Below are 72,089 nucleotides of genomic sequence, written 5' to 3'. Positions count from 1 at the left end.
ATACAACATGGCTTGTTTTAAAATGAATTTTCATAATGTTCTATACTATATGCATCATGAGTGCATCATAGCTAAAACAAATTATTGTATGTAGAGGACAAAAGAACCCTACGTGTAATGGCTTTAAAAATTGATCTCTGATGTGTCTTAATAGCTATTATACTTCAGCTCCAGAAACATTAAATGTCCTTTGTTTTATACTATTTAGTCACTATTCTACTTCCTCTATTTTGACATTGTTATTAAAAATAATATTATTGCAACAAAGAGCATGAAAAAGGAATTACTCCAAAATGTGACATTATATTTGGATTCCTGCTGGAAAGCATGTTAGCCAAAAATTTATTCATTTTGACCAGATATTAATATCTGTCTAGTATTAATTCCTGATTTCTAATTACAGGAGCTATTAAAATATAGCAAAGACTGTGAAGGATCTGCTCAATTAAAGGAGGCACTTGATGCAATGCTGGACTTACTGAAGTCAGTTAATGATTCTATGCATCAGATTGCAATAAATGGCTATATTGTAAGCATATTTTAATAATTGTTGGAATTTTAGGGGGTCAGCATCTCGACATCCCTTTTCCCCTCCTAGGACCAATTGAGAAATAACATATAAGAAGCAGATAAATGGAGATCAAAGTGTTCATTACTACTGATAACACTAAGTAGAGAATTAGCTTCAGATCAGCAGCCAAATGGATTTATGAGATTCCCCTTGTCCCCAACTGCCTTCCCCCAGTCCCAGACCTGAGAGATCCTGCTTAAGGAATGTTTGAGTCAGCTAAGAAAATGTATTGTTCCATAATTGCTGCTTGCCCCTGTAGATAGCAATAGATAGATAGAAAAGAAAAGAATCAAATTTTTAGCACTTGTGTAGCCTTTTAACAGGTTAACTCCACCCAGTAGAAAAACTTGAACTGGTATATGTCATGCACCAAACAGGATTGAGGAAGACATACCGTAGCTGAAATACCTCCAGATGATATGAAGCCAGAGAAAAGGAAGTTTATTTTATCTTCCACTCCCACAGTAATTTTGTACTTATGTGGTGCATGCCATGTTTAAACATACAAAGTTAAGTTTGTAAAAAACATAAATTATGCTTCAGGATTTTAGTAGCTCAAGCTAAACACTAAAATGTTGATGTCAGAGAGCTGAATGTAGTTTTGCTTTCTACTGATGGTTTTTGATTTTCCATTCTAGGGAAACTTAAATGAACTCGGCAAGATGATAATGCAAGGTGGATTTAGTGTTTGGATAGGACACAAGAAAGGTGCTACGAAAATGAAGGATTTGGCTAGATTCAAACCAATGCAGCGACACCTTTTCTTGTATGAAAAAGCCATTGTGTTTTGTAAAAGGCGTGTTGAAAGTGGAGAAGGCTCTGATAGATACCCATCATACAGTTTTAAACACTGTTGGAAAGTAAGACGATTTGTATTGGGTAATGTAGTATTGTTTCCTCTCTCTCTCTGTGTGTGTGTGTGTGTGTGTATGTGTACCCCAGTTTGAATACTTTTCTATTTCAAATGAGTGGGTTTTATACTTTAGCTGCACATTTCTTTGTATTTTAAAAATTCTTAAGTCTTATGTAGAAGGCAGGTGAATCGTAACTTCTCTGCTTGAAGCGAAGGTGAAGGAATGCAGAGGTTTAATTCCTTTCTTCTCACTACAATCCTAGATACTCCTCAAGGGGGCTCCCTAGCATCCTGAATAGCACAGTTTGAAATTATAAGGAGCGTCCTAGCCTCCCCATCAGCACTCTCTTTCCGGTGACACTGGGCAGAATACTTGGTCGTCTTATAAAGGAGCCTTCTGCTACAGAAGAGATAGGGAAGAAAGTTTCCTCCTTTTCCTCAATGCAATTTAAAAATGGATAACATTTGTGCTTAGCATGTCCCCACCTTTCTTTCTTTGTTCCTCCTCCATTTCCTAGCTTCACCCTTCCTGGATGTTCAAAGCCACCTATAGCTGAATCCTTTCCAAATCTGTCCTGTTCAATCTTTCAAAATTACTTTATTCTCTCCTATAAACAAAACTGCCATTTTTTCCCTAATATTAGTTTATTAGTTTGTTATTAAAATGAGAACAATATTGTTTGGGCAAGTTATTAACAACCCAATGATACTTCCAGCTGGTTTCTCCATTAGAGAAGAGGAACTTCCAATTTACATGAGACCCATAATTGACAAATTTGATTATTTTTTACATTTAATGAATTTCATCTTTTGAATTTTAAATTCTAAAACCAATATAACATTTCTCATAGAAAATGTCAAAAATAGAGTTTTCTCTATTATTGTCCTTAAATCCCCAACCACTATCATGTTAGTCACTTTTCATGAGTGTGTTCTTTCATAGTTGTCATCACCAGTATATTTGATAACTGAAATTTTCAGCAGCAGTTATAAAGAAGACAGGCAATATGTTTTGAGACCCAAGTGAGGTGTTTGTATTAGGAGACTACCTATAAGTAGGCCCTGCTTTTGATTCTTCCCATAGGATCAGCAGCCCCTACCTGTTCCTAACAAGGTTCCTGCCCAGGGTCAGGTCAAAAATAAGTAGTTTTTCCTATAGTCTATTTTCCCTGCTTCACACTGAACACACCGCAGCTTCTTTAAAGCTCTGTTATTTTCATCAGAAAAGGCCAGTTGATCCTTTGATTTTAGCAGTCCACTTCTAAGCCCTCAAATCTCAAAGGGCCTTCTGAGTCATTAATAAACATTGACTGAGAACCATAAACTTGTAATCTATGACAGAGAGGGTTCAAATCTCTTGCTGTCTATATACTTATTCTTTTGGAAGGTACTTTACCTTCATAGGCATATTAGACCCAAATCCATTTTACTGTGAGGTGATCTAATTTCTACCTACTATAGTATTTCTAGTTCATATTAATTTTCTATTTACCCTTAATTTGTCACTATGATGGACATGCCAACAACATGTTTCTTGAATATATTAAAGTAAAGAAGGGATTAGGTGATTAAGTCATGAAAACTGAAACTACACCAAGTACCATGGAAACAGAGAAGGTGGGATAGATGCTAGAAACATTTCAATAGAAGGTAGACAGATGGGCTTGCTAACTTACTAGCTACAGAAAATAAATAATACCTGACATTGAAGGAAGAAAATCTTTCTGATTCTTCTTTGGTTCCCCAGCAATGCAGAGTATCCTTAATAAAAAAATTAGCCAGTGATGCCTGCAAGGCTTTAGACCAGGATTCCTGGGAAGATGGTGATACCACTGAAAATTAGGATGTTTCTTAGGGTTCACTATGCTCACTTCTGCTTGTCTGCTTATCATGAGATTCCAGCATTTAGCAATTGCTAGCATTATCAGTCAATGTGTTACTTAACTATTTATGCTATTGGTTTCAAAGTCTTATGCTTCGTAGAGAGAATCATTGCAGATACTCTATTGCTGAACCTTCTCTCTTACATTTTTTAACTTTTATTTTATATTCAAGGGGTACAGTACATGTGCAGGTTTGTTACCTGAGTGTATTGAATGATCTTGAGATTTGGGGTACAAATATCCCATCACCCAGGTACTGAGCATTGTACCCAAGAGTTAGTTTTCCAACACTTATCCCTCTCCCTCCACTCCTCCTCTAGTAGTCCCAAGTGTCTTTGTTGCCATCTTTATGTCTATGTCAATCTCACTTTAAATGAACTCTTGTTTTGACTGTACCATACAAAATTGGAATCCTATGGGCTGACCATGTAGTTTCTAATGATTTATATGTTATATTTTAAGTTGGCCACTTATATGCAAGGAAAGGCCCTATCTAAAATCACAAGTGACCAGATGAGGAGATTTGAGTCCTTCAGATTCCTTAGTTCATGTATTTATTATTATCAATTTTTAAAAATTTAACAGACATGCACATAGTCCTTACTATGTGCCACACATAATGGTTACATTTCCAGGGCAGCTCAGAAAAGTTCACTTAGTCAATAATGATGTACTATATGTTTACAATAAAAAATAACAAAATGATTACAATTTAAATAGGGGAAGATTAGAAAGCAAACTCATACTTTAAAAAGCTCATTATAGGATCTAAGCATTTACTCCAGGCTATTTAGTCCTTACATCAACCCTATGAAATAGGTGTTCTTTCCATTTTATAGTTGAGGAAACTGAAGTTTAGAAAAGTTAAGCAACTTGCACTAAGACACATAGCTAGTGAGTGGTAGAGATGTAGTCCAGCCCAGACCTCTCTGATGCCAAAGCCTGTGTGCCTTCCAGCTTATGTTAAGACAAAAGCATGTAATGAAACAGTTAATTTTAAAAAATATTGAATATGAGATTTCTATTAATCTTAAATTGTGATATTTGAGCAGAAGTAGGTTAGTTGGAATGGTGGAGTGAGAATATAAAGATAGTTTGCGACATTCTGAAAATATCTTCTGACTACATTCAGGGTGGATGTCAAAGGTTCTTTCATTAATATGTTACATTACATTTCTAAGCATAAGTGTTTTTCTTCCCCTTGTTATTGGTAATCTCACTAGCACTGCCTTATAATGCTTATCAGTTCTAATTAGGGCCATCTGGGGGGCTCATAACTGGAACAGAGAGTGAGATACCCCTTTAGATTATTAGGTAAGAATTGAAATAAAAGAGGAAAGGCAGAAGGGAACTAAAAGAATGTTTGTGCAAGGTACTGGGATTGCTCAAAGTGCAACTAGCCAACCTATTAGCAGAACACTATGAAAGAAAATGGAAGAGTTTATGATTTGCACAATCATGTTGAGAAGAAGAAAAAACTGTGGTAAGGAAGAGATATTGTGTACAAAAGTTTCACTGGGTACAAAAAAGACAACAATGTCCTGTGACATATTATTTGCTTTTTAGACAGGCCAAGGGATTGGTAGAAAATAGAGAGATCTTCGTGTACCTGACTGGTTCTCTCCCGTCCCATAAATTATATGATTATAACTTGTAGGGCTTCTATCAAAATAAATTTTAATTTGTAAGATTAAATGATTGTAAAATAATTAGTATAAATAACAATTTAAATTAATTTTCAGTGGCTTTTTTCTATTGATGTGTAATTACTTCTGTGTTTGACCAAATAATTTAATAGTGTACTATTAATTTATAACAGAATTAAATCTTAGATGGGCTACTTGGAATTTCAGATTTATAACATTTGTGTCAATCACTAACATGAAGCATGCAGTCTGAACTATAAAGTGCATAGTTCAATGAAAACATTGAAATACTCTTGTCTATGATTGTAATTATCATTTCATATTCATTTAATATAACATATATTTTTCTGCCCAAGACAAATTCTGTTTTATTTAGAACATGATAGGGTAATTTTAATGTAACTTCATATTTAAAATAAAATGCTCATGAAAATTTTGACTTATTTATTGTAGATGGATGAAGTTGGAATCACTGAATTTGTAAAAGGTGATAACCGCAAGTTTGAAATCTGGTATGGTGAAAAGGAAGAAGTTTATATTGTCCAGGTTGGTCACTTAAAAATTCTTCTAGAAGCCAAGACCTGCATTGAAATACAAAAGCCCAAATTTATAAACAAAAATAATTTTGGTCACATTTCAAAAGTTCCATTCCTTTCATGTAGGTCAGTTAAATATTATTTGAATATTCTTTGTGATGTATTTAACTTTTTTCTACTAGCTACATTGAGATATGCCTATGGTGTTCTCTAGGGCTTCAAGTTTTCACAATTACATAAGAGACTTATCAACTAGAACTGACAGCTTGGCAGGTACTTCTCTGTCCCCATCAAGTTTCCAAGTTACAGAATTATAATAGTTCTGAGTTCTTCTTGTGCTAAACATTCTAGAGGTACCTGATTAAAAGACACGAGGATGTGACAGTTCAGACTTGCTTTCTGCTTCTAAAGAGCATGGTTAAAGCCCTGGCCAGTTGTGCTATAGGGACCAAACTGTTTCAGGGAAGGGGAGATGAATCAGAACATTTCAAGAGGATGTTGTCATTTCAATAAATATTTGTTTCATGACTTGTCAATGTGCTGTTATCTGTTAATAATGCTCAGTGTTTTTTGTTTGTTGAAATTCTGTACTAGGTGACTACAATTTATAAAAATATGTTTTCTTGGTTTGCTTAAGATATAATATTTGGTATCATTTAACAAACATCTTATAAATAATGGGAGGATATTTAAGAAGGCTTTCATGTTACCATCAGTCACCAACGTTATTCTGCAATAGATGGCCTTTTCAGAAATAGTAGAGCTTGTTTTATTTTACTAAAATTAAACATCAAAATATTTATATTTTAAAATGAATTCTCCTGTAAAGACAAAAGAAGTGAAATTATATTTCACATTTGCATCCAAGCATTCTTATACCATTATTTAAGGACAATTTCAAAATAAATATATTTTTTGAGACAGGGTCTCGCTTTGTTGTGCAGGCTGGAGTGCAGTGGTGTGATCTTGGCTCACTTCAACCTCTGCCTCCCAGGCTCAAGAGATCCTCCCACCTCAGCCTCCCAAGTAGTTGGGACTATAGGCACATGCCACCACACCTGGATAATTTTGGTATATTTTTTTGTAGAAACGGGATTTCTCTATGTTGCCCAGGCTGGTCTCAAACTCCTGGGCTCAAGAGATCTGCCCATCTTGGCCTCCCAAAGTCCTGGGATTACAGCAAAAGTGGTTTTGACTGAATTATTTCATTTAATCTGATAGCAACTTATTTGCTTTATAAAAATTTTAAGAATCAAATTGTTAAGATTTGATTTTGGTGTTATAGGAAATAGTATTTTATATACATAATTACATTTGTTTTATTATAGAACATCCTTTGTAAAAGGAAACTTGTACCACCTCCTTTTTTTTTTTTTTTTGTAAATCTTTAGGCTCCTAATGTAGATGTGAAGATGACATGGTTAAAAGAAATAAGAAATATTTTGTTGAAGCAGCAGGAACTTTCGACAGGTAAATTCAAGCATGCATTCTTCAGAACAAAAAATATAGTAATAGCTTATTGACTCAGATTTTGTAATTATTTTTGCAGGGAATGGGGCTGATATTTACACTATTACAATGAAAAGATTTGTTAAATTAATTAGTAGGAGATCAAGATTCAGAGGGTTGTTTAAACTATTTCGAAGAATGAACTTTACACTAGATAATCAACCCTTTTGCTTAAAAAGTAGTTGAGAAGCAACACAGTGAACTGATTGTGGTAATTCCCAGTCCTTTCCATGAGGTGACTGCTTAGTATCTCGAGTAATCATTGCTCAATAATGTTGGAATGGGAGCCAGTTCTACTTCTAAAGTTGGGCTTCTTGAATAAAATATTACATGGTTCAGACCTTTACAAATTCAAACTTGAGAGTGTCTTCCCTCTGATTATTTCAAGTCTGAGAAGGTTAAGTCTGATGGCAAGGGTGTGTGTGTGTGTGTGTGTGTGTGTGAGAGAGAGAGAGAGAGTGAGAGAGAGAGAGAGAGAGAGAGACAGAAAGTCATTGGCCTTTAAGGAAGTAAGAAGTGTGACTTCTGAATGAGAATAATACACTTTGTTTTATTTCTCAGTTAAAAAAAGAAAGCAACAGGATCAATTAGCAGAACAGGATAAGATTCAGATTTCTCTTCAGCAGAATGATGAGTAAGTGATTATTCTTTAAGAAATATCACTCCCACAATCTTTTGTTTTCTGTATGTAACATGAAACAATGTAATTACAGTATCTCAGACAAAAGCCAACCACCAATTTAGCAGTAACTCATCAAATTCCATAAACACATTATTTTCTCAGGTCCAGCCTTATATTGGAGGCTGGTAGTTCTTAACAGTTATCCCTTGGATTGATTTTTAAATGTGATGACAAATGTTTTATTTTTAATATATCATTGGAAGAATTACACATAGGCTGACAGGAAAGAAGGCTGTGTTCGTAAGCTTTTTTTTTTCCAAAGTATTTTTGGTCACCTTTGATCTGATTGGAAATAGAGGGTTATAAGAATATGGGAACAGAGCAAATGAAGGACTGGCTCACAGTTTTATAGTCCCTTGATGGAGACTTCTTGCTGGTGATTTGGCCTCTGTCTACATAGAGAGAAGGTATGGATTCTGGGAGGGAACGGAGCCTGAACACAACCAGAGTCATTAAAGAAGCTGGCTGTCCTATATGCCCCCACATTGGTATGGGTTTAGAGATGTAGTCTTTGTGTTCTGCCTCCAGAAATTCCAGAAAGTGGAGTTTTCACTGAACATTTGAATATATGCTGAAATAATTCTCTTATTGATTCTGAAGGTCAGGTACAGAGATTCACCATGCATCATCTGCATGCTGTGGGAATCATTGAATGACTTATTAGAAATACTGTTTTCTCCTTTGCTGCATGTCATCTTTCTGAGGTAGCTAAAATCAGATGAAATGTGATGGTGGTTCACATAGATTTAGTAGAACCATTTAAAAGTCACAGAGAAAGTCTTTATTTTTCAGAGTTCAAAAAACTCAGTCTTTTTTTTTTTTTTTTTTTTGAGTTAGAGTCTTGCTCTGTCACCAGGCTGGAGTGCAGTGGCACGATCTCAGCTCACTGCAACCTCCGCCTCCCGGGTTCAAGCAATTCTCTGCCTCAGCCTCCCGAGAAGCTGGGATTACAGGCACCTGTCACTACACCTGGCTAATTTTTTGGGTGTTTTTAGTAGAGACAGGGTTTCACGATCTTGGCCAGGCTGGTCTTGAACTCCTGACCTCATGATCCACTCATCTCAGCCTCCCAAAGTGCTGGGATTACAGGTATCAGCCACCGCACCCAGCCAAAAAACTCAATCTTTTATTGTACATTATAAAAGTAAAATCTTTAGGTTTTATGTAGTAGTTAACTTAATAGTAGCTGGTACATAAGAATATGAATCAGTTGAAAGTTTCATCTTCATTTATATACAACTTACCTAATTCATTAATGTTACAAGTCCACAGAGCAACCATATTGTATACAATACACCTACCTTAGGTCTAGAAGGGAATAGTTTTTCTCCTTACATAATAGAGAACCTGCTGTCTTGGATCTGAGATTTAAGCATTTGTATATTATAACCTATTGTCACACAGATTTAAATAGGGAGTGTTGGCTGTTGGGATGGATTCTCAGCATGTTCTTAACACTGGAGGTCAATGGAAGAAGTACCACTTTAAATTTCTTTTTACTTTTAGACTGTACAAAAGCTCACTTAGTTTTATACATCACTATTTCAGAAAGCAACAGGGAGCTTTAATAAATATTGAGAAAACTGAATTGGAACACCCCAACACTGTGGTGGAGGTCTGTGAGGCAATTGTGTCAGTTCAGGCAGAAGCAAATACAGGTATGTGTCATGGTCATCGTAAGACAAGATTTGTGGCTATGTAAATTTTTACCTTCCACTGTTAATTTGGAAATCTATCCATCTGGTATTTTTGTATAAACAAAATACAGTTAACCAGATTTTATAAGGCTCTCATGTATTGCATATGCAAGACACTCCGATGGGCACTGGAGAGTATTGGTTGTCAAAGCGTGGTCCCTGGATCGGTAGCATCTGCATCACCTGGAAACTTTTACAGAAGATAAATACTCTTGCTCCACCCAGACCTTGTGGATCAGAAACTCTAGGAGCAAGGCCCAGCCACTTGAGTTTTAACAGGCACTCTCTGTGATTCTGATGCGTGTTCAAGTTTGGGAACCCCTGCTATAAAGGCTATAGTGATGAATAAAACATATATACTGGCTTCAAGGAATACGTATTTCACTTACCCTTGGTTTAATGAATAGAGAAGAGTCATTAACAGCTGGAATATTTATTCTTCCTCTGTGAATGGTTTTATTTGAAGTGATTTCAAATACTTTATTTAATTCAACAAATATTGACGTAGCATGATCTTCATTCCAGGAGTTTGAAAAGTGCTAGGCATGTAGTCTAATTAGGACACACTCAGCTGCCATCCTCATGAAGCTAGGAGAATAGAAAGGTAGTTAAACAGCAATTAAAAGTAAATTTGGTGAGTGTTACAGCAGGGAAGTACAAAGTGCTATAGAAGCACTCATGAGGATCACCTAAACAACTCTAGATTCAACAGCATAGACTTCCTTGGAGAAATGCCTAACAGAGTGCCTGATACTCAATACTTTACTATGATGATCCTTAATATGGAAGAGTTCTCTACTGGTTGAGGAGGAAAAGGTAATGATAGCCTTGCTGAGTTTCCAGTTATCCATTTAAATGTCACTACCTTCAGGCCATCTATGCTATGGCCCCCAAAGAAGTAAGGAGAGAGCTTAGTACTAATGCCTTCCTTTGACAGGTGAGGAAACCAAGTTAGAAAAAGTTGACAATAACTTTTCCAAGGTTGCACGAATGCTTTAATGTGGCCAGGATGAGATTCTGTTAATTTGCTGCTTCATTAGAGTGGTTAATCCAATTTTTAAAAAATTCAGCTTTTTAAAGCATTACAACTAGTTTTACTTCTCACCTTGTGGTTAATTAGCACCATCAAGTAACTGGCACATTCCACACTTTTCTTATAGTTTGGACTGAGGTGTCACAGTCTGCAGAAATCTCTGAAGAGCCTGAGGAATGGTCAAGCAACTATTTCCACTCTACTTATGGTGAAAATGAAGAAGAAGATAGGCCCCTCATGGTTAGTAATGATATATTAAATTAAAATTCTTGAGGCAGTTTTACTGACAAAATCTAGGTGAAGCACATAGGGACAACCTTTTGTCAGCATCCTTGAGGCCATTAGGAGTATGCCATGGCCAAAATAGTTGAAATAACTCTTATTATGAACACCAGGAAGCACTTTTCTCTTTAAGTAGAACCCATTTGACCTATACATAGAGCTTCTACTGAAGTTGCTGAAATAAATAGTCAATCTTTCAAAATCTCTATAAATTGACCTATTTTATCTTTAGTAGAGCTCCACCACTGTGTTTTCTATCCAGGCATGTAAAATAAAATCAGAGAACAAAAGGAGCTTAAAATATACTTAAAAACCAGTTTGGATTCCAGATTAAAAAATATAGGGTATAAGCATTACACATTAAAAACTATTTAACAACATCTGGGGGATATATTTTAGTGTATTCTCAAAAATGCATTACTGATAGAAAATCTCAGGGTATTAGAGCAAGGGAGCACCCTGTAAAATTAAAGGAGGTTGCTGTGGGGTCCAAGTGCTTATAGAAGACATAGTTTGCAAGTTGGCAGGATACTGCTGGGTTATTAAAGAGGAGGTGGGACTGTTTGGGGGTAAATCCTTACATTTCTAAAGTCACTAACTTGGAGGGTAGGAGTGATGCTTGGAGGTAGAGTGCTCCTTGGTGCCCTTCAGAGAAACCAATTCCATTTGGCAGTTCTGTTAGTATAAGAGGGTAACGGCATGGGTAATCACAAACCTGTACAGCATTGACTCTGAAATACAGTCTTTAAAAAGTAGATATTGTTTATATTAATAATATGATGACCATAATACATATTTGTATGATAGCTTACAGTTTCCCAAATGATTTCTCAATTGATATTCATGGTATTAGTATGAAAAAAGAGCAGGCTTTATTACCTTCAATTTAAAGAGGAGGAAACTGAGGCTTAAAGCTGGTAAGAGATTTGTCCAGAGTTAATTATCTATACCTGCAATTCTCTTTTTAATGAAGGAAGCCTTAAACATTGAGAAACCCAAAGAACTCGTGTTCATGTAGGTTATATCTTTTTTTTTAAAAATAATTTCAACTTTCATTTTAGATCCAGGAGGTACATGTCTAAGGTTTTGTTACATGGCAGTACTGCGTGATGCTGAGATTTGGAGTATGAATGGTCTTGTCACCCAGGTAGTGAGCATAGTAACCAACAGGCAGTTTTTCAGCCCTTATGCCAACCGTCTTTCCTCCTTCTAGTAGTCCCCAGTGTTCACTGTGCCCATCTTTGTGTTCACATGTACCCGATGCTTAGCTCCCACTTATAAGTGAAAACACGTGGTATTTGGTTTTCTATTCTTGTATTAACCTGCTTAGGATAATGGTTTCCAGCTGCATCTATGTTGCTGCAAAGGACATGATTTCATTTGTTTTTATGGCTGCAGAGCATTCCATGGTGTATAGGTTACATCTATAAATATTTATCATGTGATAAATTCAAACTAAGAAATTAAAAAATTTTAATTTAATCACTATTTTAAAATATTAATAAACCCATTGTAAGTTTATATAAATAACATTTTTATTAAAAAGTTACATTTTCCAAAATAAAACTTAGTGAGAAGACTGATTTAAATACTTAAATACTTACAAAATACTTTTGTAAATCACTTTAACTTCTGGCTCAGTAAAAGGTGAATTCTCATGTCCGCGTTTGCATTCAATTTGTTGTTTTACCACACAACTAGTGTCCTCTAGAAAACTCCACTGTGTACTTGTGAGAGAATGGGAGTGAAAAAGGCAAATAGTGTCTCAATGTAGGTTGACCTTGCAGACCCCTTGAAAGGGTCTCAGGAACCCACAACACTTTGTCTCCCACACTTTGGGAATCTCAGACTTAGACTAATAACAAAAATAAGTTCAATTTCTTTAATTAATGTTAGCTGAGGATGGAGTGGATAGGAATAGTTGTTAAATGTGAGCAAAAAGTCAGAGGAAGCCAGTTTGTGTTTAACCATTTGCTGTAGATGATCTGTGGAGGTATTGTCAAGAACTCTGTTTTAAGTAAGCATTTTTTTTCTAGCTATGGTATCAGAAGATTAAATATGCAAAATTGAAGAATGCTTTAGTCACAGAGGATGGGAATATAGAAAAACCTGTTAGTTTTTCTCTCTTTGTCCAATAATTCTCTAAGTTGTGCTACTAAAGAAAACATACAAAAGAGCAATACAATGTATTCCATAAACCTTTCTTCCCTGCCAAAAAAAGAAGTTGAAATGAGCTGCTCTTTTGGCCTCACTTTATCAAGTTGTAAACGGAGCAATAATGGGTGCTGCTTCCCTTGTAGAGACCCGTGTCGGAGATGGCGCTCCTATTTTGATGAAGCTACTATGTCAAATGGCAAATAGCTCTTTCCTGCTTGCTTCTCAGCTCATTTGGAAAAATACTGCTCAAAAGACATTCAACTCAAATGATGTAGATGTTGTTTTCAAGTTAATGGACACGCAAAGAATCCACAGCACATACTTCTTTTCTTTCATTTTATAAAGCTTTTAATTATGGTGCGCTCTCTTTTTAAAATCATGTATTTAATGTGTCAGATATTGTGCTGGAAAGATTCTCATCTGAGAATACTTTGGGACTTGAAAATTATTTCTTCTCTACTTTGTAACCAAATGCAATCAGTGTGCCTTGGATTATTTCATTTATTACTAAATTAAGTTAAAATTACTGCTGCAAAATGACTAAGGTCAAGTAAAGCACAACATTATGATTTAATAGGCTTTTGTTGGACCCACAGCTTTTGTGCCCATTAGTTTAATCTGTGTGGAAGAATACAAAGCCCAGAAATTATTTTTGGGGCATGAGTAAATTTTGTTCAGGGCTACTGTCTGTATGTGCCCAGATAAATTTTCATGGGAGTAGTTTACAAATAGCCGTATTTAAAAGTTAATATTTTCATGCTTGATTTTTTTCTGGATTTTTGCTTATAATTAATGTAACTTAAATTAGTTGTGCTCTGCTAATTTCTGTATATTTCATGTTGTAATTCTTTTTTTCAAATAAAAATTAATTCTTCAGGTTAAATAAACTTAAGTTCTGCCTTTTCTTTTCCCCATCACAAACTGCTCCATGTCTGTCTGTTCCTGCAAAGCTGCTGCAGCTACCACATTTACCAGAGAACTGAAGGGTAAATTCTTCATGTCACAGAGCAGGCAGTTATGCAAGTGGTTTTGCAATCAAGTTTGTAATGTAACTTTTTAAGACAACTTTACAGTCTCCAGGCAAATATAGAGCCCTGGCAGACTGCAGGAAGAGAGGCTCAGAAGACCTCCTGATTAGAAATGGAGATGTCATTCAGCTTCTCCATGGGGATGCTGAAGGTCAATGGTAGGTGTGTTTGCAAAGCCTGTGATGATCTCCAGCTGGGGCACATAGATAGCTAATCAAAAGTTCTGCTTTATCTGTATCTTTGTTATACAGTCTCCAAAAGCAGAAATATCACAGCCATGGCTTTCATTTTCATTGCTTCAGCAGTGCTTATAAAGCTCACTGAAAGGAACATTAACCTTTGGTGAGTGAAAGATGCTTTGAAAGAATGACATGCTATGAATTTGCATGTTCTTTTGTAGTTTACCTTTGGCTCAGGTGTTTTAGCCATTACCTCTGGGCTTTGTGATGGCTACAGATCACATTCTGTCTGATCATTTAAGTCTTTCACTAACCACATATTTAATGAATGCCTACTGTGTTCCAGGGACCACACTTTACTACTTTACAACACAGCCACACTTCTATTTATCAGTTCAAATACTGACTTTCTAGTCTTATCATTTTATCCTTATGCTTTTAACTTTGTATAGTACTGATTGTAATGATGGTTCTGCCAAAAATACTGTTTAGTTGGGAGAGAACCTAAAGCAGGAAGAAAATATTGTTTGGATTAAATGAAACTTCCGTAATCTTTTGGAAATTTTAAGTGTAATGGTTCTGTCTTCATTGCATCAATAACTTGAACTGAAATGCTACATTGTCTGTGTACTCTAACCCTAAAGGTGGAAGAGTGCACGCACAGAGTTAAAAGTTAATGATGGATCATTAAAGTAATAATTTTTTCTAATAAGGAAAGTTCTTTGTAGGTCACTTAAAGGACTCAAGCATAGTGTCATGAAGGTCTTCGAACACATGCAACAGCATGTGAAAGTTTGAGCTGCAACATAATGTATTTGTTTTGATTCACTTGGTATCATCATTGTTGGCTACTTATTCATTTATTATTTAGGTTGGTGAAAAATCTGAACAGAGGAAAAGAAGGCCTGATTCTAGGAAACAGTTTAGATATTTTAACTGGTGACAATAGGTTTCGGAATGTGAAAGTTACAGGTATAATATGAATAAACTGTACACAATTTGAAGACTAAGTGTTAAAGCTTCACCAAAGATGACATTGACATAGAGTAATGACCTCCCTGCAATTAGAAATAAAGCAGAAAACACATTATGTTAGCTAGGATTTATTATTTTCCTTCAATAGTTCTAAATTTATGAATGAAAAGTTTAAAGGCATATTAAATTTTTCCCAGTAAGGTTGATAGTCTTGAAAGAGATTTAAGATACTATGGTGTTTCGTAAGATACTCTTCAGAATTAAATACTGAGAATATGCTTTTAAGGTACCTTACTGTCCAAGAATGCTTTACTAGAGTGTGGTTCTACACTGTCCTAGGAGCATGTTATTTCTTTATGGTAGGTCTCTGCTACACACACACAGACACACATACACAAACACACCTGTGTCTATACCCAAGACTTATGTGTGAAGGTAGTATGAAGCATTAGGAGATATGTTCATTTCTATTAACTTAACCCTTGGTATGCAACATTTCTGTATATAAACCCGTTTACTTGTGGATTTTTCCTAAATGATACTTAGCTGTCTGTAAAAAGGTAGCACAGAAGAGGAAAATCAATTAATTGTTAAATAAGATAATTCTTGCATCCACATAATTCCTCTGAAATCGTAGTTTCGGTCTTTTGTTTGTTTGAATTCCAGGTAATGATACACTGTTTAAACACACTAGGTGTAGCTTATTTGGTTCCAAATTTTATTTATAACATACAATGGGCCGGGTGTGGTGGCTCATGCCTGTAATCCCAGCACTTTGGGAGGTTGAGATGGGTGGATCATGAGGTCAAGAGTTCAAAACCAGCCTGGCCATGATGGTGAAACTTCGTCTCTACTAAAAATACAAAAAACATTAGCAGAGTGTGGTGGCGGACGCCTGTAATCCCAGTTACTTGGGAGGCTGAGGCAGAGAATTGGTTGAACCTGGGAGGCGGAGATGGTAGTAAGCCAAGATTGTGCCACTGCACTCCAACCAAGGCAACACAGTGAGACACTGTCTCAAAAAATAAATAAATAAATACATACATACATAAAAAATAAAAAAATAAAACATGAAATGAAGTCTAAGTATAATGAAGCTTAATAAAAACGCTGGGTCACATGGGAACCACTCGAATGGAGTCACTTCTCATTGCTCATTTGAGTACTATAATCTGAATCACCTTTCAAAGATTTTTTTGCACTAATTGTTAAATTATTTAGATAATTATTGAATTACTTAATTAGTAATTATACTAATAACTCTATTATACTGACAACTTGAACTAATTGACATTTATTAAAAGTCTACACCCAACAACAGCAAAATGCATAATTATATTCAAGTATACATGGAACATTCACCAACACAGGCCACCTTCTGTGTCATAAAATGAGTCTTCATAAATTTCAAAAGATTGGAATCATATAGTCTTAGGATATAATATTAGAAATCAATAATTCCAAAGTATTTTGATATTAAAGAATACACATCTATACAATACATGGGACAAAGAAGAAAGCACTAGGGAAATTAGAACTATTTCAAATTCGATGAAAATGAAAACTCAGAATATCAAAAAATGTGTGGATGCAGCTAAAGAGGGTGGCAAATGTATGGCTTTAAATACCTGTATTAAACACTTGAAAATCAATATAATTCACCATATTAGCATAATGAGGAGGAAAATGATATACTTATTTCAATAGATACAAGAAAGTCATCAATAAAACTTCCCACTCATTTATGATAAAAACTATCAGCAAACAAGGTATAAAGGGAGTTTCCTCAATACAATAAAGCACACTTATGAAAACCTACAGCTAGCATCATACTTAATGGTGAAATATTGGAAGGATTCCCCCTAAGATTGGAAACAAGCCAAGGATATTCACTGACCATTTTCACTTAGCATTATACTGGAAGTCCTAGTCAGTTCCATAATGCAAGAAAAATATTAAAGAACTAAAAGATTAGAGAAGAAGAGGCAACACTGTCATGATTAGCAGATCATGTATATGTACAAAACCATAAGGAATTTGCAGACAAGTCCCTACTATATAATAAGTGAATTTTACAAGGCCACAATATGCAGTCTTTACAAAATAAATTGTAATTCTATAACCTAGCAACAAATAATTTAAAAATGAAATATCCAAAGAACATTTATTTTAGCAACATAAGATATAGAATAAATAGAAATAAATCTAATAACAGATCACAAGTCTTCTATACTGAAAACTACACATCTTTGCTGAGATATTTTTAAGATGACCTAATAAAAGGAGAGATATGCAATGTTCATGATTTAGGAATCTCAATTTTGTTAAGAAGCCCATCATTCCCAGATTGTCCCATGGATTAAATGCAATCAAAATAAAAATCTCAGCAACTTCTTTTGAAAATTTAAAAGGCAAATTTATTCTTTTTTTTATACTTTACGTTCTGGGGTACATGTCTAGAATGTGCAGGTTTGTTGCATAGTTATACACTTGCCATGGTGGTTTGCTGCATCCATCACTGTGTCATCTACATAAGTATTTCTCCTAATGCTATCCCTCCCCTAGTCCCCACCCCGCCGACAGGCCCCAGTGTGTGATGTTCCCCTCCCTGTGTCCATGTGTTCTCATTGTTGAATTCCCACTTATGAGTGAGAACATGTGGTGTTTGGTTTTCTGTTCTTGTGTTAAGTTTGCTGAGAATGATGTAAAAAGGCAAAGGATCTAGTAACGAAGAATCTTGAAAATTGAGAGTACTTAACTACCTGATTTCGAGACCCCCTTATAAACTACAGTAATCAATACAATATGGCATTAGTGTAAGTATAGAAATATAAAGATTTCATAAATAGAACCACATATACATAATCAATTTTTAATCAAGGGTCCAAGTCATTTGAATGGGGGAAGGAAGGATGTTTTAACAAATGATGCTTGGCAACTGTGTATCCATATGGAAAAACAAGTGAACCTCTATCTCTATATCTTACTTCATACACAAAAATTAATTTGAGTTGGATCACAGGTCTAAACATAGAAGTTGAAATGATAAATCTTCTAAAAACAAACAGGATGATGTCATGACTCTGAATAGTTAACAGTTTCTTATACAAGACAAAAACCTATGAGAACAAAAAGGCATGAGAATGATACAGTGGACTTTGGGGACTTGGGGGGAAGTGTGGGAGGAAGCAAGGGATAAAATACTACAAATTGGTACAGTGTATACTGCTTGGGTGATGGCTACACCAAAAATCTCACAAATCAGTGCCAAAGAATTTACTCATGTAACCAAATACCACCTTTACCCAAATAACCTATTTAAAAAAAAAGACAAAAAGCAGTAGCCATAAAAGAAGAGTATCAGATAAAAATGAAGAAACATTACACATGCTGAATTAAGCAGTTTGCGACTTTAAAAAATTTATACATGTTAGAAAAGTATAAAATCTAAGGCAGTAACATTTTGAACACTTTCAAAAATGAAATAGTTCTAATTAATCACATTATTCCCCCAAATTAACTCATCACATTGAAGAATTGTTAAGTTTGAAAATAAATATGGCCAGTTTTCTACCAACTATTCCATCCTTATTTAAATGGTTAATGAAGAGAGAGAGAGACAGAGGCAGAGACAGAGACACAGAGAGAACAGAAATAAGAAACACGGGTTACTTATAATTTGTGCTCGAAGAACTGTTTGAATCAAGACATATAAATCAGTGTTTTAGAAAATTGGTTTTTATGAAGCAATTTAAAAAATGCAATAAGTAGATAAAATAATAGCATAATGTATATACTAGAAAAAAATATTCCTTCTTGTGCTCAGATCTCCAAGATTCAAAAGTGAAAAAACAAAGTGTACTCATCTAACTTCCAAATAAACATTTGTATTCAACATTAAGAAGACTCAGAGAATATTTTCCATCACTTTTGTCATCATCATTTTAAGTACAGAGTCAGATCTCGTCACATTTAATTCAGGGCAAAGTCAATTACATTATTTTTAGCTACTTGTAGTGTAGGACATATAAAATTATATATTTGATTACTTTAATTTGAAATTATTCTATTACTGTTAACTAATCACAGTAGATTTAGGGGATATTAGCACCCTTTGAAAAGTTTATGGAGAAACAACAACTTCAGTCTACTTGGGTCTGTGCTTATTTTTCAGACAGTGAAGGACTTACTATACATTTATTAATGTCATACATTTTATTTGGGAGAAAAACTCACATTATTCCCTTCTAGCCACTTTATTTTCTACTGTGAGTGCACTTTTAAAAATATTCTTATTTTTTGCAGTGCTAGTGGGAGAGTTGAAATGTAGTGTATTGCTATATCATCGGCATTTTAAGCATTTATTATTGTGTGGCATGATACTAGATAAGAGGACAAGGTCCCATTGATCTGTGTTCTCTAGACTTAAGATATTATTGAAATATATTACTTTCAAATGGCATGCATTTATGACTTATGTTGAAATGATGAATTAATACTTCACTGTAGATTCTGGTTGATTGTGCCAATATCAAGTGGTCTTGATTGAGATCTACCCCCTCATTACATTGCACAGAGGGAAATAGTATATTGTGGCTTATAAAAATACATTGTGATGTGTGTTCATCAGTGGATTAGGAGATTATAACTGACTACACAACTGTCAACAGCATTAGCTTTAAAAATAAGTTAGAGAGTTTCATTTACAATCTGGCAAATAGAATGTAAAGATCTCTGTGATATTATGCATTTAACATGTTTCCTAATATCTTCATGCATTTAGCATAATTTGTACAATGTTTATAAAAATCAGTTGTAAAAGAAGAGACTCCTGTTTATTTTATTTTGCTTTCAGTGAAGCTATGTCTTTTATAAAATAGATGCATTTAGTAGTTAGGAAACTGAATGATAACTTTCATATTAAAATTAATAACCAGAAGACATAAATTTGAATTTATGATGGATTTTTTGAATCCTCACACTTAGCATTAAAAGTTATAGTACAGATAACATTTTGGCTTTAAAAGTCATTTGCGTGTTAACATCATTCTTAATTATTTTGTAGATGCTGTTCTGAGTAATACAAAGAAACTGAGCTCCCCTTGAATTCAAGGAGATTGAATAGATTTCCTAAAAATAATATTTTCTTTGGCAGTGTGAACTGTATTATATTTCCTAAAAGTGTTACATATAAACAGCACCATAGTCAGGTTATCCTACACTGCCCATGACATTCACAGAAATTTCCTCAGCACTGAGGTGAAGTTCGTCATTCACAGCTTCTCAGTCTTGCAAGAAGCATCTTCACATCTTCCATTACTGCCATGTGAAAGTGCAGTGCTATTTTGTTGCCAATTAAAGTTTTTTACAGCATCTGTTCAGATTTCACCTGAAAATTTGAAATCAATTCTTTTGAACTTTTACAGATAAAAAATGTCACTTGTATTTTTTGGGTAACTTTTCGGTAACAAGACTTCAAAGAGAGAAGAGAAAGAATCAGAGATTTTAAACTCCTTTTTGTTAATTGATAGTTTATTATTTAATTTTGTGCTATCTATGTGATTATAATGGACCTAAGAGTTATGTTCTGAAGGATCTCTTATGCATGGTGACTGACATTTAGGGTTGTCAGAGCTATTTTATAGTTTTAAAATGATCCAAAGCTAGAAATCCTGTAGTTCTGATATGTTAAACTTTACATTTTATGCATTGAAGTTTAGGTACACATCACAGCTTTAAGTTAAATATTTATATTTGCACCACAGATGTTTCTCAATAAAGCTCTGCTTTTCTGCATCTTTAGTTACTCTTCAATTCTCTAGAAAAATTTATACCTGAAAAGATTTTCTGAAGTTGTATTTCTTCTTAGTTTTTTTTTAAAAAATAATATATGTATAGATGTATCTCTTTAAAATATATAAACACTATGATCACTTGTTTTGAAGCAAATGGCCAGTTGTTGCATGCAATGTTGAATTTATGCTTGGAATATTTTATATTATGGACTACTGAAAGCAATGGTTTGAAATTCCTGCTTTTTGAATCATGAGTTATGAGTTGGACTTTCAAGTTGCATATTAGCTGCATGTTTTTCTGTGATTGGTTAATAAAAAGCAATAAACACAATAACTACATAATGTATAATTCATCTTACAAATCGGTTTATGTATTGTATCAAGAGCATAGGTTATGCCAGCGGTATCATCTGATGGAACAATCTGTATGACAAACCAATTGCATTTTATCCAAAGGTACTTGCAAATTATAAATCTTCTAATGTCCAGTTCCTGGAATTCCTGATGGTAGATTTATGAGTTACTCATGAAAGTGTCCATATGCTTCACAGTTCACTTAATGCTTCTGCAATAACAGAATAAAATCGAAATACATTTATTTTGTGTGCTAATACTGTGGTTAGAAGACAGAATTAGGGAAAAGAAATTCTTGAATAATGATCCCTCTCTGCGCAAAGTGTTTTAATTTCATGGTAGTAAACTAGAGATTTTAATCATTCAAAACAATGATGAGTTCTGTTACAGTCATTTAATATTTTAATCACTGTACATGAATGCCATATTTGTATATGTTTAAAAACATAACTGTACTGTCTTAATTTTATTAGGCTATAAATGTGTATTACTCTAAAATATCGCACTAATTTCCCTTGAAGGTCTTCAAAAATTTAATTACATTGTAAATGTACTTACAATGTAAAGGCACTCGTGTATATTCCACATTAAAATATTCAACTTTAAGTTCATTCATGTACTTTTTTCAGTTTTGTGTAATATAAATTATATACTTAAAATAACCTTCCTCTGATTTATCGGTGATACCCTCCTAAAGGCAACATAAGTATATTTAGACAGTTAACCTTCAGCCTTGCTTTATGATTCTCCTCTTCAAGAGCGGTGAGAGATCTGACCAGAGCCAGAGTGAAATGTTTTGCTCAAAAAGTTGCTTTACCCAAATCTATAAGACAGCAATAAAAGTAGTTTCAAAGTTTAGATAGCCATGTTTATGAGTGCATACTTCCAAACCCTGAAAAAGTCTGCTTCCATATACTGAAGCTCAAGGAATCCTGGAAAGCACCTAGATACTTGCAGTTGTTTTCTGATCTATAACTTGCTTCTGCAAAGGACTCTTTAGTTCAAATTGCCAGACCTAATGGTCTGTATCACAGCCCATTTGGGAGCTAGCACATGTGCCTTAATATAAAGTGGGGAGAGAAGCCTATAACCTTGGTTTGATTGAATCTTTCATTTAAAAAAATATACACTGAGATTAGATGTCCTAATGAGCATCCCATCACAGAATAACCACCTCTTTTGCCTTTGCATTTATTTTGAGCTCTTTTGAGAAAACACTTGTATTAGGCCATTGTTGCATTGCTATAAAGAAATACCTGAGACTGGGTAATTTATAAGAAATGAGGTTTAGTTGGCTTATGGTTCTGCAGGCTGTACAGGAAGCATAGTGGCATATACTTCTGTGGAGATCTCTGGAAGCTTGCAATTATGGCAGAATGTCAAGGGGGAGCTTGCACATCACACAGCAAAAGCAGGGGCAGGAGAGCAACAGAGGAGGTGCCTCACACTTTTAAATGACCAGATCTCATGAGAACTAACCCACTATTATGAGGACAGTACCTAGAGGATGGTGCTAAACCATTCACAAGAAATTCGTCCCTATGATCCAATCACCTCACACCAGGCCCTCCCTCCAACATTTGGAATTACATTTCAACATGAGATTTGGGTGGGAAAACATCCAAACTATTTTGGCACTATCAGTGAATTAGATAATCAGATTAAATTAATCTCCAAACAACTCCCTGAAAAATAAAATGTGTGTTCAAGTTTTATTCCTGTGTTGTTTAATGGAGTAAAATGCTATTGGTGATATTTCCAAAATTTCACGAGTCTCACCATATAAAATACATGGTTGTTCATCGTGGAAGACAGTGTGGCAATTCCTCAAGAATCTAGAACCAGAAATGCCATTTTACCCAGCAATCCCATTACTGGGTATATACCCAAAGGATTATAAATCATTCTGTTATAAAGACACACACACGTATGTTTATTGAAGCACTGTTCATAATAGCAAAGACTTGGAACCAGTGCTAATGCCCATCAGTCCATCAGTGGTAGACTGGATAAAGAAAATGTGGCACATATACCCATGGAATACTATGCAGCCATATAAAAGGATGAATTCATGCCCTTTGCAGGTACATGGATGAAGCTGGAAACCATCATTCTAAGTAAATTGACAGAAGAACAGAAAACCAAACTCCACATGTTCTCATTCATAAGTGGGAGTTGAATAATGAGAACACATGGACACAGGGAGGGGAATACCACACACCAGGGCCTGCCAGGGGATGTGGGGCTAGGGGAGGGATAGCATTAGGAGAAATACCTAATGTAGATGATGGGTTGATAGGTGCAGCAAATCACCATGGCACGTGTATACCTATGTAATAAAACGGCATGTTCTGCATATCTACCCCAGAACCTAAAGTATAATAATAATTTAAAAATTTGTGTTTGTTATAAAGGCCACCCTGACATCTAAGCTACTACATTCTCTTAAGAGAAAAATTTCATAATACATTGTGGAAAGTGTAGGAGAGCAAAAGAAATACTTGAAGAGAAATTAGGTCAGTGATTTTTAAAAAAAATCTATTTATTTTACTTTAGGTGCATACTATATCTGGCATTTCTCCCCATGTTATCCCTCCCTGCCCTCTCCTCCCTCACCACCCACTGCTGTCTCTCCCCTAATCCCCTCCAACTGACCCCAGTGTGTGATGCTCCTCTCTCTGAGTCCACGTGTTCTCATTGTTCAACACCAGCCTATGAGTGAGAACCTGTGGTGTTTGGTTTTCTGTTCTTGTGTCAGTTTGCTGAGAATGATGGTTTCCAGACTCATCCAAGTCCCTATGAAGGACACGAACTCATCGTTTTTTATGGCTGGGTAGTATTCCATGTTGTATATGTACCACATTTTCTTTGTCCAGTCTATCATTGATGGGCATTTGGGTTGGTTCCAGGTCTTTGCTATTGTACACAGGGCTGCAATGAACATATGTGTGCATGTGTCTCTACAGTAGAACAATTTATAGTTCTTTGGGTATATACCCAGTAATGGGATTGCTGGGTCAAATGGAATTTCTATTTCTAGATCCTTAAGAAATTGTCAAACTGTCTTCCACAATGGTTGAACTAGTTTACACTCCCACTAACTGTGTAACAGTGTTCCTATTTCTCCACATCCTCTCTAGCATCTGTCATCTCCAGATTTTTTAATGATTGCCATTCTAACTGGCATGAGATGGTATCTCAATGTGGTTTTGATTTGCATTTCTCTAATGATCAGTGATGATGAGCATTTTTTCATATGTTTGTTGGCCTCATATTTGTCTTCTTTTGAATAGTGTCTGTTCATATCATTTGCCCACTTTTGAATGGGGTTGTCTTTTTATTATATATCTATTTTAGTTCTTTGTAGATTCTGGGTATTAGCCCTTTGTCAGATGGGTAGATTGCAAAAATGTTTTCTCATTCTGTTTGTTGCCAGTTCACTCTAATGATTGTTTCTTTTGCTGTATAGAAGCTCTGAATTTTAATTAGATCCCATTTATCTATCTTGGGTTTTATTGCCATTGCTTTTGGTGTTTTAGTCATGAAGTCCTTGCCTATGCTTATGTCCTGGATGGTTTTGCCTACGTTTTCTTCTAGTGTTTTTATGGTATTAGGTTTTATGTTTAACTCTTTAGTCCATCTGGAGTTAATTTTAGTGTAAGGTGACAGGTAGGGGACCAGCTTCTGCTTTCTGCACACTGCTAGCCAGTTTCCCAACACTATTTATTAAACATGGAGTCCTTTCCCCATTGCTTATTTTTGTCAGGTTTGTCAAAGATCAGATGGTTGTAGATGTGTGGTGTTGCATCTGAGACCTCTGTTCTGTTCCCTTGATCTATATCTCTGTTTTGGTGCTAGTACCATGCTGTTTTGATTACTATAGCCTTGTAGTATAGTTTAAAGTCTGACAGTGTGATGCCTCCACCTTTGTTCTTTTTGCTTAGGATTGTCTTGGCTATGTGAGCTCTCTTGCAATTCCATTTGAAGTGTAAAGTGTTTTTTTCCTGTTTTGTAAAGAAGGTCATAGATAGCTTGATGGGGATAGTTTTGAATCCATAGATTACTTTGGGCAGCATGGCCATTTTCACGATATTAATTCTTCCTAACTATGAGCATGGAATGCTTCTCCATCTGTTTGTGTCCTCTCTTATTTCCTTGAACAGTGGTTTGCAGTTCCCCTTGAAGAGGTCCTTTACATCCTTTGTTAGTTGTATTCCTAGGTATTTTATTCTCTTTGTAGCAGTTGTGAATGGGAGTTCATTCTTGATTTGGCTTTCTTTAAGTCTGTTATTGGTGTATAGGAATGCTTGTGATTTCTGCACATTGATTTTGTATCCTGAGACTTTGCTGAAGTTGCTTATCAGTTTGAGAAGATTTTGGGCTGAGACAATGGGGTCTTCTAGATATACAATCATGTCATCTGCAAATAGAGACAGTTTGACTTCCTCCTTTCCTAATTGATTACCCTTTATTTCTTTTTCTTGCCTGATTATTCTGGCTAGAACTTCCAATACGATGTTGAATAGGAGTGGGGAGAGAGGACATCCTTGTCTAGTGCCTGATTTCAAAGGGAATGCTTCCAGCTTTTGCCCATTCAATATGATATTAGCTGTAGGTTTGTCATATATAGCTTTTATCATTTTATGATACGTTCTGTTGATACTTAGTTTATTGAGAGTTTTTAGCATGAAGCGCTGTTGAATTTTGTCGAAGGCCTTCTCTGCATCTATTGAGATGATCATGTGGTTTTTGTCTTTGGTTCAGCTTATGTGATGGATTATGTTTATGGATTTGCATATGTTGAACCAGCCTTGCATCCCCAGGATGAAGCCTACTTGATCACGATGGATAAGCTTCTTGATGTGCTGTTGCAATCTGTTTACCAGTATTTTATTGAAGATGTTTGCATCAATGTTCATCATGGGTATTGGACTAAAGTTTTCTTTTTTATTTGAGTCTCTGCCTGGTTTTGGTATCAGGATGATGTTGGTCTCATAAAATAAGTTAGGGAGGATTCCCTCCTTTTGTATTGTTTGATACAGTTTCAGAAGGAATGGAACCAGCTCCTCTTTGTACATCTGGTAGAATTTGGCTGTGAACCTGTCTGGGCCTGGACTTTTTTTGGTTGGTAGGCTATTGATTGCTGCCTCTACTTCAGCACTTGTTATTGGTCTATTCAGGGTTTCAACTTCTTCCTGGTTTAGTTTTGGTAGAGTACAAGTGTCTATGAATTTATCCATTTCTTCCTGGTTTACCAGTTTATGTGCATAGAGCTGTTTGTAGTAATCTCTAATGGTAGTTTGTATTTCTGTGGGATCAGTGGTGATATCCCCTTTATCGTTTTTATTGCATCTATTTGATTCTTCTCCTTTTTCTTTTTTATTTATCTGGCTAGCAGTCTGTCTATTTTGTTGATCTTTTCAAAAAACCAGCTCCTGGGTTTATTGATTTTTTTGAAGGGTATTTTGTGTTTCTATCTCCTTCAGTTCTGCTCTGATCTTAGTTATTTCTTGTCTTATGCTAGCTTTTGAGTTTTTTTAACCTTCCTCCTCTAGCTATTTCAATTTTGATGATAGGATGTCAATTTTAGATCTTTTCTTGTTTCTCATGTGGGCATTTATTGCTATAAATTTCCCTCTTGATACTGCTTTAAAGGTGTCTCAGAGATTCGGTAAGTTGTGTGTTCATTCTGATTGGTTTCAAAGAACATCCTTATTTCTGCCTTCATTTCATTGTTTTTCCAGTTGACACTCAGAAGCAAGTTGTTCAGTTTCCAAGTAGTTGTGTGGGTTTGAGTATGTTTCTTAATTCTGAGTTCTAGTCTGATTGCACTGTTGCCTGATAAGACTGTTATGATTTCCATTCTTTTGCATTTGCTGAGGAGTGATTTGTTTCCAATGATGTGGTCAATTTTAGAGTAAGTGTAATGTGGTGTTGAGAAAAATGTATATTGTGTGGATTTGGGGTGGAGTATTCTGTACATATCTATTAGGTCAGCTTGGTCCAGCTCTGCATTCAAGTCCTTGATGTTCTTGTTAATTTTCTGTCTCATTCATCTGTCTATTATTGACAGTGGAGTGTTGAAGTCTCCCCCTCTTATTGTGTGGGAGTCTAAATCTCATTTTAGGTAGTTAAGAACTTGCTTTATGTATCTGGGTGCTCCCGTGTTGTGTGTGTATATATTTAGGATAGTTAGCTCTTCTTCTTGGATTGATCCTTTTACCATTATGTAGTGTCCTTCTTTGTTCCTTTTGATTTTTGTTGGTTTGAAGTTCATTTTATCAAAGACTAGGATTGCAACCCCTACTTTTTTGTTCTCCATTTGCTTGGTAAATCTTCCATCCCTTTATTTTGAGTCTATGTGTGTCTTTGTATGTGAGATGGGTTTCCTGAATATAGCACACAGATGGGTCTTGACTTTTTATCCAGTTTGCCAGTCTGTGTCTTTTGATTGGGGCATTTAGGCCATTTACATTCAATGTTAATATCATTATGTGTGAATTTGATGATGCCATTTTGTTACTGGCTGGTTTTCTTTCCCATTAGTTGACTCATTTTATTCATTGCATTTTTGGTCTTTGCCAACTGGTTTGCTTTTGCAGTGACTGGTACTTGTTCCTTTCCATACTTAGTGTTTCTTTCAGGAGCTCTTGTAGGGCAGGTCTGGTGGTGATGAAATCTCTCAATAATTTCTTGTCCATAAAGGATTTTATTTCTCCTTCACTTACAAAGCTTAGTTTGGCTGGATATGATTCTGGGTTGAAAGTTCTTTTCTTTAAGGATGTTGAATATTGGCCCCCACTCTCTTCTGGCTTGTAGAGTTTCTGCCAAGAGACCTGCTGCAAGTCTGATTGGCTTCCCTCTGTTGGTGACCTGACCTTTCTCTCTGGCTGCCCTTAGCATTTTTTTTTTCATTTCAACCCTGGTGAATTTGATGATTATGTGCCTTGGGGTTGCTCTTCTTGAGGAACATCTTTGTGGAGTTCTCTGTATTTCTTGAATTTGAATGTTGGACTGCCTTGCTAGGCTTGGGAAGTTCTCCTGGATAATATACTGGAGCATGTTTTCCAGCTTGGATTCATTCTTCCCATCATATTCAGGTACACTGATCAAGCATAGATTAGGTCTTTTTACATAATCCCATATTTCTTGGAGGCTTTGTTCATTTCTTTTCACTCTTTTTTCTCTTGTCTTGCCTTCTCATTTTATTTCATTGAGTTGATCTTCGACTTCTGATATCCTTTCTTCTGCTTGATCAATTCAGCTATTAAAACTTGTGTTTGCTTCACATAGTTCTCGTGCTGTGTTTTTCAACTCCATCAAGTAGTTTATGTTCTTCTTTAATCTGGTTATTCTAGTTAGCATACAGTCTAACCTTTTTTCAAGGTTTTTCATTTCTTTGCATTGAGTTAGAACGTGTTCCTTTAGCTCAGAAAAGTTTGTTATTATCCACCTTCTGAAGCCTGTTTCTATCAATTCGTTGCACTCCTTCTTGGTCATGTTGTGATCCCATGTTGTTGAGGAGTTGTGATCCCTTGAAGGAGAAGAAGTGTACTGGTCTTTGATGGTTTCATTTTTTTTTTTTTTTGCTGTTTTTTTCCCCCATCTTTGTGGATTTACCTGGCTGTGGTCTCAGGGAGCTGCTTGATGAGGTCACTTGTCTGACTGTCGAGGTGCTACTGGGTTTCTAGGGACTCCTTCAGGTTACTATTGAAGTTTCCTGTGTCTTTTTTGATTACACTGAGTTTAGGCCCGCCTATTCCGCTGAACTGGTGGTGCTACTAGGTGGTCAGGAACGCAGTCCTGTTGCTATGTAAGCTTCCTGTGTTTTTTGTTAAAACTTGTAGCCCAGTGCCACCCCTCTAATGGTGGGTTGTACCTTTCCTCCACTGGGCTGGATCATTCAGGGTTCAGCTCAGACTGCGGCACTGGCTACACAACCTGCTAGAGTCAGAGCTTCAGCCCTCTGGGGTTTGTGGGGGAGGGTAGGGACCCCTTTTCAGCTTCCTCTCTCTCTGGTTACAGGGTAGGGGCTTGCCCAGCTGCTCCCGCTTACAGCTCCCTCTCTGTCCAGGTGGGGGAGGGGGCGATAACTCAGTCCGCAGGCCCTCCTGGCTGCCTTTTGGACTTATGCCTCTGTTTAGGTCTGTGAGCGCCAATCCAGGACACCGTCCTGGATTATTATTCAACTCCCTGCTTGTAATTCCCGGCACTTGAGTGGCAAAGACCCCCTGTTCTGTATATTGCTGAGGCTTTGGGGGAAGAGCTGTATCTGGACCAGAGTGTCTTAAGGGGAGCCTCTGACTCACTGGTCAGATGCACTTTCTGGGTGAAGCAGCACCTTTCCCCACCTCGGTCTGCGCTGCGACTGCGCTGCGTAGGCTTTGCTCACCATCAGACCAGACCTGTTGAAATGCACCTGGTACCTCGGTTGGAGCTAGGAGATCTCTGGATTTCTGCGAGTCTCTCGCTGGGTGTTGTGAGCCAGAGTTGTGTCTATTCAGCCATCTTGGAGAGTCCGGTCAGTGATTTTGTTTTAGGTTTAGTCAGAAATCAATCTGGTTTCACTCAACAGACTTTCCCTGAGGAAAATGCTCATTATTTAGTATGTATTAGAACAGAGGAGTCTTATTCCTGCAGGGCAGCACAGTCTACAGTGTTTAACAAGTCATGTCTCAGGCAACAAAATACCAAAACAAGTCATTTTTATTACATTTCAGTACACTTCCCCACATTAATTTTGATTGGTCAGTTTGCAAGGGGTTTTAAGGGAAAAAAATGGGAAGAAGCTAGTGTTATGGACAAAAGCTAAACTCTATATATTGTTCAAAAGGCAATTAGTAAAAGTGACAACCAGATTTAAAAAACACTTTTTACTTAAAAATGCATTTTTTAAAATTTCATGACATATATAAGTATTAAATTGTCCTTTGCATTTGGTGAGGGCTTACTTGCCACTATATATTGATCACCTCATTTTTGCACGTACGAATAAGCATTTTAAATTATGAGGAGATATTTTCAGCATGTGTCTACCAAACAGGACTCATATGTATTGAGAACAGCCAATGAAGTTAAACTTTGTGAAGATTAAGTTCCTAAAGCGAATTGAAACTTTCCTTAAACCCACCCAAAACAAAGTGCAAACCATTTCAAAGATACATTTCACCTAAGAATTTGTAAGACTCACTAACTGGATTATTACCAAAATAAGTGACAAACACAACCTTTCTGGACAACAAATGAAAAAATTATGGCTGGGTGTGTTTGGCTCACACCTGTAATCCCAGCACTTTGAGAGATCAAGGCAGGAGGATTGCTTGAGCTTGGGAGCTCAAGACTAGTCCTGGCAACATACGGAGACCCCAGCTCTTTAAAAAAATAAATTAGCCAGGTATAGTAGCATATACCTGTAGTCTCAGCTACTCAGGAGGCTGTGTACTTGAACCCAGGAGACAGAGGCTGCAGTGAATTATGATCACATCACTGCACTACAGCCTGGGTGTCAGAGAGTGAGACCCTGTCTCAAAAAAAGAAAAACGTAAGTAAAAAAAATTATAATGGAGCAGAAGTGGAAAGGGGAAGAGAAAATCAGAAAAATTTAAAGCATGAGAAGGACTTGGGCTGAGTTACCTTAGTTGACAGTTTATGGCACAGTTTGATAGTGAATGCACTCCTTTACATGGGAAGTTATAAGAAACCAATTGATGACATGTTAAGTAATTAAGTGAGCCATTACTTTACAACCATAATAAAAATGACTTGAAAGAGAAATATCATAATGGACATTTTGGAATCTAATATTAGAGGCTAAAATAATTTCCTTACTGGTCCCCAAGGAGCACATAGGGCTATAGTCATACATTTGCAAGTAGTTTCAAATTACCTGGATTCAGTACAAAAGTAGGCATTCTATGTATGAATATTATTAGCTTAAAAATATGCCCATATTTCTAAAAATGCCAAGTGTTGGGAAGAACACAAAGCAAGAAGAATTTGTATGTGCTGCTACTGGGAGCATGCACTGATAACACTTTGGTGAGCTTTTTGCTAATACCAAGTACAGTTGCAGTGAAGGCAATATGACTTAGCATTCTTACTCGTAAGGATGTACCCCAGACAAAGACTCACACATGTGCCATAATGTTTATAGCAGCAATGTTTAGAGGAGTAAAAAATTTGGAGACAACATGAATTACCATGAACAGAAGGTTACATAACTAGATTATTGAATATCATACAATAAAATTGATATAGAAACTAAAGTAAATGACCTAGAGCTACACATATCATCATAAATGAATCCCACAAGAAAAAAATGCAGGATAGAAACAATACAATAGCATCTGTATAACATTTTTTAAAATGCAAAACAGGCCGGGCGCGGTGGCTCACGCCTGTAATCCCAGCACTTTGGGAGGCCGAAGTGGGTGGATCACAAGGTGAAGAGATCGAGACCATCCTGGTCGATATGGTGAAACCCTGTCTCTACTAAAAATACAAAAAAAAACTTAGCTGGGCATGGTGGCGCGTGCCTGTAATCCCAGCTACTTGGGAGGCTGAGGCAGGAGAATTGCCTGAACTCAGGAGGCGGAGTTTGCAGTGAGCCAAGATTGCGCCATTGCACTCCAGCCTGGGTAACAAGAGTGAAACTTGGTCTCAAAAAAAAATGCAAAACAAAAAATACATATGTACATATATATATATTATTATAGTTTAAGTTCTGGGGTACATGTGGAGAGCATGCAGGTTTGTTACATAGTTATACATGTGTCATGGTGGTTTGCTGTATCCGTCACTCTGTCATCTATGTTAGGTTTTTCTCCCAATGCTATCTGTCCCCAGCCCCCTACCCCCTGACAGACCCCAGTGTGTGATGTTCCCCTCCCTGTGTCCATGTGTTCTCATTGTTCACTCCCTCTTACGAATGAGAACATGTGGTGTTTGGTTTTCTGTTCTTGTGTTAGTTTGCTGAGAAGGATGGTTTCCAGCTTCATCCACGTCCCTGCAAAGGGCATGAACTCATCACTTTTTATGGCTGCATAGTATTCCATGGTGTATATGTGCCACATTTTCTTTATCTACTTTATCATTGATGGGCATTTGGGTTGGTTCCAAGTCTTTGCTATTACGAACAGTGCCTCAATAAACATACATGTGCATGTGTCTTTATAATAGAATGATTTATAATCCTTTGGGTATATACCCAGTAATGGGATTGCTGGGTCAAATGGTATTTCTAGTTCTAGATCCTTGAGGAGTTGCCAGACTGTCTTCTGCAATAGTTGAACTAATTTAACTCACACCAAAACAGTGCAAAGGCATTCCTATTTCTTCACATCCTCTCAGCATCTGTTGTCCCCTGATTTTTTTTAATACTCATCATTCTAACTGGCCTGAGATGGTATCTCATTGTGGTTTTGATTTGCATTTCTCTAATGACCAGTGATGATGAGCTTTCTTTCATATGTTTGTTGGCTGCATAAATGTCTCCTTTTATGAAGTGTCTGTTCATATCCTTCACCACTTTTTGATGGGGTTGCTTTTTTTCTTGTAAATTTGTTTAAGTTTTTTGTAGATTCTGCATGTTAGCCCTTTGTCAAATGGGTGGATTGCAAAAGTTTTCTCCCATTCTGTAGGTCGCCTGTTCATTCTAATGATTGTTTCTTTTGCTGTGCAGAAGCTCTTTAGTTTAATGAGATCCCATTTATCTATTTTGGCTTTTGTTGCCATTGCTTTTGGTGTTTTAGTCATGAAGTCCTTGACCATACCTATGTCCTGAATGGTATTGCCTAGTTTTCCTCTAGGGTTTTTATGGTTTTAGGTCTTACATTTAAATCTTTAATCCATCTTGAGTTAATTTTTAGTTTAGGGTTAAAGTATATGAACATGCTGGATAATGATGAACACAAAGCTAAAAATGATAGCTACCTCTGAAGCTGGAGAGAGAGAGAGATGAGAAATGGATAGGTGTTGGTACTTGGGAGTTCAAGGTAGTATCCTTGATACATTTTTAAACATCAAAATTATTTTACACTGTATAACATTCTGCTGACTTTAGTTCAGTACTGGAAAAGTGGAAGAAAGTGTCATGCCCCCTGACTGAACTGTAGTGAAACTGCATCAATTTATCTTCCATACATCCCTGTGGGATTTTTTTTTTTTTAGTTTTCTTACATGCTTACCCAAAATAGCAGTCAAGAACTCTTTTCCACAGTTTTTATAAGTATCTTACAAATTACTATGAACTAACATACTGGCACAGCAGAAAAATATCATAAAATAAACCTTGGTGGATTGCAATGTGTGAATGTCTTGTAGGAGAAATATTTGCACTTAAGAAATGTTACATTTTATTTTACAACATAAAATATCTGTTACCATCTGTGAACATCTTTAAAGGCTTGGTTTTCTCAACATTTCTACTTCACCAACATTTTGCTTCCTTAAACAACCTTTATATTTTTATTTACAATATGTATTTAGTGCTCAGTCATGGCAATAATTGAGTAGCTGATTTGCAAAAATGATGAGTTGTTAGACAATTATATTGTGTTCAGGTGTATATTGGACAATGGTAACTGAGTCTCTTTAAAAGACACACCAAAACCCTATTTGGAACGTTTGTTAACTTCCATGGCGTAAACACTCCTACTATGGGAGATTTCGAGCTACCAACATGAGGACATAGAACTAGGAGTTGGGAAGTGATGTGCAAAATGGGTGTTAAAAAATGGCTAGGCGTGGTGGCTCATGCCCGTAATCCCAGCACTTTGGGAGGCTGAGGTGGGTGGATCACCTGAGGTCAAGAGTTCAAGACCAGCCTGGCCAACATGGTGAAACCCTGTGTCTACTAAAAATACTAAAATTAGCTGAGCGTGGTGGCAGGTGCCTGTAATCCTAGCTACTCAGGAGGCTGAGGCGAAAGAATCGCTTGAACCTGGGCAGTGGAGGTTGCAGTGAGCCAAGATTGGGCCACTGGACTCAAGCCCGGGCAACAGAGTGAGACTCCACACACACACACACACACACACACACACACACACACACACACACACACACACAAAATGGGAAGCCACCTGACACCCAATTTGGACTGCCCTAGTCCTTTAAGTTCCTACATGAGCAAACTGAAGCCCAATGTAAACAGTAAAAGGAGACTAAGACTACAGACTTTCAATAGTTTCCCATAGTTTACAGAACACATTGATTTTTATGGCTTTAACCCTGAGATTTTTTTAGATGGCATAAGCCTCAAATTCAAAAAGAGCTCTGATTCCTGATTGCTTTATTCAGACAGGCCTTTCAGCAGCTGTAGTCTGTTTCCCAGTCATCCACAAGTGCCCTGCATTGTTAGAATCGCAGCTTCGATGGGCCTTTGAAGCCTGCCTTCAACCCTCAAACAACAGCTTCTGGAGTAAACTGCTGTCTCTGTGTGCCGCACATGTCTTCCCCAGCACAGTTACAATGAATAAAGTTGAATTGTTACTGGAATAATTGTGTGCCAGATGAATGTGCTATAGCAGTCAAATGTCACATCTGGAAGGCCCAGTGCTCACAGCTGGGCTAAACGCCAGACACCATCACCACACGTTCATTCTACATGTACTTACTGAGTACCTGCTATGAGCCAGAGGTTGAAGCTCCAGTTTATTTGACTCTCACTCTGCTTCCAAGCTACCTGTTGGTCTCCTTGATTTTTGTCACCTTTTGGTCAATTAGAGAATTGATAGTAAGAATTCCAGGTAGTTTTCAGTTCCAGGGTTGTTGAGAGGATTGTCACCAATGCAGAATGCCCCAGCTGCCTTAAAAATATAGGCAGTAGAGTTAATGTACTTCAGTTGAAAGCATTCTTTCAAAGTACAGGGTGGGAGACCTGAGCTCTAGTCTTGGCTGTCATTGTGTTATCCTGGGCCTGGCCTTATGTTGGCCTCAATCTCCTCATCTAATAAATGAGTGGAGTGGATTGCATAGTTTTTAAGGGCCCTTGCAGCTCTGACATTCTTGGATTAGACTGTAAGCCTTCAGAACTTGTTTATCAATCATAATTAGGCAGTTTTGTAAATTGGTCTGTTTTGGTTCAGGTAAGTAAGGAAGAGAACCAAGAATTTTCCTTGGCAGAGAAAATTGGACAGTACTTTGTTCCTGTCACTGTAAAACAACTAATATTCAAAAGAACTGAAAACAATCATATTTAAACAGCAAGTTAAAATGACTGCACTATATTAGTACACTTTCCTTCACTCAGCAAGAGTTCTATTTTAATCTGTCACTTCCAATATTACAGCAGCATGTTTTAGTCTATTTAGGTAAAGTAGCTACAGTGATTTTGAAAGCACTAATGATTCTTATATGGCCACTGCAAATGCCCTAGGTAGAATCCAGCCAGGGCTGGCTCTGAAGACATTGGCTCTTAGTGAGCTGAAAGGCCCCACATGCTCAGTGGTGGTGACATGCCACAGGTGGCTCATGATGAATTCAGTCTTTTTGAGCCTATGAAAAAAAGAACTGTGGCTTAGAGATTTATGGGTCCAAAAGCTCCTTCCTCTGCCACAAAGAAGACCAATCCTAGTTTCCTGCTGCTGCCTTTGTAAGGGATGGTCTCTATGGAAACAAAGCCAGAGCGTCTCACTTTTAGGAATTTCAGAGTGCTGAAGCTACAGACCTTTGGTCATTCAAATTTTAAGCAACATGTTTAATGAATGAATTAGCATCCTCCTTAAATCTGAGGCAGACAGTTATAATGTCTCTTCTTTCTTCCCCTCCTTTGGTCAACACAAGCAGAACTAATTTCCTTTCATTTGTTCGTAAAACCTAAACCCCAGGCATTATTCTTATTTGAGTATGGCCTTCTTTCATGATACTCAGTGCAAGACTAATTGCTACTCTGGGATAAACATGGATTGGGATTCAGCTAACCATTATTGAGCAACTACTGTCTAGTAGTGTAGTAGGCACTCACAAAGCAATTTATATACATTATTTAACTGTACATATATATATATAAATCTGAATTAAAATTTAATGAACACTGTTGGTATTTGGCACACTGCAATTACTCCTTGAATATTTGTTGAATAAAGGAATAAAAATAAAAACATGAAATCACAGACTAACAAAGTTGGAAGGGTCTTTGGAGAGCATCCTGCCAAACTCTCTTATTATACAAGTGGAGAAATCAAATTCCCAAATGCAGAGTGACTTACTGAAGGCCATACTCACAGCTAGTTAGACCCAATTCTGTGTCAGGTGGATTCAGACCACTGTCCTCTCTGGGATTACAGGCATGTAATCCCACTGCTTACAGCTCACACTGCCTTATACAAAAGCTGGATAACAGGGCTGGATAATCAAATCTCTGCTGTGTTATATTACATTTGAAAACATTTTTCAAAGTGTTTTGTTGAATGTGGTGTTTGGGACACCTCTTCGTGAATGATTTAACAAGAAATGCCTCAAAAAATGTATGTATATATGTATTTTCTTATTGAGCCAGAGTCTCACTCTGTCACCCAGGCTGGAGTGCACTGGTGCGATCTTGGCTCACTGCAACCTCCGCTGTCCCCCGCTCCCTGGGCTCAAGTGATTCTCCTGCCTCAGTCTCCCCAGTAGCCGGGATTACAGGCACACACTACCACACCCAGCTAATTTTTGTATTTTTAGTAGAGACGGGGTTTCACCATGTTGGGCAGGCTGGCCTCAAACTCCTGACTTCAGGTGATCTGCCTACCTTGGCCTCCTAGAGTGCTGGGATTATAGGTGTGAGCCACTGGGCCCAGCCAAGAAATTTAAAAATATGTTTATTTATACACATATGTAAAGACAATTAAAAATATATTGACTAAAAGAACTAAAGGAGTCAGCAAAAGTGAGGCCTGGCTGGGGGTGAGGTGAGGGTAGGAGAAGGCAGCTGCTTGGCAGGGTCAAAGTGATTTTGTCAGTAGTCCCATGCATCATCAAATACAGGGTGACAAATTCACATCAATGAAATTCACAAAAAGCCAAGGTATGAACCAGAACATCAGTTTATTAATTCACAAAGGGAAACATATATCAGTTGATCAGCAACTCTCTAGAAAATTCAAGATAGAAGGATTAACTATAATCAAAATGTTCCTTGGTGAACACAAAACCAGAAAAGGAGAACTTAGTTGGCTGATTGAAATCACTCATGTATTTGAGCCTGCTGCACCCTCCTCCACTTCAAAGGTATGCTAGTAAGGGAGACAGGATTCTTATGTCCTTTGGTCTAGGCAACTTCCACTTCCTGTTTGGCTCAGAACACTGCTGGGGACACACTGTTGAATTCTTCCTCAAAGTCTCTACTAGCTGTAGATTGCAAACAAACTGTTCTCTTCTTGCTGTTAGCATTATTATCATTATTTTTAGAAAGGGTACAATATATCTGGGTCAATGTCAGCTTTGTTACTTACAATGACCTGCCAATCTTGCCTTCATGGAATCATGCCTGCTCACACCTTCATAACCATACAAGCTCTTAGAATGGCTTATTGATTCCATTATATGTGTGTATGTGTGTGTATAAACACACATTATGTATGTGTATGTATATATATAAACACACATTATATATGTGTATGTGTGTGTGTGTGTGTGTGTGTATATATATAAATTTTACCCTCTAAAATAAACTTTTCCCCCAAATTTTTCAGGCCCCTTACTTCATCCCTATGTTCTGAAAAGCAATTCTCCACTGTGAAAGCAAGTCTGGGTTTGATAGACATGTATAACTGTGTACAGCAGTGTAACAGAATGATGCTACCTATCCATTACTCCTTTAATGCCTGTGGAGGGTAAAAAGGAGAGAAGGAATGCGAAAGAGAAAAACTGATTAGGGATTGGGATTTGAAAAAGGTAAAAATTCAGGAATAGGTTGGAGGAAAAAATTCGTGTTTTTGATGAGTTTTGATCTCTCAGCTACTTCTGTGTTCTTTCTTCATGAGTGTGGTCCTGGCCTTGTGATAGAGTAGACCAAAGATCCTGTCCTGTCTACAGAACTAATAAACATTGATGTTTTGGTTGGAGAAGCAAAGAAGATTGGGAACATGGAATGCTGCTAAGGAGGGAAAATCAGGTGAGTTAGTTGCCATGGTGGAGAACCATAGTATCTGATGGACAGAGTGTAAAATTTAATGTCACAATTTTGTCAAGGACTGGGTCCTTAGAAATGGCTACAATTTCCCACCACATTATATTCCTCTAGTGATTCGATTTTCTAATCCATTTGCTCAGGTAAAACATGAAATTCTCCCCTGTAAAGAGAAAAAGCACAGACATAGAATGTATATATTCAAATCTAACAAGAGATGGGAAAATGATTAGTGAAAGGTCCTGTTAATTTTCAATTCCAATGAATTAACCTTGGAAATCTATTTTTCATTAAGTGAGCTTTGTTTTTTCCTTAATCCAGTTGACATACCGGGATACCTTGGTATATATTCCATATTTGCCTTTCATTGCACACTCTTCACCCCAGCTAATAATTCCAGTTAAGAAACTGGTCCCTTCCACTTCAGTAATATGGGGTCCTCCACTATCTCCTTGACATGAATCTCTACCTCCCTCATGGTAGCCAGCACAGAACATGTTGTTATAGATGGTGAATTTTGTAGATCGAAGACATGTGGCCCGGTCAACAAGTGGAACTTTAAGGTATTGAAGAACTGAAGCTGATCTCCCTCTGTGGAAGACTCTTCCCCAGCCACTCACATAGCCAGTTCCAAATTTGAGGAAGATGTTCGTGTATTCCTTGTCAGCAATGCAAATAGGTGTAACATAGCTGTTTAGCACTAAGGGTTTATCCAGTTCCAGAAGGGCAATGTCATGGCTGTACTTATTAATAGTTGCATTGTAGTTGTAGTGAGGAATAATTCGAATCACATTTCGCTTTTGCTCTGTGTGTTCTGTCTCCTCAATGTTATGTTTACCTATTAAAAATAAATTTCATTTTAAGTCACAAACAATATTTCCCATACACAGATTTTCTAAGTGTCTACTCAGCTTCACTGACCTAACTGGCAATGTCAAAGATCTCCAGCTTATATTGTGATGATTTTGGTTAAATGTAATGAGAGACAATTCATTTTTTTTTTCTGACTGAAAAGTCATTCAGGACTATCATAGAGATGGGTCTGTTCACTCATGTTGTTATAGGCTTTTCATTGGTGATAATGAATCCACTAGTCATGAATTATCTTAGATTTCCCAAATTTCAAGTATTCTGATCCCTTTTTCTGAGCACGAATTCATTTGGCCATTAATTTCAAATGTTTTCTAAGGACCTGCTACAAATTGTGCCAGGTACCAGAGACAAAAGGATCAGTGACATGACACTGATTTTTGGGAAGGCTTTCTGGCATGGAAATGGCCACATCAAGAACTAACTGTACTTCACTAAAGGGAGTGATAATATGGGTACATCAAAAGAACTATGGAGGCTTGGAGGATGGTGCAAGTTAGGTTTTGAAATTATGACCCTTCTGCCTTTAGCCAATTTATTCAGCAATAATTTTATTAGACGTTAGTAAAATATGGTATACCAATCATATTAAAGAGCTTGTGATGCTGCAGATTATTATTCTGTTTACTTACCTGCGACAACTGTAATTTTAACACCAGTTTCAATACAGTGGGCAGCAGTTACAATCCATTTCTCATTAACGATAGAGCCTCCACAGAATGCATTAACTTTGCCATTTAATACGACCTGTGAAAGCAAAATTAAGACTCTTACTGCACAATATATTTGATCTAGAAAAAAATAAATATATATGCTGGTTATAGGAATAGGCCAAATGTTGGCTTCTAGGTGCTGGCAGAATTGGAATATTCCTGGAAATATGAGCTTTGCAGATGAATTAGTGTTTCTGGTGCATAAACAAAAAAGTCATTTATGTAACTGAATTGAAAGCAACACACAAGGAGAGATAGTGAAGCTTAGGCTGAGGCAAATCTGAGGATTGCCTTCTTTTGGTGACTTGAGGCCCTTGGATTTTTTTCCCCCATGAGTCACCTTCTCTGATGGCAAAATACAGCAGATACATTAGGAAACACACTGATTTGACTCCTTGAGGTTAATAGTTATTACAGTGTTCCCTGTACCTACGTGATTTTTTTTTTTTTTTTTTTGCTACATGTTACTTGAAAAAGGAAAACTACTGATTTTACTAGGAGGTTTTTTCAAACCTTCCCAAACTGGAATATTATGAAACAAGACCTAAGGCCTCCATTAGGGTTGTGCTGATAGCCATCTAGGCAGTGAGGAATAGCAGGGCTCATTCATTCTTTCCATTCTCTCTTATTCTGCTCCCCTCTGGTTGGATAGTAAGCTGCCTTTGTCCTGAAATATCAACTTAGCTGTGCTTGAGTTTTGGGCAAAGTGGACAAAGGAGTGATGCATTGAGCCTGGGAATTATTAGTTAAGAGGCCAGACCATTATTTCAACTGGATGTTCATTGCATAATTACAGTGGACAACGAATATTTTCGCCATCTCAATGTCTAGATCGACTTGGAGGATTTCAGTTCCAGTTGTAAGCAAGGGCCTTGATCCACCTTTACAGGAAGAAAGCTGGAAAGTGTGAACACTAGAGGGCACACTCAACATTTAGTAAATCCTTTTCAGGAGTTGACTAGTTCTGAACGATTGCTGATTGCCCTTTTATTAACGTGCATGCAGTCTTAGGCATAAACCCATTCATAAACAAGGAAAAGGAGGTGGTTAATCACTTTAAGTGGGTATCAGATGGTCCTTGGGGCATGTTCTTTTTGTCCTGAATGTAACTTACTGAATACCTACTATTCCTGGATACTGAAGCGCTAGCCTCCTACCTGGAGATCTACAGGGCTGACTTATTAAAGGCCTCTGACTTACTTTTTCATACTCTGGCTCTCCCTATCTTTTTTTTTTTTTTGAGATGAAGTCTCACTCTGTCTCCAAGCTGGAGTGCAGTGGTGCGATCTCGGCTCACTGCAACCTCTGTTTCCCGAGTTCGAGCAATTCTCCTGTCTCAGCCTCCCTAGTAGATGGGACTACAGGCGCATGCCACCACACCTAGCTAACTTTTGTATTTTTAGTAGAGATGGGGTTTCAACATGTTGGCCAGGATGATCTCGATATCTTGACCTTGTGATCCGCCCACCTCAGCCTCCCAAAGTGCTTGGATTATAGTTGTGAGCCACTGTACCCGGCCATCTCCCTCTCTTTCTAGCTTTTGCTTTTTATTCTGAAATGTTGTAAAAATATAGAAAAAAAACACATAATATAATAAACACCAGTGTGCATACAACCCAGACTTAACAATTTTCCTAATTCTTTTCCTAATTCTTTCCTAATTCTTAATTGAGTGTTTATTTTGGGTTAATCATTGTGTTTTATAGACATTCAATACAATATAATATCCTTATGACATGATATTAATATATTTAAGATGTGCAAACTAAAGTTTAGAGATAAACATTAACTCCCCTGAGGTCAGTTTGTAAAGCTAGGAAGCAAACCCAAGTCAGCCTGACTCCAGAATTTGTGCTCCTAAGCACCCAATTTTGGTCCAGGCATGGTGTGTGGACCAGTTTCAGTAGAATCAGCTGAGGGTCCCTTATAAAATGCAGATCTGGGGGCTAACCCAAGCTTAATTTATCAGAATATTTGATGGGTGGGACTGGGCAAAATAAAGCTCTCCAGAATAATCTTTACATAATTAAGTTTGAGACCTGTTATATATCTACTGAATCAGAATTTCCAAGGCTTGGGTATCTTTTTATGTTTTAGAAGTCCTCACTCGAGGCAGGGATGGCTACATACTTTGTGGGGCTCAGTGAGAAGCTAGGAAGCATTGTTCAAAAGCTAGGAAGAAAAGTGCCATTGAAGATACTAACATACAAAACTTTTTTCTTTCTTCTGTAGTCTCTTTTGCAACCCATTATATTACATTTTTTAACGTTGCCATTTATTATTTTGCTCCCTGTAGCATGGGAATATTTGCTGGGGCAGCGCAGATCCTCAAAGGTGCCCAAGAAGTGCACCCTACAATTTAATACCCACATGTCCCTAGGATCCCTCGCCTGGCAGTCACAGGATTCTGGGCCCCAGCAGGGGAGAGTGTGTCAATCTTCCCTTGTCACTGGCCTACTGTGGCAATCAAGGTGGAGAGGTGATTCCCAAGAGATTGCAACTTCCATGCCAGGATGTGTTCCATGCCTGAAATGGAGGTGGAAACGGGGCATGCCCCCATCATTCACCCTCCAAATGTGCTGTGGCATATTCTTGGGCCAGAGATGCCACATGACCAAGCTCCCTTCCAATGTAGCATAGGGCGTGTGCACCTGACCAACCTTCATTCTCCCTACACCTATGCCCATGTCCCTGCTGGGGAAGGAGGGTGGCAATGGTAGCTGGGTAAGGATGAGGAGGGAGAGTATGTCTGGACGCCATGGGGTGGCAGTGGTTATTGGGCAGGTGTTTAGAGGGAGAGCCAGGGCACAGATGCATTATCGGTCTCAGTGGAAAGCCCTCTGCAAGTACACTGGTCATAAGCCCATATGTCTGACTGTAACTCCAACTGATTTTCAGAATCAAGAAAACTTGGCCAACACGGTTAAATACTGATCATGATCGTTAGAACTGAACATATCTGTTTAAGCAACTGGAATTAAGAATTCACATGCAATGATATTATGGTGCTTCTCCTCTGGCCAGTGTATTAGGGGGAAATTGGACATCTCTCAGCTCAGTGGGCTATTCAAGCCAGGCTGAATGACATCTATAGCTGCTGGGCAGAGAGATTATGATGTAGCTAGTCTGACTCTTGACAAAGACTTGCTTCCTGGAGCTTCTACTACTTTCTGGTGGAGGGCTAAGAAGTATGATTGTGTTCTTTTAAGTCTGAAGAGCATTATTTTTGCCAACCCCTGACCAAATATCCTTGCCAAGGAAAAGGCGTAAAATGTAATTAAAGATATTTACAAACTACTTACTTTTGGACTGTTTGGCCACTCAGGGTCATAGCTATCAAAATATTAGCAATTTGGGGGAAGAGCTGTCTGCTTGGCCAAGGACAAGTTCTTATAAGACATCATTTTGAGGAATAATGGGGAAAATGGGAAGGCATATACTCTGAGTAAGGCATCTGGGTTATAATCTGTCAAACATTTTTGTTTGTCATAGTCTAATCGGAACCTGTTTTCCCTCTTTCAGACACACACATACATACACATCAATCACACAGATGCATCTACAAAATATAGATTCACATCTGAATGTATGCTCTTCATTGACGATGCCAGCCCAGAACCACAGCTCTTACCCTTTTGTTCTCTTCCTGATCTTTAACTCCAACATAACCTTTCCCTGTCATTTCAGTGAAACCATTATTCTCCCCACCTACCCACCCCAGCATGACAATAAAGAATGTTTGTTCTCTCTCATATACAAAGCAAACAAATTCATTTGTCTGTGATGTCCGCAGATGTGGTTTGCCTAGTCCTGTGCTCTAGGTCATTTGGCTGGGAACAGACGGGATGCTCACTTCGGTTTTTAACGGTTAACTAGTCATTGAAATTCATTTCATCAAATGATCTTAGAGGATAATTGTTTAAATATCTGTCCAGACTAGCTTTTTAGAGTCAGGTGAGATGTCACATTCTTATTTCTTCTTTTTAGATGTCACATTCTTATTTCTCTTAATTGAATTTTTATCATCTGAGATAGGAATAATAGAGGGCTACCTTTTTCAAGTGAAGATATTACTATTGTCTTAAGACTTTAGTGCAACATCTTGGCCCCTAAGGAAAAAGAAGTTCTGGTTCATACATATAATAACTTTGCATGCTATCTGCCACTGGGATGTGTCCTAATCGAATGGAAAGGGTTGAATTTCTGTACCTAGCTGTACAGGGCAAGAGCTGTACAGCTCTAAGGATAGCTTCAGGCCAAAGATGAGGGAAGTGGAGATGGGGGAAAATGCTAAGATATTTTAAAAATGTTTTAGGCCAAAAACAGAATAAGAAATAGACCATTTCCCTGGACATTTTCTGTAGGTTAACATGGTTAACTATCAGTAAATGCATATGCTACAACTTAATATAAGCATAAGGAAACCTTAATCGCTTGGCTTCCATTGTATTCCTTTTTTTAATCAAATAAAATGATCTTCAAATTGTTAAATGTAGAATAAATATGCCACATACTGAGCTGAGGCCTATGGTAAAACAGAAAATGGAAAAACCAGGTACTTCAGAGAAAGGGCCAAATAGTTCTTTGGAAATGTGGGAGGAATTTTGGGGGCCAGTTTGTGCATGCCTAGAATTGTCAGTTGGCAGGGTCGTGGGCATGGAATCCAAACCAAGTTAAACTATTAGAAAGCCAAAACGCAGTGTTGTTTCTTTAAATCTCTCACTTTTGAGCTGTTGATGAACGCTATCTAGTAATACAGGTGTTGCAGTTTCCCTTTTTTCACTAATGTTCAAAGGTTTTAATTTCTTCCCTACGTAGTGGTATGCAATTCAAGACGTGTTTCGGTTCACTACACTGCTAGATATATACATACTCTAAGAAAATCTCATTTCTGTTCCTGTGTAGTGCATTTAACACTCTAGCTTCCTCTTTCTATTCCTGAGTATTTCTTCAGAGACCTTGCTTCCTTTCCCGAATTCTCAAGGAGCTCTGAGCTCATCGCTGGGCATCTGGAGGGAAAGTGAAGTACCTCCTTCCATTGGCCTCACGCCGGCCTGGCCCACCAGTGCCTTTGGCTTTAGGAGGTAGGAAAGAGGGTGGGGCCTGCAGTGCAGCTCCGGAACTACAGGGGGCTCCTGGGAAGCTACTGTCGCGAGCAAGGTGCGGCTGCTTTGGGCCTTGGCTCCAGCCAGGCAAGCTGAGGTGAAAGCCCTGTGATAAGGTAAGAAATGAGCGCCACTGCAGACGGGATACGTGCTAGGTGGACACGGCTCGGTAGGGTCTCAGAGCTGGACAGGATCCCAGCCGTCCCTTAGACTGCTCTAATCTCTCACCAGGTGAACGAATACTCTCTCCCTGAGTGTGGCTATCCAGCCGCTGCTGTCCCCAGTGACAGAACAGCTCTTTAAGTCAATAATTCCGACAAACATTTGCTCAATCAACATTTGCTCCCAACGCTGCCCAGCCTACGTAACCAACCCAGTGGTTGTTGGTTGGGAAGGGCTTTGTTAATGGAGACCAGAATCTTCTTGACCGCCTGCAACTGTCACCCTTTAGTTCACAAAGAAGTTGTCTTCCCCTTTCCCTTGTGACTTCTGCTAACAGCTCACTTACACCTTTTCTTTAACACCAGATACAAGTGAACTCTCTGTTATTCTTCATGAGATTTCTTCACCAAATGGTCACTTTATCTGTCACTCTGGCTAACTTGAAAGATAAACGAAACAACTCTTAAGAGAAAGGTTCTTATGAAGCATCAGCGTTTTGAAATACTCTTTTCTAGGTGACACTGCTAAATAGTATTTCATATTTTAAAGCCAGATTTATAATGTTTTCACCACTGAAACCCCAGATGTTGCTTGCTTTCTCTCGATGGCTTAGTCCCAGCAGGTTTGTTGCAGTCTGAGCTGCAATCAAATCTAGTATTTCCTCCCTGCAGATTAACCATGACATGGTGGAGCTGGCCCATCCACAAATGAGGAGAGATTCTGGTTCGTTTCATTTCCTGTTTCATTTTGTCTAAAAATGACTTTTGTATACTCAATTTATCCTGTACTTTTGAAAACCAGTAACCTTTCATAAGCAACTGGATGCAGGTGGTGTGGAGGAAACAATGGAGAAGTATGACAAGATCTTTCACAACTATTCTGGAAAGTAGCTCAGCTTCTTGCCTTTGAAAAAGAATAAAAGTGGCTGGGCGCGGTGGCTCAAGCCGGTAATCCCGGCACTTTGGGAGGCCGAGGCGGGTGGATCATGAGGTCAACAGATCGAGACCATCCTGGTCCACATGGTGAAACTCCGTCTCTACTAAAAATACAAAAAATTAGCTGGGCATGGTGGCGCGTGCCGGTAATCCCAGCTACTCAGGAGGCTGAGTCAGGAGAATTGCCTGAACCCAGGAGGTGAAGGTTGCGGTGAGCCGAGATCACGCCATTGCACTCCAGCCTGGGTAACAAGAGCGAAACTCCGTCTCAAAAAAAAAAAAAAAAAAAGAAAGTTAGTGCTTTGAATCTGTACAACTCAGAAATCTTAGTTCATATGGATGAAATAGGTAGTGAACTTATGTGCACGTGCATGTATACACATGCATGTATGAGTGATCTTGAACATTCCAAATGCACTTAGCTAGGCTTGACATAAAAGAAAACAGGTACAATAACTCTAAGTGTGCAATGAGAAGGTCATGAAATGATTTGAAATGATGTGTCATTTATATCTTCTCCCTACCAAAACAACCGCAACCACCATCTCATGGTTTTTTTCTGCTTTGAAAGAAAATAAGGTGACTGCTAGACTTATTAAACTTTCTTTCAGGGAAGATTCACATTGTTAACACGTTGGCAAACATTTGGTTTAAAGGTGGTGGTTGAGAAATTATGTGACTAAATTGAGCCTTTATACCCTGTCCCCCCTTTTAGCTCTTATTTAAATGTATTTGCCATTTCATTTCTGGAATGACAAGGAGACAATGCTAAACTCACAAAGCATGCATCCTACTTTTTTTTTTTAATCTTGGGTTTTTAAAAACAGAAGTTATCTTCTTAGCTAATATATTCTTCTGGGTTCTTGGATCCTCCACTCTAAGCACTGTTCTATGTCCCACAAACCCAAGGAAGATAATTGTCAAAAAGTAGGATCTTTTGTTGTAACCGGCTTATCCATGGAAGTTGGACACATAATGAATGAAAATACATGAGAACACAGATAACAAAATTAGAATTAGATACGTGGATATTAAATACGTTGAAAGCATAATAAGAGTGCTTGGACTCAAGAGGGATTGTTCAAGGAAAGATTCATAAAGAAGGTCAATATTACAGACTTGTGAAGAAGAGGAAGGATATGGATGAGTGAAGGAAGGGATTATATGGTAGGTAAGGGAAGCAGCCCTTGTAGGGTGCATTTAAGTAGAAAGAGAGGTGGTGAAAAGGAACATACAGTGTCCCATTTATGGGCCATAATATCAGGTGCGGCAAATGTTGTCTTTTGGAAAAGTGAAGTAAAAGAAAGGAGTACATAAACCTTGATTGTGATGTCCCGCCACCCTCTGATACCATTCTCCACAGTGCTTGTGCTATTATACCTATCACCCCATCCTCAGGTATATGTGTAATGCCTTATATTCATTGTGTTGGAAAATGGCAGGCATTCTCAAGAATCCTGAATAGATACACAGCTGGTCCCAGAAAATTCCAATGCTGTTAAAACTGAGGACATTTACCTGATTCTGGCTTCAATTGTTACCAGTTTGGAAATTGCAAAGTCTTTCAAGTTATCAGTCTCTAATGGCAGAGATTCAAACGTCAGTAGAGAAATCCTTGAAATTACTACCAAATCATGATTGTGGCAAATCGGGAGTTTTAAGTTGGACTAAACTATTGTAAGTGCTGTCCAGTAGAAATTTCTGCAGGACTAGAGTGTTCTATCACAACTTGCACTCTCCAATACAATAGTTACTAGTCACATGTGGCTGTTTTGCACTGAAAATGTAGCAGGTGCAATTGAAGAACTGAATTTTTAATTTCACTTAATTGTAGTTAATTTAAATAAATATCCTCTGTGGCTAATGGTTACCTATTGGACAGCACAATTTTATATAAGGACCATCTGGCTTCCTGCCTGGAGAGGGGGGCCAAAGAGAGGAGCTATTCCTTCTCACAGATGGAATCTCTTAGGCTTTAGCTGTAGGCTAAGTTACAAACCAGATTTTGCTACAAATGTAGCTCTGGGTTGTTAAATAAAAAATGTGCATAGGTAATTCTACATATGTAGGTTGTTTGCAGACAACACTTGGAGAAACCTCTGCAGAGCACACTGGAAGGTCTAGGTACGACGAGTCCATTATTTGGTGTTTTGAACCCTGGCTTCTGTAACAAGTTCATTTCCTTTGGGCCAGTGATTTTCTTTTTCCTTTTTTTGAGATAGGGTCTCACTCTGTTACCCAGCTTGGCATGCAGTGGTGTGATCACAATTCACTGCAGCCTCGACTTTCTGGGCTCAGGTGATTCTCCCACCTAGGCCTCCTGAGTAGCTGGGAGCACAGATGGGTGCCATTACACCTAGTTAATATTTGTATTTTTTTTTATAGAGACGGGGTTTTGCCACGTTGCCCAGGCTGGTCTCAAACTTGTGGGCTTAAGCGATCCTCCTGTCTCAGTCTCCCAAAGTGCTGGGATTTCAGGTATGAGCCACTGTACCTGGCCTAGTTTTCAAACTATAATGTGCATCAAAATCACCTGCAGCGCTTGTTTGCACACAGATTGCTGGGCCCCACCCCCTAGATATTCTGATTTGGTAGGTCTAGGGTGGAGTATGAGAATTTGCATTTCAAAGTTCCCAGGTGATTCTGATGCTACTATACTTTGAGAACCATAGCTGTAGACAAAGACTCTCATACCCTGTTTCTTGGAACCTAATTCTTGCCTTAATCCTTACTCCTTGAGTCCCTTTCTTTGCCCCCTTTAAAATAATCCAATTTCTCTGGGCCTAAAGTCTTTCCAACTTTGCAAAAGCTGAAGCTGAAGTAGTACCCTGAACCTGAGTACCTGTAACCTTTCTTCCAGACCTTCATGTTGCTAACCAGTTGCCTGTCTGGAATTCTGCTATGCTGTTTCCTTAATGGCAAATTCTTCTTGATCTGTATAGTAGTTACTTTTGGACCTCTCTTTTACCAGCTGTTCATCTCTGGAGGCTTTCTCACATTGGTTAGTGCTGAAACTTGCCTAAATATTTCTCACATCCCAATAGGTCTGTCTAGTAAACTAGCCTCAGTCTACCACTTGGCCTGTGTCTTGCCAGCTGAGCTCCAGTTTTGGCATATCATCAGTATAAAGTACCTGCCAAGGGAATTGACCTGGATTGGCGTCTTCTCCACCAACAACTCGAGTGACGTCATCAAATGATTGGGTGCTTTGAGTGACATTATCCAAAATGGGTTCAACTTCAGTAGAATTTTCATTGTACACATCAGGAAAAACAGTCTCAGAACGGGTGAGCTTAGAAGTTTGTAAAGCAGAAACTCTTCCACATGGAAATGGCACTAGAAAAATAGAAGAAAAAAATTAGTATTCTGATATTTCTCATTGGTAAATGTAACATGCATTACACAAATTGAGATTGAGGCCCATCCTTGTTACTTCTGAGAAGCAGGCCCATCAGTATTTTTCAAAATCTAATCAGTGAATAAAGTCTCAAGCTAAAAGGTTGATTGAATTATTTTCGTGGAAAGTTTTCAAATCCTTCATGAAAAGAACATTTGGCTCCGGAATTCATCATCTTTACGGAAATAGAATAGGATTCCAGAATCAAATTTGGTAAGACTTTTATAGAGTCTAATGACTTTCTGTTTAGTTTCTTTACTAAAAAATCTTACTCCCAGTGCCATCCCTGAATGGAAGTCTGGTGATTGATGCCTTGTAACTTTAACTTTCCAATTCAGTAAATGGGACTTCTGCTTATCATTAAGAGGGTTTATTTTGCAGACTAAAATGCCTAGATTCCAAGGTGCATTTTAGGTATTTTCTGGGGAGAGAGAATTGTGATTCAATTGCCTGGCTTTTAAATATTATCCAAAGAGATTCCTGATATGATTATCACAGCCATATTCACCAGGACCTGCCCACCATTTTTCCTTGGGTTGATTTATTTTCTAAAGAAAAATAATCTGTTAATACACTGGGGACTACCAGATGGAATTTGTAGTAAAACAAAGTTACCTCACGTTTCATTTTCATTTCTCACTTTCCTTCAAGCCACATTCTTTGTAACAGATATTTCTATAGCAACCAGCTGCGACAAAGTATCATGAAGACAGCAAGTGGTTGAGAAAACAGGAAATTATTTTAAAATACTTATGTATAAATATACATGATCAACAATGGCTGGAGCAAAGGGACCATTATTGTTGAAAAGGCAGAAAAGCTTATTTTAAGTTTGGCCTACTTATTCTGCTACAGCTAAGGCTATATTCAAATGTAACACTTAATAAATTGGAGGTGGTTCTCAATTCTGTTTCTCTTTTATAGCATGGAAGAGCTGGTAAGGGTTTAGCTACTATAGCATCTGTCTATACTGGAAGTTAGGTTTTTAAGGTTAAAATACACACACAGGCACACACCCACGCCCAGATTCATGCTCCTCTCAAGGTAGACTAGCTTTGAGATGGTGTATTTGAAGAGCCAGGCAGAAGGACAACTGGGCAGGTCCTGAAGCCTTAGACACGCCTCATTTTAGTTGCAGGATATATATTCCGGGCTTCTGTTTCTTTCTTTAATTTCCTCTGCCTAGTGTTATGCTGAGATAGGTATTGGAACCAGTTATAGAGAAATGGTACATTATTTAATGTACCAATTTAATAAGATATCAGGCTTTGGAAATGCAAAAGAAATTATATCCAGTTTGCTTCAAAGAGACCCCTAATTTTCAAATACATTTGACCCTGTAGAGCCTAAATTTTTTAAAAAGTAAAAGTGTCTACTGCTTTCATTTTGAGAGAGGAGCCATACGAACATGGAGTGGAGATGTTCCGAATACACTAATCAGCTGGTAAAATGGTGGCATGGTTGATATGACTGGGAAACATTGCTTTGTCCTCTGCCATATAGATTGTACTGATCAGCCTAGCAGAACTTAAAACAGTTCATGGCTGGAATCATTCTGACACCATGTGTGTAAATTTGGCTTGAGACCCAACAATAAAAAAATAACTTTCTCACAGTAAACTAGCCAGCCCAAATAGAATCATGCTTCAAATTCACCATCCTTGTACCAGAAGCCTATCACTCAATCATTTTTGTGTATTTTATGATGTAGTCTTACTACATTGATTTGACTTGATGAATTACAAATATATGTGCAGAAATCACACAAATTAATTGCTTTGTTATATAAGTGTTAGAGAAAAAGATTGGACACAGAAAAGAATTCAGGCTGGAGATGATTACATAGTTTATATTTAAAATATGCAATTTAGAAAATTTGTCTAATTCAAGCTACTGATCTTTTATATGATTTCAAAAGGAAGCAGATTTAAGTAGGAATTAAAATTATGTAGTTTTGTTAAAATGCTGAAGGTTCAGATAAATATTTTCTTTAAAAAAGTCTTATTTGGATTATGACCTGCTGGTTCACAGGACTTCTGGTTTTCTGCAAGTTGATATCCCTCGGTACAGGAACAAACCACCTTGTGATCAGCACTAAATTTACAAAACTGCGTGCATCTGCCGTTCTTAATGCTACATGATGCATCTAAAAGAAGCAAAATAGACAGTAACAGCATCATTAAACATGCATTTCTAAAAAGTACATGGAACTATTGATTCATGTATGGGTCAAATATATGTTGGGGGCATTCATGGAGAGAAATTTTGGAGCCTTGAACTAAGAGTGAAAACAAAGGTAAAATAAGGCATAAAAATGGTGGTAGCACTATAACTGATTGGTTTAAAACGAAATGTTTGCATATTCTACTTTCACTAAATCATGGACTACAGGTTTAAAAATGCTATTTATTAATGTATAACATGTTCAGAAAAGTACACACAACTTTAGTATAAGTTTTCATGAAGTAAATGAGCCTGTGTAAACACTAAACTGACAAACACATAGCACATTATCAGTACCCCAGAAGATGCCCTCGCCTGATCATTTCACCCTTTTTCCTTTTTATAGGTTACCATTACCTGGACTTCTAACACATTAAATAGTTCTTGTCAGTTCTTGAACTACAAATAGAAGTTCACAATATGTACTCCTCTGTGTCTTTCATTTAACATTTTGTCTGTGAGATTAATCCATGTTGTTTTGTGTAGCAGTAGTTCATTTACATTGCTGTGTCATATTCCATTGCATTACGATTCCAGCTTTTATTTATTCATTCTACTGTTAATTGATATTTGGCTTGTTTCCAGTTTTTGGCTCTTATGTATAATACGGTAATGAACATTCTTGTATATATCTTTTGGTGACATAAACACGCCTTTTTGTACTGGTTTATAATTATGAGTGTAGTTACTGGATCACATGTTCAGATCTAGTAGATACTACCAAACAGTTTTCTAAAAGGAATGTACAGATTTAAGTTCCCACCATCACTGTATGTGTTTCAGTTATTAGGTGTCTGTATTGCAGATCTCTTGTCTCACTCGGTGACTTGTCTTTTCCGTCGAAGTAGACTTTTGCTGAACAGGAGTTCTTAGTTTTAATATAGTTAAGTTTATCAGTCTTTTCCTTTATGGTAACCGTTTTTTGTATTTTAAGAAATTTTTGCTTTCTGCAACTTCATGAATATAAAATGTTATTGTTTTATATTTCAAGCTTAGATCTCTTTTTCCCATATGAATGTCTAATTAACCTACCACTTTTTATTGAAAACACCAATTCCCTTCTCTACTGCAGTGGCACTTCTGTCCTGAATCAAGCCTCCATATATGTACAGGTATGCTTCTGAGCATTCTATTGTGTTTCATTGATCTGTTTGTCTATCCTTGTGTCAGTACCACACTGTATTAATAAATGTAACTTGATAATAAGTCTTGACATCAGGTAGAGTAAGTAGTACAAGTTTATTCTTCCCCAAAACTGTCTTGGCTATCCTTGGCTCTTTGCATTTTCATATGCATTTTAGAAATAGCTTATTAATCTGCCTGACCTCCCTCCACCAAAATAGCTTGCTGGGCACTTTGACTGGTATTACATTGAATTCATTAGTAAATATTTGATATATTTACTATATTGTATCCTTTAATTGATGAATATTGCCCATTTATTTATTTAGGTTTTCCTTAAATTTTCTCAATGTCTCATAATTTTTTACGTAGAGTTCTTGCACATCTTTCTCATGTTTATTACTAACAGCCTATTTTTTAATGCTATTATAAAAATCATTTTTTAATCATTGCTGGTATATAGACATGTAATTGATATTTGTATGTTAACTCTGTATCCAGCAACCTTTCTATGCTTATTTATTTATTTTAATTGTTTAGGTGCTTTGGGTTTTCTATATGTACAATCATTTTTTCTGAAAGTTAGGTTTTACTCATTTTTTTCAATGAACACAAAAAGCAACAACAATTCCATAATCTCATGTAGATACTGCCTTTCTGCATTGCAGTGTAGGTTTCTATTGCTTAGTTATTCTAGAAATTGCTTGGCTTCCAGAGCTAGACAGTTTAACAGGTTACTTCTAAAAGTAGAATCTGGAAGTCTTTAAAAATTACAGTGTTAGAATAGCAAAGACATGGAATCAACCTAAATGCCCATCAGTGACAGACTGGATAAAGAAAGTGTGGTACATATATACCATGGAATACTATGCAGCCATAGAAAAGAATGAGATTATGTCTTTTGTGGAAATATGAATGGAACTGGAGGCTATCATCCTTAGCAAACTAGCACAGGAACAAAAAAACAAATACTGCATGTTCTCACTTGTAAGTGGGAGCTAAATGATAAGAACTTATAAACACAAAGAAGGAAATGACTTGGGTTCTACTTGAGTGGGGAGGGTGGGATAAGGGAGAGGAACAGAAAAGATCACTATTGGATATTGAGCTTAATATCTGGGTCATGTAATTGTATGTACAACAAACCCCTGTGACACATGTTTATCTAAGTAACAAACCTTCACATGTGCCCCTAAACCTAAAATGAAACATTTTTTAAAAGAAATTACAGTGTTAAGAAGACCATTAGGGCAAAAAAGCATCTGGAAGTTGGCTGAGGTGGTTACATATCAAACATGAAATAATTAAATAGAGTCCTTTAAGGTAACTAAAGACCAAAGACCAATATGTCATTAGTGCTAAGCATTCCAGTGGCCCACACTTTCTTTACTCTCCTATGCAGTTTTCCTTGTTAATAAAAAATATCTCTTGCCTTTTGAAATAACTTTCATCTTGGGTTCTATTTTGTCTGATATTAAGATTGCTTTTCTACTTTCTTTTTGTTACCTGATAGTTTTATTTATTTATTTATTTTTGAGACAGAGTTGTTACCTGATAGTTTTGTTCACATCCCTTCATTTTAGCCTCCCAGTGTAATTTTATTTTAGGCATCACTTTTGTTAATAGTATACAATTAAATTTTTAACTCCAAACTGAAAGTTGTCATTATTAATAGGTGAGTTTAACCACAATTCACAATAATTGTGTTTCCTGATGTATTTGGCTTATTCCTGCCATCTTATTTTGTATTTTGTAACTACTGTGCTTTCCCTTTGTTTATCCTATGCAGTATCAATAACAGGAAGTAGCGTGTTTCAGGGCTTGTTAGCTTAGACCTGCTGAATAAAGAAAAACAGGCTCTGCTCTTGAGCCTATTTCTGTTTCTAGAGCAGCACAGGAACATAAACAATGTAAGACACCTTCCCGCTTGTGTACATGCTTGACAACAGTACAGCTATCAATAGAAATCCTCAGTGGTCAGTGCAATCATAACATGCAAAGTTTGAAGACGAGTGACTGTATTAGTTACTTCCTATGCATCACCTTCATTCTTCTCAGCTTCACCCGTGTCCTTTTCCCGTATGGTGGTGATTTGCTCTGGGTGTACTTCAATCAACCTCCTATAGGTGTATCCTTGAATTGCCTTGGCTCATAGCTGCCCTATGTGTCTTTTGCCTTGAGGCTTCCCTGTTAATGCTGAGGCATGGATACCATATGACCTTCTGGGTACCCAAGCATGCCCAAGTAGGAAATGTCGGGGAGTTAATTTCCCATAAGTCAAACTTCTAACCAACAAGAGACAGATACTAATGGACAAATTCTTTCACCTCTTCTTCCCACTCAGGTGGACTAACCTGAGGTCAGTTTATTTAACTTACTGGAGACAGTCCCAGGAAGTTAAGCAATCAGTTGCAGTTAGAAGTGAGTAGTTTGATAACTCATCCTCTTACTGGCTTTCTTTTCTATGCTGCCTCACTCTTTAGTTCCTTTCTCTTGCCCCTTGGGATTGCACATGTTAACAACTAAGCTTGTGTCTTTTTTTCTGGGAGAACACAGGCTAACAGAGTGACTGTATGGTTTTGGAGAATATGAACTTTTGAGTGACAAATCTAAACTTTTAAATGCTATTTTAAATATGCTAGCATAGCCAAATGTGTTAATTAGCTCTTACTCCTTAGTGATAGTTCAGGAAATAAAGGGAGGCAAATCGACTGTTGCCAGGGGGACAAAGGAACCAACTTGAGCTTTAACCTTTGCTACCAATAATCCACTAAGGGCATGATCTAAGAAGATGGCACTTGGTCCTATTAATTAATTAATGTAAAGACCTTTCTCCTCACTAGCAGTGGTAATATCTCTGGATCTTTTTATGTTACTAGCTATCATTTTGTTGCACAAAGCAATACTAAAGTGTTCAGCCAAATCAAACATTACCTGTAGAAAGTGTTCAGTCAATATGAGATTGTGATAAGTTACAAAAGGTGCAGCTTGGTTTGTCCAGGGCATGCACAATGGGAATCAGTAAATTCTGTATTTTCTCAATTCTCATTCTGTGTCAGTGGGTAAATAACCATACCACTGTATCATTCCCCACATTTTTCATTGCCCTCTAGGGCCCAGTATGTTGGTGGTACTGTTGATCTTTGGCTTGTTTTGTGCAGGAGGTGGGAAATATTGCTTCCTAATCAGCAGTCTTTTGCCCTCAGCTAAAAGAACTCAAGATTCCAGAAATAGAATAATGACACAAGGAATTCCAGGGGAGAGTTCTATAGATTAGGGCCTAAGGGACAGTTAAAATGGGACTCGTTTATCAATTACTGAGCATTTCTATATCAGGTACTGTGGTACGTATGGCTCTCTCTGATCCTGAAGCTGGCCTCAGTGCCTAGAATATCTGTTAAATAATATTTCAAAGCATCTGTTTTTCTCCCCCCATGTTAACACAAACACTGTCTAATTCCCTTCATGCCTACTACAAATGTTAGTATGTTCTGCTTTATTTTATTCTGCCTTTATATTTCCTGATATATCCACTGGTGTGACAACCGAAGCTTGGACAAAAGATGTTTTATTTAACAAGTTTACCATAAAATATGCTGTGCTTCAGCTAAACTCAACATAGTTACTTTTTTCACTCCTCAGACATATGTAGTAAATAAGACAGTAGTGTCTGTGACATGCTGGAAAATTGAAAAAGTGTTTATATGCTTGTGATTTTTTTCTTTCCACTCTACTGTGGGAAAATGCCTCTGTTACTCTTTAGGAGAGGCAGGAATGACCAAATTCTTAGAGAACTTTGTCTATCTGAGAGATACTTGGATTTGTTGTACAGCTGGGGGCAACATACAGAGGTCTTTATTCTAACCAAAGGGACCTAGTAGCCAATTAATATTCTTTAACTAGACAGCACACCCTGAATGTTTACACCTCTCTCGCCCAGGGAAGGGCCTGATGGACAAGGGAAAAAGATAACAAAACACTCTTATTGATGAAAATCTCCTTTCTTTTTCCACACCATGTAAGATAAAAGACGGGGCCGAGATGCCCCATAAACTGTGCTATCTAGTAGCTGTTGAGATGAGTCTTTAATTTGAAGCAACAAGCTTAAATGGTATTTTGTTTATGCTTTTGATGTTGCTTTCCTCTATTGTCTGAGATAAAGAGCAATTTGAGGGAATTTTCATTTTGTTTGTGAGCTAACTGGGCTGAAAATATTTTTCTAAACCTTGATCAGATTGGTGGGTTAGATCAACATACCTTAGAGGCCCGGATTGGTGGTGGCTGCAGTACAACTGCATAGCCCCGACCAAACCAAAATGTGGGAACATGAGACTATCCAAGTTGTGTCAGTTATTTAACATTTTTGCTGTGTGGAACATAGACACACATGTTAAAGTTTTGTGCTTATATTTAAATTCCTCAGGGCTATTCCCGTCCTCCTTTTAAAGCACCTTTATATTTAAACTAGGTAAAAATACTTACGTTTTCAATTATAGTTTACTACAACATGCCCTTCAGTTGTAACTGAGACTAATTGAGTTATTCATTCCCTCAGCTCCAATGGTTATATTATTTAAGCTGATAGAGTAACTACTCCAAAGAGTTCTTGAAGTTTTCATAATAGAAGGATCAAATTTGTCCAGGTAAATCTGAATTTCAAATTATAACCTTTCAGATGAAAGTAGCACTTCAGAGATGTTGAATCAATTAACACACCCACAAGAAAAGTAACCCAGGCATTAGTTTGTCTCCACAATTGAAATCTAAGGGAATGGGAGTCCAAGCCAGGTATGCAAGTTCATTGACTCTTTCTTTTCAAATGTCTTTTCCCTGTTACCTTTATCTTTTTTTTTTAATCTTCTAAGAAATTTTAGAGCCCAAAGGAAGATGGTCAATGAGTTCCTTTTTAGTACTGAAAGGATAATAACATTATAGGTGACTTTTTTCCTTTCTCAACAGGACAAGTGCAGCTGCTACATTTCATTTCATTTCATGCCCTTTTCATCTGTGAGGTGGATTGCTATAATGCCTTAATAGAGTTCTGCTAATTTTCTACTCTTTGTCCTTAGTCATGTAGCCTGTGGTGTTCAATTCTTTCCTTAGGATTGCATCTCTATTATTCTGACATATCAGAATAGAAAGTGAATTCCTTATTAGCACTGTGTGCATTTCACAATCACAGTACCAGTAATATTGCATTTGGAGGTAATAAACAAGTAGGTAAAGGACACTGGGGTTTACTGCTGCGGTTACCAAAACCTCAGAAAAATATAATCTAGGCTTTGAGAAGAAAAGGTATCCAAGGATTCTAGGGTTGCTATGTAACACTTTTGATGTGATCAATGTAGTCAAATTCAGGAATGAGCTTTGAATTTTGTCAACAAATTTAGCATATGAAGTGGTTTGTACACGTGGAGAATTCCCATTATATGGGATAATTGGCCAGTCATTCTCTAGTTCTGTACTTAATTGACTTTCACTACGTATGTTGATAGCAATTTAGTCATGATTTCAATTTTCCGTGTTCAGTTTTCTCTGAGTTTTGAATACGTAGTTAAAAGCATGGGTTTTGGTCACACTGAAGTTTAAGTTTTGTCGAAACCATTTATACCTCTGTCACTTTTGGCTGTTGGGGTTGCAGTTTTCTCATCTGCATAGAATGGGGATAATGACAGTACTAACCACATATGGCTGTATTAAGGATTAATAAGTAAAGTGAGTGGAGCATCATTATCACTTAATATTAGTTACCAAATATTGTTATTGATTTTAATATAGTTTCTTGAACTCATATTCTGAAAACTATAACTACAAATGAAATAAATGTTTATAAGCTTTGAAAGTATGTTTTTAAGAAAAAATTATGATACATGAATATTGCATTTTCTAGTTTCAACTTGTTTCAGAGGGAAACTTTGAACCATGAGTAGTCAAAACATTGTTACTTACCTAATTCACAGTTCTTTCCTTCAAATCCAAATGGACACCAACATTCATAGGAATTAATGTTATCCTTGCATCTGCCGCCATTTAAACATGGATTGGACTCACACTGATCTCCATCTTTGAGATAGGTTAAGAAATTGAATTGGCACATAAACTCCTTAGAATGCCCAGTCCTCCCCTGTAGATACTCATGGTGATGGGAGTCTGATTTTAGGGTCAGAGCAAAACCACTGACCTGAAAGCCAGCTGCTTATAGATATATGATGCTCCTGTCTTCCTGAGTTTCTAAAAGCCACCCAAACAAAGATCCTTAGGCTAACATAGTCCTAGGAAGTTGCCCCGAGGAAGGCATGTACATAGTTTATGCAATCCAAGGGAAGAGGGAGAAGGACTTTTTTTTTTTTAATAGAAATGTACTATTTCAGCATAGGGTAAGACCAATTTTCAATCCTTCCTTGCAGAATGATGGCAGAGTTAATTCCAAGTCAAATTGAATTGCTTCAAAAAATATCTCTATGTCATACAAGGCTCTATGGCAGATCTTGTAGAGTAAACTGAGCTAGATAATATATGATGTTTCCACTTTAGGAACTGATGGCCTAGGCATGGAGCAAATGCATCTACTTCCTTGTATTGTCACTTAACTTTGATATATCATATGCAGTAATGGTCCAAGACAATAGAAAAGATGTCAGAAACATCTGTTACTGCTTAAAGATAGTCTGTGTTCTACAAATTAGGTTTAAATGGTCTAGGTAATGTGAAAAACAGCATTCAATATATCATACACAATTTAATAAGATTCTACAGTGTGCTTTATGTATGCACTGGTTATGTTTCTATTCTGCCTTTCTTCAAGTTTCCACATTTACTGTGCACTTGAAAGCCTTTGAAGACACCGATATTAAGAAAACAGGAGGAAGGAATAGACGAAAGGAGAAGAGTCAGAATGTGAAGGGGACCTTTAAGTCTCATTTCTTAGTGCTCTGCCTTAATCCACGCTTCTAAAGGAGTTTCGGGAGAAAGGATGAATAGAACCAGAAGGGAGACGGTAGGCACTTTGAACAAGAAAAATATCCCTGAAGAAAAAAATGGGAGCTTGATCTGTAAGTCTCAATATATGAGAAACAAAGGAATAAGAGATAAAGATAACAATAAGAATCAAAGAATCGGGGAAAAGGGGGAACTGAGAAATTTCTAATGATCAATTGTATTTTAGAGCAAATATCCCTGATATCCTGTGTGTAGATTCCTGCCTGTTTATTCCCTCTTCTCTGTCAGAAGCATCTATCCAGGTTCTGTTGGCTAAGAGGCTAATATGCCTTTATCAGAAATAGTTTCTTCCTGGAAAATTTCCTCGCTGTAAAAATTAGACCTTGTCCCCTCTGCCCCTACATCTGATAACCTTTTGCACAGACATTCCAATTTGTTCCAATTCTATGAAAACAAAATACGTTATCTCTGGTTTATTATTATTGATGTTCAGAACTGGTCTAAAAATGAGCTACATTTGCCCTTCATATTATAGACCAAAAAATGTGAATTATTCAGGATGTTTTACTGAAAGGGTCTGGGCTTTCAGCCAGCTACACAGGAACTCATCTGCTGAGACATGTCATTAAAATGACTGTCATTTTATCCCACATGTAGTCCTCCTTTGGGTTCTTGTCTGTGTGTACTTTGGGTCCAGGAAAAGCCATAGACAGTTGGGGTCAAATACAACAAGAGACAAGACCTTGCCAAGTGAGAGATTCCTGTTTAAGACTACTGGGTTCCTGTTTAATGAATAACTGCATTTAGATTTGAAGGCCGTGAGGCGTAATAGTGAAAGCAAGGGGTTGAGCAGTAGAGAATTTGGCTTCTCTTCTGGGCTTCATGACTCCCCAACTGGTGACCTTTGGCAATTCCTTTAACTTCCCTGAGCCTCAGTTTACTCTCCTGTAAAATAGAGTTAATAATGCTTTGGTCACAGGGATGGTGTAAGGGTTAAATGTGATAGTAAACTGAAAAGTGCTCGACAGATGCTAGTAAAGTGGTTGGACAATCATTCTTCTTCAAAGAGGCTCTTTATGTGATGAATTGATGATACAGAATAGCACAGCAGTGAGAAGCTTGGATTTCTACTATGTGGGAGAAGAAACATAGGTTAATTTTGTAGTGGTTAGGAATCTTGACAGCAAGTGAAAAGAGGGAGGAAGTTTCTTTCTTTTTTTGTTCTTGTTTTTGTTGTTTTATTTTTTGGTTGATGAAGCAATAGTGACAGAATAATGCCTTCCATGTTTTCCAGATAGCAAACAGTATGCCTATGTGGCCCAAAAGGCAGAGGCCCAACTTTAAAATATGCTCCTGGGGGTGGGAGTGAGCAATGAAGGGATTATAGGAATTTAAATGTAGTGCGGAATTTTTTGGTGGGGAAAGTAGGCATGGATTTACTTTTAGAAATATATCATGTGATTCAAAGTTCTAAATTTTGCAGGAATCGAGATTACAAAGACCTATTTGGATTAACTTTAGGAGATACTTCAGTAAAATTTACCATGGTGTAGTATTCATTTCTAAGATCAAGGAAAGGTAGACAAAGCAATATAACAGAGTCAACTCCTTTTTTTCTCATGATTTAAAAACAAAAATGGAGGAATTGTAAGTTCTGAGAGTATGAGAGTGTCCAGTAGTGTCTCCAGAACATACACTGTAGAAAATAGAATTGGATTTCCAATTGATGGAAGTTGGAGAATTTGGTATCTGGGTTAATTTCTTTTTATTGATGCATAGTCTTAGGTAAGTCAATCTTTGAAACTTACCCTCCCTCAAAATCCTACTGCTGAATTTTAAGTTATTGTAGTTTTAAAATTAGTTGTCATTAAAGTTTTGAATTTTCCTTCTTTTGGTCAATTCATTGGATAAACATTTACTGAGTACCTCTTTTCCAGATATTGTTCTAGGTGCTAGGGATATATCAATAAACAAAACAATTGAATATACAGTCACATGTGTTCAGGTTTGCAGCCTAGGAGCCTAGCGACAGTAGGCCACATGAATATATCCTAGGTATGTCGTAGGCTATACCATTTAGGTTTAAGTAAGTACACTCTATTATGCTCGCACAATGATGAAATTGCTTAACGGCACATTTCTCAGAATATATCCCCATTGTTAAGTTTCTCTGCCCACATGAAACTTGCATTTTCAGATTTTTTGGGAGCAGGAATAAATAAATGATAAATAGTATGAGTAAGAAATTATATGATACATTAGATGGTGAAAAGCTCTGTTCAAAAGTAGAGTGGGATACTGTGCAGGTGTCTAGAGTGGTACAGCTACTGGGGTAGGTTGAAGTATTAATAGATGATGAAGGTAGGCCTTGCTAAGATGGTAACGTTTGGATAAAGACCTGAAGGAGGTAAGGGAGCCAGCTCAGGGGAATTTGGGAACAGTCAGATAAAACCTCTAAAGTGGGAGCATTCCTAGAGTGTGCAAGAAGTGGCAGGAAGGCCAAGGTGGCTGGAGCCCAGTGTGTGAGGAGAGAAGCAGCAGCGGTGAGAAGGGCAATGGGGAGAGCGGAGAAGGACAATCATGGAAGGGTTTATGGGCCATGATAATGAGGAGGACTTTGAAGCTACAAACGTTTAAGTCAATCAGCATTCTCTGGTTTTACTGAGGAATGCAAACTTTCATTGGTTCCTAAGACACAATCATTTCAGTTTCTTCCTTCCACCACCTGGGGTGGAACAATGTTCTTTGTGAAGCCCTAGGGAAGATTAAACTTATCTACCAGCTGATAGTTCCCATGCTGGTATAACTCTATAGTATATCACTATTCAATATGGGTTAAAAGGTTAGACTGATCTTTCTGAATCTTTTTGACAAAGTTTAATGTATTATCTATTTATGCAGAGAAAAAAACCCACATAATTCTCAGATGTTTCATATACTACCTATATGATAAAATGAATTGCTTACCAACATACTGCTTCCAAAATTCATTCTATAAAGAATAAAAGAGGACAAATTAATGGTAGTATTTAAAGTGTTTTGGTAATGATTCCCTATCTTTTGTAACATTTATAATACATACATATATATGGATGCTTTAAAATTTTAAAGAAAAGTCCCCTTTTAAAGATTTTCTATTCTATGCTCTGCATCTGAAAGGTATTATGTGGAAATACTCACTGTTTTTTCAGTGTTTTCAAAAACCTCTCGTGCTTCTTCAAAACTACACTTTTCTTCTAAACATTCTCTCTCAAGGTTCCCTTGAACAAATTCTTCCAATTTACCTGAATTATACCTCTTTGGCCGATTCAGAATTTTGTTGGCATTTTCATTATCAAGAAAAACTGAAATGTAAAAGAATAATTATTCAGTTTTAGAAAAAAAGAGAAAACATCATGAAAATTAAATATATCTCTTAAGAAAAGCTTTGTTTTTAATCCAAGTAATCCCAAAGCCAATTTCTCTTTAGGGCATGGAGCCAAAATCTGTGATGTTCCCACAGTCCTATATAAACATGGAGATTTAGGAATTAAAATTCAATTTTACTTTTAGTCAGGAGAGTTCTAGTAGTAAAAGGTCAGTTTTCTAATCGTATTTGAATTTACTTTGGATGAACAAGAAAGTTCTCAAATGAGCAGTTAACTTCACACTTCGTCATCACTTGAAAATAGCTAGCTCATTGCGGATCCTTGCAAGGTGATCCATCACCCTGGCTGGGCTGTTTTCAGGATACAGTTGCCCAAATGACTTTGAACAAATGTCTCCTGAAGAACAGAATCCTAATTATGGTCCAGCTGCAAATGTGATCTCAGTGTCTGTGACTAAGTTTTAAAGAAAAACCACTACAATAATTTAAAAAAATTTCAGATCAACAACACCTTTGGTTAGCATGTACTATAGGAATTTCAGCGATTTAAACATCTCTCTGGAATTCAGGATGTGGATTTTTTTAAGTGACATCTATGTAGTCTGTAGAGATACTCCTGAACTCTGGAGAATTCATGTCCCCATCTGAATTGTCTGCTTCCTTTACTCCTTCCCTCCTCTGTTTCTTTGTCTTTCTCTCTCTCTGTCTCTGTCTCTCTGTCTCTGTCTTTGTCTCTCTCTCTGTCTCTGTGTGTGTATATACATACGTATATATATATATATAATAATTTGCTGCATAATGACATTTTGGTCAACGATGGACCACCTTATATGACAGTGGTCCCATAGGATTATAATACTGTATTTTTACTGTACCTTTTCTATGTTTAGACACAAAAATACCACTGTTCCAGTTGCCTACAGTGTTCAGTACAGTCACATGCTGTACTGGTTTGCAGCCTAGAAGCCCAGGGGCAGTAGGCCACATCAATATATCCTAGGTATGTATTAGGCTAGGCCTAATTTAGGTTTAGGTAAGTACACTCTATTATGTTCGCACAGTGATGAAATTGCTTAATGACACATTTCTCAGAATATATCCCCATTGTTAAGGAATGCCTGACTGTATACACACACGCACATGTTCGTGTGTTTTAATGTATATACATATATGTGTGTGTATGTATAAAATTAATAACGGGGACTCAAGAGGTTGCCTGGAGTTGTTCCTTTCTTCAAGGGTCTAGCAATATATCTGATACCATCTCAATAGGATAAAGAGCTTATAAGATAAACTTTCCAGGCTATTTTCGACTACTTCGTAATTAATTCCAAAAAGGAAGAGAAAGGAGAGTAAAAGAGGAAAGCAAAGGAGATGGACTAAACTTTCTTCCCTTATTTTCTTTGCAGCTGTTCATTTCATGGAGCATTCTAGTCCTTTGATATCCTTGCTTTTCTCTTGCGCTGCAAGTCCCCTTTGGGCTCACTTCGTTTTCTTTAAATTTAGCCTAAACTTTTTCTCTTCAACTCTTTTTTTCTTCTTTTTCTTCGTCTTCATCTTCTTTTTCTTTTTCTTTTTTTTTTTTTTTTGAGACAGAGTCTCACTTTGTTGCCCAGGCTGGAGTGCAGTGGTGCAATCTTGGCTCACTGCAACCTTCGCCTCCCTGGTTCTAGTGATTCCCCTGCCTCAGCCTCCCAAGTAGCTGAGACTACAGGCGTACACCATCATGCCCAGCTAATTTTTGTATTTTTAGTAGAGATGGGTTTCACCATGTTGATCAGGCTGGCATCTACCTCCTGACCTCAAATGATCTGCCTGCCTGGGCCTCCCAAAGTGCTGGGATTACAGGTGTGAGCCACCGTGCCCGGCCCCTCTTCAACTCTTCATTTGCCAAATTTCTCAATTCCCTTCACTCCTTTGAAATGCTGTGCCTATCCTGCAATCCTAGCCCCTAAGTCAGAGCAGCCCTCTGCCTTCATCCTTCTCTTCCCAGATGGCTGAGCACTGTGAAGGAAAAAAATCTCCAAGCTGGGAAAATTGGTGGGAAGACCCCCAGCAAAATACTAAGATCTGCAGATGCTCAAGTCTTTCATATAAAAATGGCTTACTATTTGCATGTAACCTAAACACATCCTCCTTTATACTTCAAATCATCTCTAGGTTTCTCATAATAGCTGATACAATGTAACTGCTATGTAAATAGTTATTATACTCTGTTGTTTAGGGAATAATGAAAGATAAAAAGTCTGTACATGTTTGGTAGAGATGCAGCCATCCACTTTTTTCTTGAATATTTTTGATCTGCAGTTAGTTGAATCTGTGGCTATGGAACTCACAGGGAGAACTGACTGTACAATGTGGTTGAGTGAAAAACAGAATAAGATCAGACAGAAATAGGTTTGAATCAAATATCTGCCTCCTATAGACCTTGTGACTTTTGACAAGTCACATAAGCTCTGAACCTTAACTTTGTCAAATGTAAAATAGATTTAACAGTAGTATAATAAGAATGTCCACCTCACAGTGGTGTTGACAGGATCAGTGAGAGAATATGCTGGCTATCTCTCTTTCTCCCTACTCCTTTCATGTTGGCCCTACTTTCTTCCTTTTTAATTTTCCCAGTTCTCTTTAGCTCTTTAATAATTTGTGTAGCTCTTTTCCTTCCTTAATCACATTTATATAATGAAATGACTATTGTCACAATTGGGAATGACGTAAAGAATAATTTTGAGTTTATATATTTACTGGCTTCTCTAAATCATTTCTAATTATTGATCTCTCCCTTTTTAGGAAACTATTTTTATAATAATTACTCCATTCTGGTTCTCCTCTTGGCTCTAACTCCTATTGTCCATCCAGCACTTGAATTGATTAACTCCTGTTCCTCTCCCTGGCCCTTAAATGTCCAGGGTTCACCCAGGCTCCAGCCTCAGCTTTTTCCCTTTTCACTTCATATATACTTGCCAGGGCTGGGACAAGAGTGAACTAAACAAGGCATCTAGGGCACAATATTTAAGAGGTCCTCACTTCTCAGCATGTACAAGTATATTTATGCCCTACAGGCCTTGCTTACCACACACTAATCTGGCTCTAACCCTGTCAGCAAATTTACTGAGCATATAACCAGTACTGCCAGGCACTGTACTAGGCATCACGGTATCTGTGCTCACTCTCTAGATGCCCACACACGGCTGTAACTACTGTTTAGAGAACACTGAGTTCCAAATACTCATCTATAGTTAGGTATGTCTCCTGAATTTCAGATTATCTTTCCAACTCCCTAACTGTATATCATAATGTGGCCAGTAATAGCTGATGTATATGTAATGGACACTGCGCTCAGTAACTTTGCATCCATTATCTCACTTTATCCTCACAAAAGTCCCATAAGATAGACACTGTCATCTTATTTTTTTTAAATGAGGAAAACTGAGGTTCATAGAGGCTAAGTGCTTTGGCCAAGGTAACAAACTAAAACATCAGACCCATGATTCAGACTCTGGAAGTCAGACTAAACAGCCAGTTATCTAGACATTATGCTGTGGCCCCATAATCATGTCAAACACAAAATGCCTGAGACTCTAGCCGCTTCCCCTTCCATACCCAGATGGTTAAGTCATACGACTTCTACTTCTTTAATATCATTTGAAGTCTTTTTGTATAGCCACTGTTCAGGTTCCAGCCTTTATGTCTCCCCTAGATAATTGCAATAGTCTCAAGACTGCTCTCTCCTCGTCTTGGTACCGCCTCCCTCCCCAACTATCATATCATTAGAGTGTTGCCAGACTGGGCATCCTAAATCAGCCATCAGTGTTACTCCTTATTTTCATACCTTGGATACCTCCATATTGCATTTCATTGACCAATCTCCTTAGGTTAACGCCTTTATTATCTGATGACCAGTTCTACCTTGTTTACCTGCTTCACTTGTCATAGTCTATGTGGAACCAAACAAAACTCCTGAAATACCTCATATTCTTGTAAATCTGAATCTTTGCACATGATTGATCCTCTCTGAATAAAACACCCTTATATCAGATATTTAAAGAGAGAGAGAACTCCTACTCATCTTTTAAGACCCACATGAAAATATTGTCTCTCTTGTCGTGTTTCCCCATTTAATGTGTTCCTTTTTCTATGATCCCTTAGCACCTGGTACACATTTTATCACATAATATTGGAATCTCTCACCTGGCCTTATGGTGCTTTACATCAAAGAGGGGGTCTAGTTTATCCTCCTACCCTTAGTACCCTGCCACAGTACCTGGCATTGTACTTGCAACTCAGTAATGTATGCATGAATGAAGGAAATCTTTGATGCATACACTTTACAAAACTAAACTGGTTTTACAAAACAGTTTTAATTTCAAAATTCTAAATTGTTACAATAATACTTAAATGCAGCATCCATGAAAATGCAACATCTCAGCAAATCGTTCACAGAAACTTATTTCAGAAGCCAGTGAGAGTTTAATAGCAGAAGATAGTGCTGCATTAATACTGTTCATTCTTAGAAAAATTTCCCTGGCCCCCTCCTCAAGAGCTTATTATCTCTGGCTACAATGGTTGCAGAATCACATTGCCTTTCTCCTTAGTATTGTCTGGGGGTCATATATTTAACTTCCCTTCAGGTTTAAAAAAGCCTGGTTCTTCTTTATTCGAATCTACCCTTTCCCCAGCATCTGAAGTCTTCAAGGAACCCTCTTACAACCATCATTTCACCACTTATATTGAAAAAAGAGTTTGGATCCTTTGTCCTCCCAGATGTCACACTAATGAGATATGTCTAATGACCTTGCTTTATGTACTGCTTTGTGTGTGAGTTTTCCAACACATTTTCTTTATCCCTTGACTTTACTCACTTAGCTAGTTTAACCTCTGTATTTTTGCGTCATTATTTCAGCATTTCAGTCTGATTTCACAGCTGACATCATGTCTGGAGTGGGAACCACAGGGCTGGTCAGCTTTCTGGGGGTGCTTAGGGTTGGCACCCCTGATCCTGGTACTGTCAGTTACTAGATTTGATTCTAGAAGGTTGACAAGTAAGTGTGATAAATGCTTCCTGTGAGAACATGCTGTTTGTCCAAATGGGATAATTTCTTCCCTGTATGCCTTCCTCTGGGGAATATATAAAGTCACTGTAGTTGTGAAAAAACAAAGTGATATATGTTGCATTAGCTAACTCCTACTCTTTATGTCAGTTCTTAGACTTGCTTATCTCCCCTAGGGAACTCAAGTGGGTAATGTGTTTCACCAAATATCAACTCAAAGATGTTTGAAATAGAGAAAAAATGATTTTTGTCCTAACCCATGAAAAACTTTCGTGATAAATAACACCTTACCAATGAAAGGTTAATCTTATATTTTAACTAATACTTTAAATTGAAGGCATATAATTTAAAAAATCAGAGCCATACCTCATTACATACTTCTAAAATCTTGAAATGTCATGTATTTTAAAATCAGACTTTTTGTGTAAATAAGACTATTTGTGATTTTAATGTTTCCCATTCTGATTTCAAGGTGGTGAGTCCAAAAAGTAATGTCATTAATTTTTTTCACTGTATTCTGCTATTTCTTTGTTTTCCCACTTTTAATTTTTTAAATTAAAAAGATAAATGTTTTCTAAGAGGAGTTACATGGCCAAATCGTAAACTGAACTGTGTTTATTAAATATAAATGCTTCATAAGCATTGCCAATCTATTTAGTTTTAAAAACAAAGAAGAAGAAAACCTAGCTAACAAAGAACCAGTACTTACCAACCTGCATGCTGGCTGCTAGACTCTTCAATATTGCTGTCAAATCATGTAATCAAAATTTAGTGAAGAAGACAGCACCAGATATTTCTGTATCTAAAAGACAAGCATACTCAATGTATTTTAAAAAAGGAAACAAACCTGTACATTCAGCACTGAGTAGATATCCTAAAAGGCAGATGGTGATGAGGCCTGGTGATTCTGCCATGATCATCTTCAGGCGCTGCATAAGCTTTGCTAGCAGATTGTGCAAGTGGTAAGGTCGATCGGTTGTACCAAAGTACAAGCTGAGCTGTATTTACTTCTGGGAAAAATGTCCATCTCCCTCAATGGGTCTTTGAACTATTTCCAGTGTCCTCTTTGGACAAGTGAAGAGAATGGGCAGTGGTCATTATTAAATTTCACTTCTGATTTCATGGCTTGTGCCATTGTGGCTGATTTGAAGCTGAAACAGGAAGTGAAACATCTTCAGAATGGGGATAAGCATAGTGGTTACATTTACTGTAGCAGTACAATTCATCAGTGGGACCCATCCTATCTTTGTCAGCATTGATGTTTGCCAAAATGGCTGTGCCACTTTACATTTCCATCAGTAATGTATGAATGATCCAGTTAGACTGATTTTTTTCACCGTTAGATTTTTAAGGTTGTTTATATATTCTAGATATGAGTCCTTTCATAGACATGTGAATTACACATATTGTCACAGGGAAGAATTTTTTAGTTCTGATGTAGTCCAGTTTATCGTTTTTTATTTTATGGATCACATTTAGAATTTTTCTACTGACGCTAGATCCTGATGATTTTTTTTCCTATGTTTTTTTTCTAAATGTTTTGCAGTTTGAAGTAGATTTATGTCTATGCTCCATTTTGAGTTAATTTTTATGTAAAGTATGAGGTTTAGCTCAAACTTCCTTCCCTCCCCTCCCCTCCCCTCCCCTCCCCTTTCCTTCCCTTCCCTTCCCTTCCCTTTTTCCCCTTTTTTCCCCTTTTCCCCCCGTTTGTTTCCCCCTTTGCCCCCCTTTTCCCCTTCTTTTTTTCCTTTGCTTGCATAGGGATGTCCAATTTCTCAAGCACAATTTGTTAAAAAAAATTAAAAAAACCCATCATCTTCTTCTTTGAATGGTTTCTGAAATTTTTTCATAAACTAGCTAACCATATTGTTTTGGGTTTACTTCCAGTTTTTCTATCTAGTTTTTGTGCCATTGATGTATTAATCCCTCTGCCAAAACGACACTGTCATAATTACTATAGCTATGTAGTAAGACTTTATGTTAGGTAGAGTGATTCCCCCAATTTTATTCTTCTTTTGGTAAGATGGTTTTAACTATTCTAAGACCTTATAACTTTCCATATAAATTTTAGAATGATCTTATATGTATCTAAAAAAAAACACTGCAGTTTTGATAGGAATTATGTAAAACCTATATGTCACTTTGGGAAAATTGATAACTTCAACGTGTTAAATTTTTCAATCCAGGAACGTAATACATATGTCTCTTCATTTATTTAGGTCTTCTATTTCTTTCATCAGTTTTTTTGTAATTTTTAGCATATATATACTACATGTGTTTTGGTAAGTGTATACGTAAGGATTTAATTTTCTCTGGAGTAATTATGAATGTTACTGTGTTTCTTTGTAAGACTTAATTTTTCTAGAGTGGTTTTAGATTCACAGCAAAATTGGGTGGAAGGTACAGAGATCTCCCACACATGCACAGACTCATTCATTATCAACATGTCCCACAAGAGTAGTACATTTATCACAATTGATGTACCTGCATTGATACATCATAATCACCCAAAGTCAATTGTTTACTTTAGAGTTCATTCTTGGTGTTGTTCATTCTAAAGGTTTGGACAGATATATAATGACATGTATTCACCATTATAGTATTATACAGAGTAGTTTAACTGCCCTAAAAATCCTCTGTTCTCTATCTTGTCTCCCCACATCCCCTGGCAACCACTAATCATTTTTACTGTCTCCATAGTTTTGCCTCTTTCAGAAAGTCATGTACAGTTTGATGAGGATACATTCAGAGCAATGTGTCATTAAGCAATTTCATTGTATGAACATCATAGATTGTACTTACATAAACCTAGATGGCATAGCAGACTACACTACTAAGCTATATGATATAGCCTATTGCTTTCAGGCTATGAATCTGTACAGCATATTACCATACTGAATACTGTAGGCAATTATGATAATATATATGTACATAAACATAAAAAAGTACAGTAGAAATAAAAGAGAAAAATGGTACACCTATATAGAGCACTTATTAAGAATGAAGCTTGCAGGACTGGAAGTTGCTCTGGGTGAGTGAGTGAGTGAGTGAGTGATCACTGAATGTGAAGGCCTAGGACATTACAGTACACTACTGTAGTTTTATAAACACTATACACTGAAGCTACACTAAGTTTATAAAAAATGTTTAACCTTAGTTTACAGCAATGTGTTTATTTTATAAACTTTAAAAAATTTAAACTTTTTGACACTTTCATCATAATACTTAGCTTAAAACATAAACACATTATACATCTCAACAAAAATATTTTCTTTGTATCTTTATAAGCTTTTTCTATTTTTATTAACTTTAAAACCTTTTGTTAAAAACTAAGACACAAATACGCATATTGGCTTAGGCTTCCACAGGGTCACAATCATTAATACCACTGTCTTCTACCTCCACACATGGAAGGTCTTCAGGAGTAGTAACATACATGAAGCTGTCATCTCCTGTGATAACAATTCCTTCTTCTGCAATACCTCCTGAAGGACCTGCCTGAGGCTGTTTTACAATTAATGTTTTAAAATATGTAAGTAGAAGTATACTATAAAATAAGAATAAAATATAGTATAGTAAATACAGAAACCATTAACATAGTTTTTAGTAATCAAGTATTGTGTAGTGTACATAATTGGGCTATATTTTTATACAGTTGACAGTGCAGTGGGTTTCTTTACACCAGCAATACCACAAACACCTGAGTGATGTGTGGTGCTACAATGCTACAACAGGTATGGTGTTAGTATGCAAAAGGAATATTTCAACTCCATTATAATCTTATGGGACCACTGTTATATACACATTCTGTCAATGGGCAAAATGTTGTTATGTGGTACATGACTGTAGTTGAAGTCATATACTATGTAGATTTCCAGATTGTCTTCCTTCACTTACTAATATGCTTTAAAATTT

At 37.2% G+C, this 72,089-nt stretch overlaps 2 protein-coding genes across 16 annotated transcripts in view; one reads left to right on the top strand and one right to left on the bottom strand.

Annotated features, from left to right (window-relative positions):
- MCF2 (MCF.2 cell line derived transforming sequence) overlaps positions 1-13,736 on the top strand; it is a 132,128-nt gene extending 118,392 nt beyond the window's left edge. For 10 of the 15 annotated variants that reach the window (XM_054250817.2, XM_054250816.2, XM_078363247.1 and 7 more), the window contains 8 exons: positions 404-529; positions 1,210-1,431; positions 5,407-5,499; positions 6,881-6,959; positions 7,560-7,632; positions 9,229-9,338; positions 10,538-10,650; positions 12,993-13,736. In XM_054250817.2, coding sequence (XP_054106792.2) covers positions 404-529; positions 1,210-1,431; positions 5,407-5,499; positions 6,881-6,959; positions 7,560-7,632; positions 9,229-9,338; positions 10,538-10,650; positions 12,993-13,025 — 849 coding nt within the window. In that variant the 3' untranslated portion in view covers positions 13,026-13,736. The remainder of the gene's footprint in view (positions 1-403; positions 530-1,209; positions 1,432-5,406; positions 5,500-6,880; positions 6,960-7,559; positions 7,633-9,228; positions 9,339-10,537; positions 10,651-12,992) is intronic. The other 5 variants (XM_078363248.1, XM_035288289.3, XM_078363246.1 and 2 more) reach the window with 1 other exon arrangement.
- Positions 13,737-37,187: 23,451 nt separating this feature from the next.
- F9 (coagulation factor IX) lies at positions 37,188-69,135 on the bottom strand. Its single transcript, XM_002763332.6, has 8 exons — positions 69,022-69,135; positions 62,937-63,100; positions 62,724-62,748; positions 58,767-58,880; positions 51,490-51,618; positions 49,209-49,411; positions 39,793-39,907; positions 37,188-39,128 (listed from the first exon to the last, which is right to left on the bottom strand). Exons 1-8 carry the CDS (start codon positions 69,107-69,109, stop codon positions 38,581-38,583), a joined length of 1,386 nt encoding a protein of 461 aa, XP_002763378.1. The 5' UTR covers positions 69,110-69,135; the 3' UTR covers positions 37,188-38,580.
- Positions 69,136-72,089: the final 2,954 nt, after the last annotated feature.

Source organism: Callithrix jacchus, chromosome X, assembly GCF_049354715.1.
Source record: "Callithrix jacchus isolate 240 chromosome X, calJac240_pri, whole genome shotgun sequence".
Lineage (NCBI taxonomy): Eukaryota > Metazoa > Chordata > Mammalia > Primates > Cebidae > Callithrix > Callithrix jacchus.
This window is presented reverse-complemented; position numbering and strand designations above follow the sequence as displayed.

Bases quoted from the DNA above. Each gene is read 5' to 3' on its own strand.
- F9 (XM_002763332.6), bottom strand. From the start codon at position 69,109: ATGCAGCGCCTGAAGATGATCATGGCAGAATCACCAGGCCTCATCACC. The intron at 63,101-69,021 runs GTTTGTTTCCTT...TTTACATTTCAG, and splicing joins ACTCAGTGCTGAATGTACAG to TTTTTCTTGATAATGAAAAT. The intron at 62,749-62,936 runs GTGAGTATTTCC...TATTCTTTATAG, and splicing joins TTGAAAACACTGAAAAAACA to AATGAATTTTGGAAGCAGTA.